The sequence below is a fragment of the Alexandromys fortis genome, unplaced genomic scaffold (assembly GCF_014885135.2).
Source record: "Alexandromys fortis isolate MF-2015 unplaced genomic scaffold, M_Fortis_MF-2015_v1.1 scaffold_211, whole genome shotgun sequence".
NCBI classification, from domain to species: Eukaryota; Metazoa; Chordata; class Mammalia; order Rodentia; family Cricetidae; genus Alexandromys; species Alexandromys fortis.
Window position 1 is genome coordinate 475,933 of NW_026068103.1, and position 72,089 is coordinate 548,021.

The window sequence follows — 72,089 nt, forward strand, 5'->3', positions numbered from 1 at the left end:
CAGTATCTAACATAAATGCTATTAAAGCACATAGACAGGCTAAGATGGCCACTTGCAGCTCTCCGTCAGGACACAGGCTTGGACGGCCACTCACAGCTCTCTATGGGGACACAGACTGAGATGGCTACTCATAGTTCTGTATGGGGACACAGACTTCTTCAGATGGTTTGTTCTTTCTCTAAGACAATTCTCTTTCAGCTCCACATAAAGTTAGTCTTAAATTATGGGCACTGGTTGTCTGCACTACAATTGAAGAGATGTATATGAAGACAACACTTTTTGTGTGTGCATGTGTGTGTACATGTGTGTGTACATGTGTGTGCATGCATATGTTATAAGAAAGATGCAACCATGTGATCTAATCATCTCACCTAAATGTAGAATTTTGACAAAACAGATCAAGAAAGATGGTGGAGCAGAGCTGAGAAGGGTAAGTGTGGAAGAAGAGGTAGTTAAATATGATCTAAGCATGTTGTATGCATGTATGTATGACAGTATCATGTTGAATCCTATTGGTATGTACAACAAAGGTGTTAAATTTTGGAAGAAATAAAGAGAAAGACACACAGAGGAAGAAGTCCTGTCATGGTCAAACCCAAAGCTTTGTTGTGGTTCTCTTTCTGTTGAGAATGGGTCTTAACTAAAACCACAGAAAAAGAGAGAAATACATCATGGCTATTCAGGGGAAGCAGTAGAACGTAAACAGAGGTGCTGTGTTCCAGAAGCCCCTGAAGGCCAAAGAAATTGGAAAGCTTTTGACCAGAGAAGAAGAAGAAAGAAGAAGGGGACAAGGAGGAGAAAGAGAAGGAAGAGAAAGGAATAAGAAATTGGAAAGAACTTTAATTTTTATGATTTATTTATTTTTACTGTTTATGTGTATTGATGTTTTGCTGCATGTGTCTCTGTGTGAGGGTGGTAGATCTCCTAGAACCGATGTTACAAATAGCTGTGTTCAACTTGGGTCCTCTGGAAGAGCAGCCAGTACTCTTAACTACTGAGCCGTCTCTCCAGCCCTGAAGAAACTTCCTTAACAAAGAAAAATCGGGTGGCGGTGACGCACACTTTTAATCCCAGAACTAGGGAGACAGAGGCAGGCAGATCTCTGTGAGTTCAAAGCCAGCCTGGTCTACAGAGTAGTTCCAGGACAGGCTCCATAGTTGCACAGAGAAACCCTGCCTTGAGAAACTAAAAAGAAAAAAATAAATAAAAATTAAAGGAAGGGAAACCTTATTTCAGTTCCATAGAGATGATTCTTAAAAAGCAAGGTTATTTACTTATAATCTTTCAAAGATCTTTGAAAGTCCACCCTAGACTATATCTTGAGCCCCGGAATGAAAGGACACATTTCTTATTATTGTAAATATACTCTATAGTGTTATGCTTTGGATCTGAAAGGCCTTTCTTATCTCATACATCAAAGGCTTGTTGATGTTCAAGGTGGAAATGTTCTGAGGTGGGGCTTTCAGAAATGAGATCATGAGGGCCCTGGCCTTGCCAACAATTTAACTCTCACTACTCAACAATTTGATGGAGTGCTGGGAGGTGGTGGACAGTTGGAAGTGGAAGGGAGTAATTCTTGGGGCTGTGCTCTTAGCTACTTCATATTAACCATAGCGCCTCCTCTCTCAGCCCTCTGGCTCTGATGATGTGAGCCCCTTGCTCTGCTGGAGTCTCCCTGCCCTGCCCTTCATAAGTCATAAGAACAAATGACTGTGGGCTGAAAGCTCTGCAGCTATAAACCAAAACAAGCCTTTATTTTCTTAGAGTGATATTCTCAAGTATTCTCTTATAGCAGCTGAAAGTGGACAAATGTGGATATTCATAATGGGAAAGGGCAATTCGTCTGCTCTGGGCTTTTACAGTTGAAGAGAATTTTATTGTTAGTCTGGTTTAGCACACATAGATAATGGAATGCAAGGTAGTATTCCCAGGAGAAAACACTCAGCTTTGATATATGGCTGTTCTTGTCTGAAGCAAACTCACTGGAGTAGTTAGTGTCTCATCCCCCCTCACCCACTGGTACTCCTTTGTACATAATTTACCTTACTATACATTTTTAGGCGTTTAATATAAAAAGCATTGATTTTATCTATTTAATGTCTCTATCATTGTATTCTATCACTTGGATGGGGGCACTATAGAGTTTTTTTTAAAAAATAGTTTTAACGAGACTGGTAAACTGTCAACATCCTAGACAGTTTCTTCAAGGTGGCTGGGTGTTTATAAGCTAGCTGAGAATGCATTATTTCTCTCCTCATTCTAAAAGCAAGGCTCAGTCCTGGAATATGCAACGGTCAGGACAATTCTAGAACTCTCAAATTAAAATGGAAGCCAGTGGAACTGATAGAATAGGGTCTTGAAGACTCAGACATTTTCTTTCATTTTTGAATTGTGGGAGAGGTCCTGTATTAGACTGGGAAATGCATGGGGTCCATTTTAGAATCATTAAGCAGTAGCAAATGAGAAACTGATACAAGCAGTCTGCCCTGACTCTGTTTGTGCCAAAGAACATCTATAGCAGATGAAGTCTGAACTCAGGACCAAACAGTTAAATATGAGGAACAGGTGTAAGAGGAGGTCTAAAGATGACAAAAGAGTCTACCTTAGGACTCCATTCTGCCAGTATATCTCTCTCTCTCTCTCTCTCTCTCTCTCTCTCTCTCTCTCTCTCTCCAACTGGTCCCATTTTATCCTTTAGTTCCTTATATTAGCCAGTTTTCTCATTATGTGATCAAATGCCCCAGAGAACAGCTTGCGAGGAAGAACTGCTTACTTTCACACACAGGAACAGAGGTGTTTGCCATCATGGAACGATAACATGTGGAACAGGCCAATTTGCATGGTGATAGCCAGGAAACAGACGAGCAGAAGAGACATTCTTGGCTTTCTTTTTTTTTTTTTTCTCCTACCATGCCTCCAGACTATGAGATGAGGTCACCAAGATTTGGAGTTTTCCCCTGAGTTAATCCTGTCTAGAAACGCCTGCCACAGAGATGTGCTTCAATCTCTTACATTCTTCTCAATGCAATCACACTGAAATACAGATTAACCATTCTAAGTCTGGTGATTTCCTACACAATCTCCATGAAGCAAGGCTTGAATATATCAATTAGGAGACATATAGGAAGCATATGAATATAAATGCTTATTTCCAAGACTTCTTTGAGGATATAAGCTGTACGTATATCTTGAGTAGCTATAAAGGTACATGACACTTCATAAGAAAATAATACTTATTAAGCAAATGAATCAGTGGCTACAGAGTAGCTATTTGATTTAATGGAGGCATCAAAATATATTAACTATAAATTCCATGGAAGACATATATATATATGATTTACACACACATAAACACACACACACACACACAAATATAAAATGTTGGCTTCAACATTGTCTGGAGCCACCAGAAGTGAGTTATGACTGGGTTCACCACGGATGGTACTCCTGATGGAACTAATAATGAGACTAGGACCAAGTGTGAGAGCTTTCCCTCAATCACTAGATACAGGACTTTGCCAAAGGGCGGGCTAGTTAAAATATCAACTGACTCCCAGGGTCCATGGATCGAGAGTTGTGCGAATGGTTGAGACTTTGGTGAACAATGTAAGTCATGGGAAGACACGATACTCTTCCATCTCAGAAAAGATTTCTTCCTGCTTTGCCCTGAGTAACCCGGAAGAGAAACAGACAGACAGACAGACAGACAGACAGACAGACAGACCGTGTATACTCCTCCTTTCTTCTGTTTTTCTGCTTTCCTCAATTTATTTGGCTCACTTCACCTCTCCTTGTCTACATGACAGAAATAGCCTTCTGACATCTCTTTTATTAACTTCGTGGACCCCGGAGTTCTCAAAGGAAAAGAAATAAGGAACAGCCTGAAAAGGATGATAAAGTCTCTCTGGGCAGTTTTTGCAGACTCCTCTATCAAGGTTCATGAGTCTTGAACAAAATCAGAAGGCAAAGGAATCCTGATGGTGTCCCTGTGCTCTCCTTGTTCCCCATAAGCCAGTTGCCAGTTCCTACCTCTCTTCCAGGTCAAGTTCTCTAGCCCCACCCTTCCTTTCTGTGGCCCTGGAGGGAGGACATGAGTCAGCATTTTGGCTTGAAAGTGTGATCTGCCTCTGAGTCCTCAGAAGGTAATCATTTCAGAAGATCTAGGACATACAACTGCAGAGAAAGTCACCCACTCCACCTCCTTCTGTCTGAGATCAGACCCTGGCTCCCACTTTCTGAATGTAGCTTTAGCTGGATCTTAGCTGGAACATTAGAAAACAGCAGTGTGCAGTGTCAGTGTGAGTGTGTATGCATGTGTGTGGGACAAGTGAGTGTATGTGTGGGCGTGTGTGTGGTATGAGTGAGCGTGTTTGGTGTGAGTGTGTGCGTGCATGTGTGTGGTGTGTTGTGAATATATGTGGTAGGAGTGTGTGTGAATATGTGAGTGTCTTGGGGAGAGGTTCTTAGAGGAACGGCAATAACTACCACCCAAGTGCGTGGACAGATAGGTTTTTCAGAGAACTCCAGCAATGTGATCATCTGGTGCTTAGCAGTGTTGTCTAGAGGAGAGAAGAAGAGATCAGAGACAGGAGAATGGCAGGAATGACCTCCTTTGTTCTTCCAGAAGAGGAAGCACACTGCCATTGTCTCTTGGTAGCCTTTGAAAACTTAAAGGCATGCCTTTCAATTGATTCCTTGGGGAAAGGCATCAAGTTCACTCATTGTGTTGTTTAGTCGATATTCTTTCTGTCCTGTATTTAGGCTTTTCCTGCTGGAAAAGAAACCAGTAGGGTGTTGGTTGCTAGCTCACCGGGACAGTTTTTGTCTTGACTTTTAGGGGAAGGGCAAACAGGGTCAACATGGTGCCGTTATAGCCCTCCCTGAGGAGCAGGCAGTTTTGAAGACTGAAGCTGTTTAGCTCCCGGTGAAGACTGGGAGAAAGCCACACCCTCAGTAGCTCTGCAGCTGACAATCTGGGAAGACCTGATCTGGAAGCTGTGCTTTTCCAGACTTCAAGGGAGCAATGATGGCCGAGCTCTCACCCTTTCCTCTGGGAGTGTCTCCTGGGCTGGTTTCTGTCCTGCTTGACATGGTGTCTCCTTCCCCTGATCAAAGCAGACTCAGATTAGAAAGGGAGAACTGGATGCTGAAAAATCCAGAGACTGGATTCTTATTTCCAACGGCCTTGTGGCTAAAACAGACAGGAAGTATTCCCATCATAAAAATATCAAATAAGAGTCTTTATCAAATACTATAAAACTTGTGTTAGGAATAATAAATTCAATTTTTTTATCCCTTCCCCCCCCCACACACACCTTGTAAGACTTTGATGCAAGTATTTTAATTCCCCTCACCTTGGGAACTTTGTAGAAACTTTTTTGTTTCTCCAAAGGTCTGCTCCTCCAGTCTAGGAAATTGATGGCCTACAGCAGTGACACTTTCCCCCTTTCTTCATTTCCTGTGAACCGTTTCTTTTGAGACCAGCGATTGAAAAGACTGTGAGGTCATCAAACCACAGCCAATGGGGGAAAACACAGTCGCCACCAGCGTTAGTAGACAATCCAAATTCACTTCCTGCCTGTGTGTTCGCTTCCCAAGCACTCCCTCTTGACCTCCTCTTTCTTTGCAAGCCCTAACTTATTTCTCATATTCTCATTTAATAAAAACGATCTTGATTGTAACTGACTCCTAAGTAAAGAGAAGGCCGATCTTCCTCTGGCTTTGTTATTGTCCCTCTGGAACCAGGGAGAAAAATCAATGGAAGCTTTTTCCTTGTGAGGAATTAGGGATGCATGAACCTTTGTAATCACCGAGGAAACTAAGAGACCGTCTACAGAGTGAGGCCCCAAGGCAAGGCCATGCAGCTGCTTAACAGCAGGATAGGAGACTTGCTATTACTTCCTGTCATGCTTTCATTCCTAATTGAGTGAAGCTACCTAGGTTGTGATTAATAAGTGAAAATAGAGCGATTTGATCCAATGCTTAAGAACATTTAATAAGAGAGAGAATGGCAGTTCCTCGTGTGTGTGTGTGTGTGTGTGTGTGTGTGTGTCCTGAGCATGAAGAGAATGGAAGTAACCAAAATGCTAAAATCATGATTTAGGTGGTTGGAGACTTTTACACCGCGGAGAACAGCGCCTCTTATCTTTAAATTGTAGATGAGCTACCACTCAGTATCGTCAAGCTGACCTGTGAATGAGCTCAGTTCAGTGAGCTTAGAGACATTGCTCTTAGGCCTCCAAAACGCTGTGAGTAGACAATCAAAGATGAGTAAAACTCGGTCTCTACCCTTGTGAATTCCACAGCCTTTTGAGCTGAACTCAAGCAGCTCTGCCGGGAGGACTGAACTGGGTCACGACTTATGCCGTCAACCTGGGTTTTCTCAGCATTTTTAGAACTAGAGGAGCTATCTTAAAGCCACCCAAAAGTCCTCGTAGGTCGATTATAGAGTGGGCTTTTAGGAGTGCCTATACAGAAGCTAGAACCAAATAATGGGCAAGATAATAGGGGACTTGTGGTTCACCCATTCATCTTTCTCCTGAAGTTTTTGGTAGACTTTTGAGGAGTTGTACACAGCTCATATGGTGGCTGGAGACTGAAGGCATTTCAGGGGCATTCCGGGCAACAAGCATCTACACCAATTTATTGTCAAAATCTTGGAGACATGTTTAGTCCTGACTGCAGATTTCTACATGCCAGTATCTTATTTCATTTATGTTTGTTTATATCTATACCTTATTTTACACATACAACATATGTGTATATGTACACAATTGTATGTCTATTTGAATGAAGCATTGAATGGATGCATGTTATCCCTCCAAAGTAATATGCTTGCAAGAACATTAAAGTCAACTAAACATTTTCCTACAGAATCTGTCTTTTTGTTGTTGAAAGCAGTCATGCTCATGAGATCACTGTGGCTAGAGTCAGTCAGATGTGGTTGATGCTCTCCCGCCCCCTCTCCTTCTCCATTGCTTCCTCTGTTTCTTCTTCCCCACTCCTTGGTTCCCTCTGCCTTCATCCCTTCTTCTTTCATCCTTCCTAGCTCTAGTTTGTTTTTATTTTGGAAGACATGTGGAAGTTGAGTTGGAGGAATCCAGCACATCCATTTCTCTTTACGAGATGGAGTCAGGAAATTCCCCCCTCAATGTCAATGCAAAGTAAGTTGAAGACATTAGAAGAGGAAATTTTCATAATTGTAAATTTTTAAATGGGAAGTTCTCAATATTACTAATGTTCACTTAAGACTGAGAATGATCATGCTGTTGTTCCCTGTGCTGAGCTATCTATAAACTTAACACACACACACACACACACACACACACACACACACACACACACACACGCCATCCAAAGGGGAAAAGCCAAACAAATAAAACCTGTTGGTTTCAAGTTCTGGTGATGACATGGATCAGCTACCGCTCAAGAGTCATAAGTGGAAGTCTAACTAGGTGCAACACCCTGGAGGACTGTTTGCTACTTTCTGTTGAACCTGAACATATGAACAAACCATGACCCAGCAGTTCCTCTCCTACACTCAAACCTACGGGAATGAAGGCATGTGTGTCGCTAAAGCATACGAGAATGCTCCAAACAGCACTGTTTGCAGTGCCCCAACTGCACAGCCACTCAGATGGCTGTCGTTGGAAGACTGGATAAAAATGACAGTATGGTTACATGATGAAGAAATTATGGCAAGCTACATTATAAATGAATCTAAATCACATAAACAGAATACTGAGCCCGGATGCCAAAAAAAAATTTAAAAATTTTATTTCTGCAAATCTTCTACCAAACAAAATTAGCAGGCAGTGTTAGCAACCACAGTAATGTTCCCTATGTAGGGCAGCAGTGTGCCTAAACGGCCGTTAAAGGGACTTTGCTTTTAAAATTTTTTATATTTTTGAGAATTTCATACACAGAATTTCATTTATCCTTTATTTAAGTCATTTCTATTATTCCACCCCCCCACTTCCTTCTCCCTCTCAAATTCATGACTTCTTTTTCTTTATTGTTACACGTTGGTAACTTATCAGGGAACTTCTCTCTGGAGGGGGAGGGGGAGAAGATGACAATTGATCTTCCCTCTTCCAGCAGCCATTGAAACTCTTTATGCAGGGTAAGACCTCGGGAGATTTCCCCTGCCTGTGTTGATATATCAACTGGAGTTATCACTATGCAGGTCTTGTTTTGGTAGCCCTTCCGTTAAGATTTTACAGTGCAGTTTCCCCTCCATGTCTAGAAGACATTTGCAGGTGTGTACACCCACACACGGCGAATGTGTATTTTTAAGTAAGCGTACAGTACTGTTTCCCTATGACTTTTACAAACATCCTTACCATTGTTTCTCCTTCGCCGCTTTCTGTATTATCCTCCCGCCACCTCCCAGTTAAAATCGCTGCCCATTTTTTCCTATTCCCCCTTCATAGCACCTGTTTCCTTCTACCCTCTCCACAGAAGATCCTCCTTCCCCCCCCCCCCCCCCCAAGAGCACCTTCTAGCTTTCCCCAAAGTCCCTTTTAAGAGACTGTATGCTCTATTACCTGAATTGAGTCCAGGGACATTGAATTCTTTGGGAAACTTTTTCTGCATTGCAAACTAGTATTTGTGTACTTTTCTATGTACAGATTATAAATCATACACAGTTTTTCTTTTTAACTCCTGAAAACGTAATTATGGATTCAATTTTGTTTCTATTTCCCAAAACATTTTACTTTTGACTATTCTCAGGTTTAGGGAAAAATAATTCTTTTCCAACCTAAACTTAAAGAAGTTTACCTTCTATATTCAAAAGTTAGTTTATTTTAGAATCAAAAGATTTTATAAGTACTAGACTTGAAATGATCTTGAATATTTATACCATTGTCCATGTTTTAGGTTCAGTATCACATTTCCTTAACACTGGGAATGAACGATGTAAACACAGACCATGTGTTTTCCCAACTACCCAGTCTCAAATAATCACACAGAAAGTGTATTAATTACAACACTGCTTGGCCAATGACTCAGGCATATTTCTAGCTTTCTGTTACATCTTGAATTAATGATTTCTATTAATCTGTATATCACCACAAGGCTGTGGCTTACCAGTAAAGGTTCTGGGCATCTGTCTCCTTCAGCAGCTACAAAACATCTCCTTGATTCCGCCTACTTTCTCTCTATATAAATATCTGTTTGGATTTTTCACCTAGCTTTGCTCTGCTAAGCCATTGGCTGAAACAGCTTTATTCGTTAACCAACGCTAATAAAACACTTTCACAGCATACAGAGGGGAATCCCACATCAGAATGGGGCATTTAATTTCTGGACATAGCGAGGGGGGGCGGATGAAAGTGAACAGAGTGTGACACATGCCAACCTTGGTCAAGTGTTCTTGCTGTTTCTCAGTACAGGCTTAGAAGTTTGCTGTTTCGGATTTCATGGTTTTCTGCAGGACTGTGCAGAAACCATCATGAGACTGACTATTCAAGAATGGTGGAATTAGTCATTTTCTTAAAAACTCCTAATATGGCCAGATAGTTGATAAACATTCACATTGAATGAGAAGTCCTATTTACACAATAGGTGGATTGCAAAGTAGATCAGAAGGCTCAAAAACCAAAACAGAGCATTTCTGTGATGGGCAGGCAAACCCAGGTTGTCACTACCCAGTTTTTGTTTGTTTGTTTTTGTGTGTGTGGTTTTTTGAGACAGGGTATCTTTGTAGCTTTGGAGCCTGTCCTGAAACTAACTATTGTAGACCAGGCTGGCCTCGAAGTCACAGAGATCCACCTGTCTCTGCCTCCCGAGTGCTGGGATTATAGATGTGCACCACCACTGCCTGGCACTACCCAGTTTTAATATTCTCAGAGGCACAATTTACCCATTTGAAGGAAGTGACATTTGATTTGATCTCAAAGTTGGAATTCTAAGGAATGTAAACTTTGGAGCATGGGGAGAGGTTTGTGAACTTTTTAAAAGAGTGTGTGTATGTATATACCTATGTTTATATAGTATAGTTGTATGTGGATGTGTCTATTTATGTACATACTTGCTTGTATATAAATAAAATAGAGCAAGAATATCAACCTCTGCTTCAAGGGTAATAACAGTCTACCTGATCTTCCATTTGCCATGTCAGCAAAGAGATGTAGGAATTCAATAACCCATTCAACAATATGACAAAATGTTTATTAAAAATTCCCTGTGCCTAAAAGCCATGTGTAGTAGTGCACATCTGTAGTCAGTGTGCACATTTGTAAGCACAAGAGGTGATTAAGATGCTCACTGAAGGTTCAAGGCTAGCCTGGGATACATAGTGACTTCTAGGCTAGCTAAGCCTACTTATCAAGACTCTGTCTCAAAAACCAGCCAACAACAAGTAAGTCCTCACAAATAGTACATGAAGATTTATATCCTCTAGAGTCCTTTTTACTTCTTTCTCCCTGGTAAAATTTTAAATCTATGGTTCATATCTTGTCTCTGTATCTTTTCTACTAACCTCTCTTTAATTTCTTGCTACCTAATCCCCATCCCACTTCTTTAACTCTTTATTCTGATTGGCTGCTGGAAATGCCCATTCGCCCTTTGCACTCTAATGTGCCTTTTTCCAATCTCTCCTCACTGTCCCTTCTCACTGTTTTCTTCCTGTTTCTGAAGACTTCTTGTTCCTTCCGCCCCTGGCATTGTTCTCTCTTTATTTTCCTGCGAATCACCCCAGAGTTTCCCATCTGATTGATTCCTTTTTCAGCCCCCTCTTACCTGAAGTTTAAACCTAGACTCCCCTCCCCCCTTTCTTACCGGGAACCCCAGTGCACAGATTTTTTCCCATGCTCACGGCTGCAAACACGCAGAACTGGTGACTCACAGATTTACGGCTCACGTCCTGCCCCTTGCTCAAGGTTTATTCCCATGTTTCTGACTGACCACTGGTCATTTTCGCTTGAAACTCTTCCCAGTGTCTCAGATTCAACACTCTCTCGCTGAGCTTGCCCTCTCCCCCACAAAAGCCAGTTCCCTTTCCCGGTTCCTTCTTTCGGCCCTACAGTCCTTGTCTCAAAGTCATTCCCGCCTCAAACGTTGAAATCATCCCCCAAGTGTCTCTCATGCTTATCTTTGCTCACCTGGCGCTTCTCGCCGTCGTGTTGGATACGTCACTTCTGCTGATTTCTTTCTTCAAAGCTCCTCTTACCTCCTTGTGTCTTCATCATAAAGGAGTTTGGTCATTTATTGTACCTTCCAGCCAGCTCCTCTGGCTGCCCCTTCCCATCTGCCAGCCTGATCACATACTGAAATGATGTTCCCCACCATTTCCCTACATCCGGCCTTCGACCCTCCCATATTGTTTATTGCTCACTCTAGATTGCCGATTTTAAAGTAAATTGTTCTTTGTGTCCTAGTAGGTGCCAGATACCAGACTAAATTTTGCCTGATATATAAATGCAATTATTCTAGGAATCAAAGGAGAAAAAAAAACACCCGTTCCCCGCCATGTTGGAAATCTAGATCAAGGTCCAAGTAATAGGATAAATGGGGGATTAATGACAAAATTATCCGTGTGTGAGCTGGGTATGGAACACCAAGACCGGAAAGCTAGGTCTTGGGTTTGTGTAATTCTGCGCTCTGTTCGTCTTAAGGTTCAATGGTGGTGAGCTTTCCTGGGAAGAGGGGGCCAGGAGAAAGAGATAAAGCAAGCTCTTTGTCAGTCAGGTTTCCTTCCCAGCTCACCAGTGTCTGTAGATGGGCTAGCTGGGATTCTGCTGTAAATTCTACAGTGTTGGAATAATTGATGAACCCCAGGGACTTTTTAGTGAATTCCTATTGGTTCATTTTTTTGTTTGTTTTGAGGAACTTTTAAAAAAATATTGTTGACCCTGTGACTTATGTGACCCAGAAAAATCACTAAGTCTAAGCTCAAGTGATCTCAGGGTAAATTTTTATGCGCAATGACAGTATCAGAGAAGGCTCTGGGCCTTGTTTCAGAGTGTACTTGGCCAGGCTCATACACGCACTTTCTTCAGAAAAAGGAACCAAGAAAGAATATTTCAATTCAGTTATACCAGATGTTGGGGACGAAGATGTTGGAAGAAGATAAAATAACTAAGCAAATTAACTTAAGAAGGAAAAGAGAGGCTGAACAAAGTTTTTAAGAATCTATTTTTATTTAAGAAGGGAGTTGGTGTGTGACTTTTTACTTTGTTCTGAAAATCACTTTTATTTTCCTAACCACACCAAACTGATAAAATCCAGATGAGTATTTGGCTCCATTAACTTTCTGGATAGCTTTGTCAAATGGTGTCCATCCAGAAAAAGGCTATCCATCTTGAGTCCTCACCATGGCCCACTGTCAGCTATAGGTACAAGTAGGACTTGCTAGGGCTTTCAAGCTCTGTTTTTACTGCTATTCTGTTGAAGACCATTACCTTTGACCCACCCATCTTGCTCATAGAAAAATATTCTTTTTTTTTTCCCCGTGAATGTCTAATGATAAGGGGGTGTTTGTACTAACAGACTGAGCAATACATGGCAGCACCGCCGTTCCGTTCACAAATCTGTGTTCACTGAGAGATTCTACCTCAACAAAAGGAAGTGGAGAACAGGCAAGGAAGGTGCCCTTTCTACTTTAGAGGTGAACAAGTAGGCCAAGAGTACAGAAAAGCGTTTGTAAGACAAGAACGAGGCACTGTCTAATGGACGCAGCAGCCTGAAAATCACCAGTTTCATAGCAAAACCAGTATCAGCGTCAGTTGTTGGGGACAAAAGCCAGACAAGAGGGGATAGCAGGGAGAATCAGGATGTGAGGAAAAGGAAACGGAAATAGCAAATCCAGATGTCTCTCTGCAGTGGAGAAGTTAAGGAATGGACTGGAAAAGAATGATAATTACAGGTGTGAAGGAATGGTGCTTTAGGTGGCTGATGATAGAGTCAGTTTATAGGTTTACATGCATGATTCAGAAGGCACGGAGACTCCAGTGACATCAAAGAGAAGATAATATAAGGTGATATCAAAAAGGAGACAATCAAAGTAGTCCCCTGAAATGAGAAAAGAAGTAGATTCTAGAGCCCACCAGAAGGTTTGCCTTTTGATGTAAGGGGAGCTTCTTTCACCATAATCAAGGATAGTATGAAAGCGGTTCTGGATCCGGGTATAACGAGATGCATAGCATTGGGAAGGGAAAGACAATAGCTATACCCCTTTGGTTGTAAGCAATAGATAATATCTATGGATAATTTAAGAAAAAGAATAATGTGTTGGATGAATTATGGGGAGCTTAAAAACAAATAAAAATCCACTATTAACCCATGTTGATCCTCCCAGCACACAAGGGGACTTGACTCCATTCCAGTTTTTTGGACAGAGAAACAGGTAAGTAAATGCAGTGTACCCAATGATCCAGCCCACCTCCTGGATCAGGGTAGCACAATGGGGTCAAGAATTTCAAGGTTCTTCTAGTTTAAGAAGGTGAGAAGTCTCCATGAAGTGGGAGCCCCAGAACTCCTCCCACTCACTCGCTGATCATTGTCCCAAGCTTCCCAGCAGCTGTATTCTAGCCTCTTCCTCAGGAAGTGGAACATCTGTCTCCAGGCACCTGGTCCGAAAGTGCCACATGGTGACAAGCCTCTTCATCATCTGGCTTTGTAGCTATGTCAGGCTAGAGTCTGAGCAGTAAATGGGATTGATGTCCCTCTCCCCCTCCAGTTCCTGTGTGGTCTTTCAAACGGTGTACAGAACAGAACAGCTAGGTTTCAAAACAGTACCTGTACTCAAAGGAAACACTCGGCATTGGCAGAGACAGATAGCACGGTGGACTCCTGTATCAAGGAGACACGTCTTTTTAAAACACTCTTCCTCTTCCTTGCACAACAGCTATCCTGATACTGTTGTGTTAAGGAGCCCTTGATTCCATCTAGAAACTGTTTTTTTTTTAAATTACTTATTTTTTTTAAAACATATATTGGCAGTGTATGTTACATATTCAGGATGGCAATTCCAATTCTTGTTTTTCTGACCTGTTTGTCAGTTTCCTCAAAGTGAACTTTGAAAACTACATCAAGATGTCGCGATAAAGTAACTAATGTAAAACTACAAGAGTTCTTAACAGCTTAGCTCTGCCCTTTAGCCTCATGACCTAAATTGCTTTATCAGTTCTCTGAAAATTTCTACTTTCTTGAAGACATGCTACCCAACTCCAAGAGACTTTTGATCTTGTTAGAATAAAATCTTTTTGCTTACTAATGTAAAAAAAAAAAAATCACTCCTAGGAGTCAGAATACATGTCTTATCTGAGGAGCAACTCAAGAGCCTAGAAAAGGCTACATGATCCCTCCCCTTCTTCTGGGTCTGGAGAGTCATTGGGTGGAATAGCACTTCCCAGATAAAATCCAAAAGCTCATGCCGGATCTTTTAGGTTCCAGTGCCTACCTGGTGCTTTCCTTCCTTCCCACTTCCTTATCTCACTCATTTTCTGGGACTGGCTGTTGCCATCTGGTGACTTTTATCCCCTTCACCACCTCCCTTGAGTCAGGACAATATTGCATTCACACTTGCATTGCTACATCGTCTTCCCAGAGGCCAGGGCAGGTTTTGCATAGGGTAGGTGCTCAGGACTTTTTTTTTTGTTGTTGTTGTGTTACCACTAGAAGGTTTCTTAGAAAAGTATTTCCCAAAATTAATCCTCAGGAGGTTGGGTGACCCATCCAGCAAGCAGCCGATTTCTGCACAAAAGCTTTCAGTTTGATTGCTGAGTCTACCACTTGCTAGACCTATGACTTGGGTTTAAACACTCACTATCCCTCAAGATTAGTTTCTTCATCTTCAACATGAGCAATCTTTTTCCAGCGTGATTGCTGAGAGATCAACTGATTCCCATGTGTTTTAAAGCAGAGTGTAGTCATGGCCCTGGAGTCAGAGAGAGAGAGCAGGATGGCCTAATGATGTCGTTAACACGGGACTGTAGGGTGTGCCGTTAACACCGGCCTGTTCATCACTAAAGTCTTTTCATCACTGGATTCTGAGCACCCAGGACAGAGGATTACAGGTGGGCTCTCAATAGCTTTTTGCCTTTTCACCAAATGCCAATAAAATCAGTTTCCATCTAACTTCAGTGCTTTCTTGCCAGGGGTGGTGGCGGAATGCTTTGTGTGAATGTGGGTGTTGATGAAGAACGGGGGAGCGAATAGATGGAGCATGGTCCTCTTGTTAGGGGTCTCTGGAGAATGGGTCTGGAAGCTTCTGGGGTTCTGAGTACTGGCCTGGCAAGAGCAGTTTGCACCATCTATAGAGCAGATAGTCCTGTTGACAGCTCCTTCGCAGCTCCGCTACCGTGGCTGTGGTCCTGGGACACTAATGCCCAGATACTACCTAGAAAGTTTCCAGTGCCTGGACTGAGGCTCTGGGAGCCCTACTGAGAAGACTGGGTGGTTGGACGAGAGACAGAGAAGTGAGCCATGCCATCATTGACCAGAGATGGGGAGAGGGCTTTGGAGTGGCTGCAGATTTGGAATGCACAGAATTTTCTGGTACGCTCGTTCAGTTTTACCAACCGAATGACCAAACCAATTTTATTTGTGTTTGCAAAGGTTTTTCACTGAAAACATCTTTTTGACACTTAGAAGAGTAATTTCACCAAATCTTATTTATATTGCCATTCACTAACGAGTCACCTAATAAAAATGGATTCTTAATTCTTCACAAAATGTATACTATTTGAATTTTATTTCAGCCCTATTTCCTTCTTTAATGTACTCTTCAAATAAATGGCTGATCAGGAAAATTCTTTTCTTTTGTTCCGTTGAAACTGACCAATTTACCAAGGAGCGACTTACCAAGGAGCGGGGTGTCTTCCTCATCCACCTGCTTGAGCAAGTCACTGTCCTGAGGCCTGTGGACTTTGTTCACTTTCAAACCCTGGCCCGGGCCTTGATTGGGAAAGTCTTTCCAGCCCGGGTTTATAGGTCTGTAGGAAGCCTAGAGGGACTGTGTGTTTGTGAGATTGTTGTGATTGTCTTTCGTCAGCCAGCCTCCTGCTCAGCTGGAAGCTCTACTGTCCACGTACCACGAGCTTTCATCTTGCTGGGGCGGTGTCTTGGTGTTTTGGTTGCTTTGTGACTGCATAGTACTTCATCCTCCTGCTGAGCCTTTCTCAATAGTAAAATATGACCTCTGTGGGAGGATGTGGGACAACTGGAGCCTGGGTTGACAGAGTAACCTAGAACACTGGGAGTGAACACAAACAAGGCCAGTGCAGCTTGAAGAAGAGTTGACAAAAGCAACAGGAATCTAAGTGCCTTGGCTTCCAACCAGAATGAGGAGTCCAATACAGTGCTCTGTATACAGGTTGGTTGCTTTGTTAAGTGCTTTTGCTTTGCTTTAATCCCATCGAAATAAACGAGAGAATCAAAACCAGACTGGGAGTAAGCCTTTCGCCCAGGACGTTTCCTTAGAGGCCATCAAGATGGAAACATCTTTTGGAGCTTGTAGAATGCAATAATTTGTAGAGCAGTGAATTAATGCTCACAACATGACTTAACCTCTTCTGGTACTCTAAAAACTAAGAGACAAATTTAAACCCCACAAGGACCAGAGCATCTTTGCCCCATAGATGTGGTACAGTTTATGTACCAACTACCCTGATACAGGGACGGGCTGTTTCCATGACTTTCACATCTCTAGTTGTAATCACTCCTCTATAAGGGATGGCAGTATTTGCAGCAAAGCCTGAATAACACAGCAAATGCCTGTCACTCACAGCTTGGGGCTTGCAATTTTATCATTCTTGCCTTTATTATCTGTTTGGAAGCAGATATGTACGTACATTTCTACACCAATAAATATAACTTTAATCTTCAAGTCTCTGCTTTGTAATGTATGCAATTATCAAAGAGACACAACTATTTCAAATCTAGGAGTTCATTCATAATGTTGGAAATACTTTTCCATCATTTGTAGAGAACCTGCTTTTTTTTCTTCTGTTATGTTTCTCTAGCATGGTCCTTCCCCTGTGATCTTTCCCTGGGGCTTTGCAATTAAATGAGTAATGATCTTGGAAGGTTAAGTAGATAATATAATTGTGAAAACCTATTAAATCCAATTATTTTTTTTCCGTGACTATGAAACACAATCTCTAAAAACTGAAGTTGTGCAACTCCCTGGAAGGCTCACGGCTCAGCTCAGTGTTGCATCTAATGAAAACAAAACCAAAAATAAAGCACAAGTGATCCATGAGGCTGTCTCTTTGAGCCTCATTGCCTGTAATTGTAAACATCTGAACTTAGGGTTTTCAGGAAAAGCTCTCCCCTGCAATCCACGCAGAGAGTTAAGAATAGCCCAGCCTAATGACTGTTTTTGTCTGACGATGCTCCAGACTGCTTGTCATGATCGTCTCAACACAGGTAAGTGAGGCATGCCTTCTCGGACACATAAGCTTCTCTCAGAGCGGAAGAGCCAGGAGCGATTGGCGTTCAGATCGTCTGCTGTTCTTCTCCGTCAGTTAGGACAGTCAGCTGTAAGTTTCCACATGGCATTTCTGGTCTGTTTTGGGAATGATCCTGAGGAGGTGACATGATGACCCACGTTAGCACCAGTTATCACCTGGGCATGGGCGTTGTTCTGGTGGCAATTGCACCCGATACTAAGGAAAGGGTGACTTATGCCACTATCACCCGTCTTACTTCAAAGTGGGAGGTACTCCAGTTGCCTGGTTACCAGACTTAATGACCTTTATAGAGTGGAACACCCTCTGATGAGTTGCCTTTAGATTGTTAACCTTGGTTTCTCTTTGTCTTCTCAATAGGAATAATAATAATAATAATAATAATAATAATAATAATAATAATAAAAAGTCAGTTTCCTCTTCTACAGACTTTTGGAGTTAGGTTAAGGTCTGTTTACAGATCTGGTTCACTCCATTCACAAAAACAACGGTTCACATTTAAAAGGAAAAGGGGGCAGGCATGTTCCATTGATTTGTAGTACACATTAAGTTTTACTAAGCGTCTTTCCATGGCTCCTTCCTCCCTTAGGCAAGCCTGTGAGCTAGGCGCTGAAGGCATACCGTCCTTCCCTGTCCCTGTGAGCTGAGGACTGGCAAGCTTCACGGGATGCATAAGAAATAAGCTTAGAAACCTTAGCTTTTGTTTCAAATGTATTCGTCTTCCCTGCTCTGTCCTTCTCCCTCTCTTTTCCCTCCTTCCTTTCCTCCCTTTTTCCTTCCCTTCCTCTTTTTTTTTCATCTTTACCAACACCTTTGTTGGCTCTAAAATTATTTGATGATGCTTTTAGGGCAAAAATGACTTGCTGGCTGGCAAGATGGTTCAGAGGTGGAAGACCTTGCCACCAAGCCTGACAACCTGAGTTTGAGCCCACAAGTGGAAGGAAAGACCTAAATCCTGTAAGTTGTCCTCTGACTTACACATGCCCTGTAGTACTAGTGCCCCCAATAAACAAACATAAGAACAAATTAAATCGCTTGTTAATACTCCTGCTACATAAACATTACAGAAGTCACCCACGGAGAACATCTCCAAGTCTTATGGTGTTTCTACTGATCTTACTTACAGGGAAAGGGATTGTGAACAGTTTCCCGAGGATCCAGCTGATGTTGCTTTATTAACCATTCAAATATTCAAGGACCTGAATTCTTCTCCAGAGCAGACTCTATGCCTCTTAACATTCTCTGCCTCAGGGACACAGAGTTCAGGTTCAGTTACTCTCATAGAGAGCATTCCTCCCTCTGCTTAAGTGTCCTCTGCTCATGAGGAAACTGAGCCGAACAAAAATAAAAGTGTGATTTCCTCCGGGTTACAAGTGTGTCCTTCTAAGGAGAAACCTTAGCTTCACAAGTCATTTTCATCTAAGCAACAAAAGCATCCTTTCCTCCAGTGAAGAATACACTGACAGTCTCAAGCTCTGTGTTAGAGTCTGCCTAATGGAAAAGATACAAAATGACTTTGATTTAGAATTTTTTTTTTTTGAGATAATTTTGCCTGAAAACGGCATATCCGCTCTACAAACGATCGTTGCTAAAGTATCTCATTGTGTGCCTATTGTGTGTTGGGTGAATCCTAGTGGACTCCCTCAGAGGAAATGCTAAGCAAAGTGCAGAACTGGGCTTTGTCTATCGAGAAGTTGCATGCTCCATTGCAATGATGAAAGGCCCGGGGCAGCCAAGGGCATTTACAGTAAATGGGGCGTGGGCTCCAAATCCGAGGGGTTTTATGGCTCTGTGCTGGTTTTTTTGATTGTCAGGCTGCATTTGCCTAACTTGTTGATCATAAACAGCACGGCAGAGACTATTTCCTGACTAAGAATCCCTTTGATATTCTAGCAATGACTCATGGAGTCACACATGCCCACAGAGTGGCCAGTGTCACCTTCTGAGGTTTTCACGTAGGGCACGTACAACACGTAAAGCAAGAGTAATGAGATTTCCGTGTTAGCCTGAACTCCTTCCAGGCACTCTCTCCTGTCCCCTAATCAGGACCTTGGTAATTTGGGAGTCTACAGACCCCTTTGCTCCACACGACTTTCCCTGGTGCTCGACTTGTCAATACACCACTGTTAAGAGTGCACAGCATGCCGCCTTCTCGGTTTGATCCATGCTCTCTTTCTCCTTGGTAGGTCCTTGGTGGGCATTTCTGTTTGGTAGAGAGCATGTGTATGTCCACGCTTACAGATGGATGACTGGCTAGGTGGATAGCTGGCTCTTTAGTGAGGGAAGATAAAATGTATAATTTCTACCCTCTACCCTTTCTCTCCCTCTCTCATTTTCTCCCTCCTTCCCCCACCTCTCCTTTCTTTCCCCCCCCTTTCTCCCTCCATCCCCCGCTTCTGGTCCCCAAACATATATTGTTACAAAACACAGATACTCCCCTCAGTTTGAGGAGAAGGAACTGAAGGAGGAATCCATCGATGTGGAGTTATCTCACCAGCAGCTTAAATGAAAAAGGGGAATAGACATTTTGTCTCAAATTACAGAAGATTACTAGTTGGAGATAGCCTAGACTCTTTTACCAGAACCAGGGAGAAAAGAGTGTATGTCTGAAGCAGTAGTGAGAGTTGAGTATATTCAGGCTTCAGCATGAGTGTTTTAGAAACTACGAGGAAGTTTGTTAGGTCTAAACCAAGGGTGATTTGAAGATAACACAGGGAAATGCTTCTTAATGTTAAGCAAGTATTTTACTGTAGTTGATAGCCATATTTTTAATATCAATCCTACTTTTAGTTCTGGGGTAAATGAAAAAAATAAAATTTTTATTTTATGAATGTGAATTGCTTTAGATTTGTTCCACTGCCTTCCCCAGGACATTCCTCTGTCACACACTACACTACGAGCACCCAGGGACTGTCTCCATTTCACCAGCAACTGATTGCATATGTCCTTGTTACTCAAAATATCTCTGGGTTTTTGGTACTTTTCTTCTGAGTATGTGATACTGCTTGTTGGTACTTTTCTTCTGAGTATGTTGTAATGGGACATGCTCTGGCTCCCTGTGTGAGAGGTCAAAGGCCATGAGTGCATTAGACACGGGGTGCCCTGTAAGGACCCTGTTTACTGCGGTGAAACAACACTTGCTAACTGACACCAGGGTGTGCCTGAATGAGCTAATTCAGTTTCTAGTTGGAGTCAGTCTCAAGATGCATTACTGTGTAGAAAACAGTTCTGTAACATCCACAGAACAAAGAGAAAACTTAAGAGTGATACTATTTAAGGTCAAAACCTACATTTTTGAAACAGTAGAGGCTACCATCTCTACCAAAACAATAGTAACAATAAAAATACCCAGATTAACAGATCACTCTATTCCCTTCTGACATGTTAGGGGCCTCAATGGCTGGGGGAGAACAGGGGGCTGAGTATAGCACCCTAGACATGAGGTCTCCAAATGACTCACCTTAGAAAGAGTCTGGAAAGGGTCCATGCCCTAATTACTCTACAGTTGCATTGGGGAGCCCAATCAATAGCCCTTTTGTTTTTCCGGGAGTAGCAGTGAGGTATCTATAAAGCCCTCCCAGTAAAATATGATCCCAGTCCTGCAGGGCATGGCTGTGAGGCTAGTTTCTATGGAGGACTGAACAGCACAGGCGCTTTCGCTGAGAGCCATTCTTGCCGTGTTGCAAGATCATTTCCTATTACGTAAGAAGAGTGACTTCTTCCTTAGCTGTGGCCAAGCTGCCAGCCAGATCTCACAGACTGCCCTCTGAACTTTAGACCCTGCTTTCTCCCTGGCAGAGGACAGCCTGGCTCTTTCAGAGGAAAGCCTGTTATGGCCTCAACTGGAGAGCTCCCATTTGCAATTTTCAGGCTCACCGGTTTCAAAGTGGTTTCTATAAGGATATTAGACCAGATTCATCTGAGTCATGTTCTGAGTTTGTTGTAAAGTTACAAACAGTGGAGGCAAGCTTTCCAGAGATGTTTTGAGTAACAAGGACATATGCTACCAGTTCCCAGTGAAATGGAGACAGTCCCTGGGTGCTCGTAGCGTAGTGTGTGACAGAAGACTCTCTTGAGCATTGACAATGTCTCTTGACCCTCACAATTGCTAAGAACAGCTGACATGCAGTCTGACCTCATAAGCAGGAGGGAGGAGGAGGAGCCCATATTTCCTCCAAGCCATTAGTCCTGGACAGGAGGGAGTCCAAGTGGTACTGATGTTGTTGGCTTAGAAGACCCTCTGTACACGGTTTATTTTTTACCTGAAAAAATGGAAAGGCAGAACAAGATGGTCTTAAAACTCTTCTAGGGTAAACATAATACTCTGGTTCAAAGAGAGTCTTCTGAAGTAACTGGAAATCATAATAAACTCATCTCAGACTCAGAAGGCCAATGCCGCTCTCATCTGGGCACTGTGCTGTGTGCTGACTTCCTGCCCTCTGGTGTACAGTCTTCTCCCTTCACCCAGGGACTCAACTATCAGAATGCCTGGGGGAGGAGCTACAGAGCATCCTGTAGGCATGAGCTGTGTGTGCTGTGTCTTCTGTTCATAGGACGTTTTAGCAATCTCAGCGAGATTTGCCAGAGAAGCAGACAAAGGGAGCCACAGGGACCCACTTCTCAGGCACCTTTCTTCCTCTGTGCCTTTGATCTCCTTACAGTGTAGTCTGAAATACTTGCCATAGACAAGAACCAAACAATGGAACGCCAGCAGCAGATTGGTCCTAAAGCATACTGGTTAGCTCTTGGCTATCAGGCAGAGAGGTGTTGCCTTTCCTCAGACATGGCCTGTTGGTGTATGTTACTTCATCATGATAGAATTGAAAACAAAGACTTTTTTTTAACTTGGAAAATAACTTTGATTTGCTTCATATTTACGAAGTTAAAATTCCAAATAAAAATCCCAGTGTCAAGTTTTCTTTTTTCTGAAAATTTCTGGCCGTGTTTAGATGTGTGTTCCTCTAAGTTAACAGGCAGGCTGAGCTCAGAGGCTACTGTCCCAGGTGGTAGTTGAGGTACTTCCACAGTGACAGACCCTGCCTGGCCTCTTTTGCAGGGTATCTTGTTAGTCTGGCTCCTTTGATCATTTCTGCATGATTCTTCAAGGGAGTTGATAAGCCAAGTCTGGTGTCCTTGGACTAGGCAAAAGAAACTGGGATCTAGAAGCAGCAACGTTACCGTGAGAAGCTCCTTAGGAGTGAAGTGGAGTCTGAAGCAGGGCCCTGCAGTGAAGGACTTCTTTCTTAGGCTCAGGGTAGTGCAGAGAGGTTCTAAGCTAGGGCAGTGAGCACGTAGGCACCTTGTCCTGAGCTCAGCAGGATGAAAGGGTGGTGCCCCCGGGTGGAGGACCTGCTTTCCTTCTCATTCTCTTGGATCAGCCCTAAGGTGATCTTGCCATGATCTCCTATTACCAGTAGAAATCTTGGTCAGTAAGGTAACTTTTAGGCTTCTATTTCCAGCTCTAGTCATGTGTTGAAACGATCCTTAGACCCCTTAACTATTGGAACCACAAATGAAGGCTAACAGCGTGTGGCATGTCAGATTTGCATGGTCCTTACATTTCACAACAAGGATCTTGGCTTGGCTAATATTTTCATGCCCTAATAACAGCAATCAGCGCTTGGGTTGGTCATATGGTAATAAATAGGCACCCATCTGGGACATGGCCTTGTAAAGCAGGGCAGGAAGTGCCACATCATATGGAAAGTTGTACTTTTAGTTTCATAACTCGACTTTTGCCTAACAAAGACACTTACTGAAACAGCCCTCCTAGCATAAGGCATGCGTTAAGATAGTTCATGAAAATTGTATCTTTGTACAAAATATTTTCCTCTAAATCTTCTTGAGTTATCACTGTGACTCTGAAGTAGACAGAGATGCTGCTATAACTAATTTGTAACAAAAGGAAATGGGACTTAGGGAAATGAAGTAATTTTGTCGGTGTCTCATAATTAGGGAAACAGAATCAAAATCAGTTCCTGACATTAGTGCACTCGGCGTCTCTGCCTCTGTGTCCACATACCCAAAGACTGGGTACTAGTACCAGGGTGTGTGTATTTGTGTGGATGTCCACACACCCAAACACTGGGTACCAGTACAGAGAGGCAAGTTATTCTTTTTCAACCTAAGAACTTTTAAAGTGCTTACTTAGGAAAATGGCAAGTGTTTTATAGAATACATACAACTCTTAAGAAAAGTTAAAACATCCTGTGAACCTCACGTTAAGATTTTTCTTACACTTAGGGGCCCAGAGTCACAATCCAAATGAGCTTAGTCTCTTTTATGGACCCATGGCCTCTCCAGGGTGTTTTGATGACTGGTTATAAGAAGCATCCATAATGTAAGAATCCATACAGGAACTGCTTTCCCTGGCTGTGACATACGTCCTGGCTATTCTCTTTATCCAAAATGTGCTTTAGAAAACCCGTAATTTCATGTTGTTATTATTCAGCCGCCAATAGAAAATACTTATATATTCCCCAAACCTTTGTATGCCACCTAAGCTACTCCACGTCTCTTATATGGCTGTTGCTATTATTACATTATCAAAGGAAAACGTGCAAAGCAGGTTCCTGGCTTGGTGTAGCCCAAGGGGCAGAGTGACATGCCCAGGCTTTGCCCCTTTCTGGAGCCCTGGTTTCCCTGTTTTCCCCTAAGTCTACTATGCGGGTCATGTGCTGTCTTTCTTTACCTTCCGGCACTTTCATTGTGTATGCTTGGTGGGCCTGGGTGCATTTAGGAACATACCCGTAACTGTCCTGTGAATTGGTGATACAGTTTTAAATTGTTTGAACTTTGTCAACAAGTGGAGACTTCTTTAGGACTTTCTGTGTTTTTGGAAACCATGGTATACTTCTTAGGAAAATATTATTCTTGTTTATAAAGAATATAAAAATTCCTTTGAGATCACTAAAGTATCTAATTAAAATACTTATTTTTATAAAGTCATAATTTTTTTAAAGCTATTAGATGCTGTGGGATCCAGTGACTTTTGAAAATTCAGTTTTATGAAGTAAAAATGAGTCTTTCAAAAGCCATGAACATCTCACTATGTGGAGTTATGGCACATTCAGTAAAAGTGTTTCTTTTAACCCAGGCCGGGATGAGCTTTACCCATGGTGGCCTGTGACCTCGCCTTCCTTGCTGAGTGATGGAAGCAAGCTGCAGAACACGATTGCCCCTCCCTTCTTCATTGCCTTGAATCCTGGACTTCAGATATCCATCCCTTTCTTTTGTTGAAAGTATTTTATTTATTATTTTACATGTAGGGATGGTGGTGGTGGTGGTGGTGTGTGTGTGTGTGTGTGTGTATGTGTGAGTGTGTGTGTACATGTGTATGTGCATGCACCCTGTCCCTTCCTGGTATCCAAGGAGGCCAGAAGAGAGCATTGGACCTCCTGAAACTAGAGTTACACATGGTTGTAAGGTACCATGTAGATACAGGTACTTAAACCTCTTGAAGAGCAGCCAGTACTTTTAATGTTGAACTATCCCTCCAGCACCGATATGTTAATTTCTCCAAATTAAATCTACAAAATATTCCCAGAATATTCAGTCTCCTTTCATCTATATTCTTTTTTCCTTGTCTTAGAAATCTTATTAATGACATTTTAGCATTAATCATCCTATTGCTTTTTGACTGTACCTTGAAGATCCTTAATTTTGTGCCTTTGATCATGTTTAAATTAGTCTACTTCTATTCAAGTAAGCTCAGACTTTTCAATGAACTTAAATATTAATAGAGTTAATAACTTACATTGTAGGAGCAATATTACAAAGTAAGAATATTCTATGAGAAATGGGAAATTAGTAATAATGACTAAGAGGTAGTATCATATATATATATATTATTCATATATTTATAAGCCACTAAAGCAGTAGTACTTGACACATACCATTTGTCTGACTAGTATTTTTCTATATGATTGCTAAAGGGAAGGGAATCAGCAAAGGCATCATGGGAGAAACATCCATTAGTTATGACCAAAAAGTGAACCATGAATGAATGAAGTGAGGCTAAGAGCTTTCTGGACAAAGTAGCTCAGTCTAGATTAGCATGTCTCAAATTTAGGACTCTCCATCGTCTTCAGTTGTATTGACAGCTCTAAAAAATTCTGCATATGTAGATTTTATTTATCTGTATGTATCCATATATTAATATATAAATTACATATCAGTGTAATTTAGAAATGAAAGCGAAAGGCGCTGAAGAGGGGGCTGAGCAGTAAAGAGTTCTTGCTGTTCTTGCATAGGATCGTGGTGTGGTTTACAGCACCCACAGCAGGCAGTTCACAACCACCTGTAACTCTAGTTATGGAGGCTCTGATGACCTCTTCAGGCCTCCGTGAATACCTGTGTGTGGGGGGTATACATACATACTCTCAGGCACACACACATACACATACACAAATAAAAAAAATAAGTCTTAAGAGAACGTAAAACTAAGAAATGAATTTTTATTGATTTTTAAAAATATAACCATAAACTTATGACATGTTGACATTATTAACATTTTTATTGGAAAAAATATTACAAAAGCAATATATTTAGTGCAAAAATTTGTTTTTACCAGTTTCTTTAATGTCTAGTTTAATAGAAGGAGGCAGAGTTTCTAATCTGCTTCTACATTCCGTGTGTTACAGTAGCACAGACCATTTACCTCTAGAAACTCTACTGTGTATTTGGGAAAATGAGAATGAGAAATATAAATAATACATCAGTATCTCAGTGGACACAGAGTCTCCTTGTTTAGACACCCAGGAGAGGCTCAGGATCCCCTGAGGCCTGTGAACCACACAGCAAGGACCTCCACATTCTGCTATATAAGGCCATTCATCTCTTTAAAACAATTTACTTTCTGAATGATGTGTATGTGTCTGTGTGAATCTGTGCATGTGATTGCAGGTGCCCATGGAGGCCGGAGGTGCTGGATCCCTGGAGCTGGAGTTACAGCTGACTGTGAGCAACCTGATATTGGTGCTGGGAGACATACTTGGCTCCTCTGGAAGAGCAAGAAGAGCTGTTAACTGCTGAGCCATCTCTCCAACCATTTATTCATCTCTTTTTATGAATATTCTTATTCGCTTTTCCCTTTCTCTTATTAATTAATAAATTCTATGAGAACAGAGGTAGTGATATTTGCTCAATGAAATAATTGGCTGATATTGATGACATTGGTTTCCATTAAAACTTATATATATACACACAGAGACACATACACATATGCATACATCAGTTTATCATATCTATCCATTTATCATCAGCATTTTAAGAAGTAGATATGTTAAGTATATAAATACTATAAATGAATAGAATCAGCTGTTAAATATTGGCTCAAAGGTAGTAACAGAAGTAATGAAATTACTCTTTCTACCATAGATATTGCTCAAACAAAGGAAATGAATATGTATAGACAGGATGGCAATTTGCCAGCCTTACTTCTGCAAATCTTAAATTCCTGGTACATCTAGGATCATTATATTATGTCCCTTCACTGTCTGCTGCCAGATGGCAGCTGCATTTATATTTATATGTCAATCAAGTATATGTAGAAACCCCGCCATGAGGTCTGCCATAGGAAGTGCACTTTTTTTTTTCATTTTTTTGGAGGAGGAGAGTTAGAGACAGGGTTTCCCTGTGTAATATCCCTGACTGTCCTGGAACTAGCTCTTGTAGACCAGGCTGGGCTTGAACTCACAGACAACCGCCTTCCTCTACCTCCCGAGTGCTGGGATTAAAGATGTGCACCACCACCGCCCGGCTGGAAGTGCACATTCTTCAGTCATTTCTCAAGGAAATTCCATCAGGAGCAGCTTAGCGGGCTGTACAGAGATCACTGTTAATACAACACACTCAGGTCCTGAGTATGGCCTGGCCACGGGTCCCTTCCTCGAAAGACATCATTCTTTGGCATGCCAGTAGAGGACCAGGTCTCCCAGCATCTTTCTCCAGTGCATGCCTGATCAGACTTGCTATGCTTCAGCTCAAACATCCAGGATGGAGTGTAGCTACAAGGAGCCTTACCGTATTCTGACAACTACAACTCTAAAAACATATACAGTAGATCTTTTGGATATTATGTTTTGTTTCCCCTTTGTCAATGGAAAGAGCAGATTAGTACAAGTTGGGTTCAGATGTACCGAATAAATATACCCCAAACTTCTACATATCTGAAGCTTGATGGTGGAATAAGACCATCTAATGAAGTCAATGCGGTCTTTCAGGGAGGATGTTGGGGCCAGCGAAGGTAAATAATTTATCCAGGACTGTTAAGTTGAGTGTGCTGACAGTCCTTTGTGTCCATGCTGTGCCCCATCCCAGGGAGGGTCTGAGTTGAGGCTTCCGGGCCGCTGAAAACGCTTCATCACTAGGAGCCGCAGCATTTCCTGGCTTGAGAGCGTGTGCTCAGTGGGGCTTGTTTTCTGTGAGATGGGTTACTACAATTTTGAGTGAGACTTTGGGCAAGATGCTCAAAAGATCAAACAAACCAGGCAACTAATTCTTAAACAGTCCTGTCCATTCCAACCAGCTGGGTTTAGCTCACAACATCTTGAGACTCCGGCCCCAGTAGGGGCTCCTTATAGCACAGAACAAGCTGGTGGATGTGTGTGACCGTTGGGCGCATATGTTCTACTCTATTAGTTGTTGCTTTTTGGCTTCTTGCTTATTTCTTCCTCTAAGGACTAAACTAAGCTGCATAGTTATGCCCTCTACAAGAAACAGCTCCCCTCATGGGCATTGCTTTGCTCAACGATTAAGTGTTGTTGCAGGGAGACTGTATCATCAAGGAAAATGACTGTGTAGCTATCTTTGCCTTTGTGAAGGGCAAGTAATTCTACAACATGTGGCTTCCTGCTTGTCTGTACACTCCCCACCACACCATATGTCTGGCCTTCCATGAGCAAAAGTTTCACTCTTGAAATTAGTGGTGACCTTTCTTGTTTTTCATATACCCGAAAGAGGAGATACTTTGTTATCAAGTAGTTTTAGGACTGGTTTCTGCAAGGTAGGAGACAGCCTCACAATGAAGCCTGAGCAGCAGTAGCTCCAGGACCAGGTGGATGAATGCTTGTCCAATGCTGACTCCAGAGCAAGCGCTCACTTCCTGTCTTCAATATCACTGTAGTGGCGAGGTCTACCCAAAACATGTCCAAGTGCCATGTGCAGAGACAACTATTTCTCTCTATTTCAAGGGTGGGCAATCACAGGGGAAAAGTAGAAGAGCGAACAGTAGTGACCAGAATGTCTGCCCCTTCCTGGAAGCTTGGAACTTGAGACTCATCACGGTGACATATTGCTTCTTTCCTCTCAAGAACAGCCTCGTGTTTCAGTGAGTGGGAGCTCAGAAAACAAATCTTCATCTAGAGAGACTTGGTGTGAGAAAAGGAGACATGTGGAGCAGAAGGAACATTAGGCTTAGCAGGAGGAAAGACTGTAGGAAGAGCTGCAGGCTGAGGGGAGCCAGCCCTGGCCTTGCCCAACCTAGGCTATCTCCTCTTGTGCCCATCAGCCCACCCTCCCTCACCACTCCCGACCTCCTTGTACTTCCCTACAAATGTGAAGAAAGTTCCAAAACTCTTGGCATCCAGAACAAGTACTCCTTCAAGTGGCCTGAGGCTGTTCTTGTGTTTGAATCTTCTAGAGAAGATACGCATAATTCAGGTCCTCCTCTCTCAATCCCCACCCACTTTAGAAAATTCAGCCTCATAGACCCAATGGGAAAGTCATTTGATCAAATATTAATGTTATACATTATATTTTAGGAAGTAGTTACCTTTATAAAACAGAGAAACACAAATTAAAAAATCTCCAAACAAAACATGTATGATGTATCACATATATAAAGACTTGTTTGTAAATATTTTTCTGTCAATTAATGCTTCTTAAAAGTAAGTCTTTGAGGATTACAATCTTGTGCAATGTGTTTTGATTATAATTGGCCTCTCCTTCCCAGATCCACCTCCTCTTCTCTACCCACCCAAATTCATGGCCCTTTAAAAAAAATAGAAGACCAATTTGTGTTGCCTAAATATTGTTGGGTGTGTGGTCTTCCACTAGAGCTTAGTCAATTTATTAGGGGATACACTCTTAGATAAAATTCTCTCTATATATATATTCCATAGCTGGGACTTGAACTGTAAAAGCCCGGGACAGACTCTACCAAGAGAGAAAAGAAGCAGCCCATCATATCAAAATCATGTTACAAATTAACTCACCAGAAGGTTCCTCCAGGATAATGCCTGTAGTTAGGATGATTTTAGCAACAGGCCATAGAAATGGCTGTGAGCCAATACCCGGGTCTGTGCTCAGCAGACCTGGGCTCCAGTTCCAATGCTCACTTCCTAACCTGAAGAATGGTGATAATCGTTGTCTTGTCTTGCAGGTTTCCTGTGAACTCTGATGCTGTGTGTGCAAAGGACACATCATCATTCCTGTCACATTTTAAGTATTGTTCAGGAGTTGTTATCCTTTTGTTTATAGATGTGATGGCTACTTGCTTACTTGTTTGTTTGTAAGGTCATAACTATAAAATCTGTTCAAACACAATTTTCATATGTTTCCACTAATTGGTGATTACCAGAATCAAAAAGTAAATGACATTATCATTTGTGGATGTGATTTTTATAATCTCTGCTGAGTGTTTCTCTATAATGAAATACTTCCCCCCCCTGGAGAAATAGCACATTATAATTCCAAGGAAACAATTTATATTTAAAAAATTCAATTTCCTTTGGCCTAAATTTGAGTTTATTTTAATCACAAATAACAAGGAAATTAACAATCAGTCCTGGAACCTTATCTATTACCATCTATTTCTCATAAGATTACTAAAAACTTATATACTGTAAACCATGGTTACTCTCATAAAAACAGGAAGTGAACTGAGACCTGTGTTTCTAATGAACAAATGTCAGGTGTCATGTTGCTAGGAAATCACTATGTAACTTGAACTTTCTCTGTATGCAAATCTTCTGAATATGCTTTAGGACACCCGTAACCAAGCTGAAAATTTAGATAATATTCCAATTACAGCATTCAATAGTACGATTTTCAAGTAAGAATGTCCCGAACAAACCATTGTTTCTGTACTGAAGTTATTATTAATCATGTTTTCCCCAAGACAAGGTTTCTTTGAGTAGCCTTGGCTGTCCTGGAACTAACTCTCCTCTGAAGACCAGGCCAGCTTTGAACTCACAGAGATCCATCTGCCTCTGCCTCCCAAGTGCTGGGATTAAAGGCGTGCGCCACTACTGCCCAGCAATAATGAAGCTATTTTTTGAAGACTAAAAGTTCTCTCTGTTTGGAGGAGTGGGCAGCTATGTGTGCTACCGAGGTTCTATTTTCCTTTTAAACTAGGTTTTCCACAGAGATGAGTTTCTGGTCTGCATCTTCTGGACAGGTTTCCTAATAGAATCTGCATGTTCAAAATGCTATTCTGCATTTCTTGCACTTGGACCAGCTGCACACAGTGGAGTACTACACAGCAGAAAAAAATGACATCTTGAATTTTGCAGGCAAATGAATGGAGCTAGAAAACATCATTTTGAGTGAGGTAACCCAGACCCAGAAAGACAATTATCACATCTACTCACTCATAAGTGGTTTTTAAACATAAAGCAAAGAAACTAGCCCACAAATCACAATCTCAGAGAACCTAGACAACAGTGAGGGCCCTAAGAGAGACATACATAGATCTAACCTACATGGGAAGTAGAAAAAGACAAGATCTCCAGAGTAAATTGGGAGCATGGGGACCTTGGGAGAGGATTGAGGGGAAGGAAGAGGCAGGGAAGGGAGCAGAGAAAAATGTAGAGCTCAATAAAAATCAATAAAGTTTTTTAAAAAATTATTCAGCAGTGTCTTCCATAGGTGCTGGACCAAGATAATGAGGAATGCCACGTTCCAATGCATGGTTTTATTGTGGGATCTTTTGAATAAAAAAAAATGACCATTATAGATCTGTAGCCTCCTTTCTCTCTGGGTTAAGGTGTGTTTTCACTTCCTCTTCCTTTCCTACTGGGATTGTGTAAGCAACACCCCATAAATTGCTCCCAGGATTTTCAACAAGAGTCACGATTCTTTCAGGCTTGCCAGGAACCCCATGGTGATCGGTGCTGCCTTGCTTGAAGTGCTGGTTGTAGCTTGCCCAGGTAGGGGGAAGTCCACCTTCCAGAAGAGCGAGCCATGACCAAACATCCACATCTTTCTGGACCTCAGCATCAGAACCGGACTGCGGCCAACATGAGTAACCAGCTGCTTGGGAACCCATTCTTGTTTTCTCAGAGAGAATCAAGGTAGTTAAGGGACATTAGTTTGAGACAAAAGAGTGGATATTATAGACAAATCACTTAGCTGTTCTAGCTGATGGATGTTGGGGTTGTAGCTGGTAAGAACACGGTGGGACTGTGAGGAGGCGCGAATCCCCACAGCTTTCTGTGTACTCCCTGAAGCTAATGCCCCAGTTAGGGGGACAGTAAGAAAGGGGATAGGAAGACAACCAGTATCTACATGGGGTGGACCAGAGAGGTGTGGGGGGATAAATGTGACACTGAAAGGTGGGACAGTGGCTGGGCTTCTGGTCCTTTACCTGATCCTTTTTCCTAAGGGAATGAGTGGTTAAGACTGAATTCTGTGAAGACGCTCCCTGATGTCATTCCCCGAAGAGTTCATAATAAGAGGCTCTTCAGGCCTGGTGCTCTAAAGCTGTCCTTCCAAAGGAGCTGGCCAGATATAGGGAGTCTCAGAGGCAGCAGGTCTGGGTTCTGTCTCATCCTCTACCTTCCCCTTGCTCCAGGACCGGCACTGAGTCACTTGTGATCCGTGGCCCCTCTATTACACAATGAAAGCGTTGAAGCAGAGCATCCATTCTCCCGTTGCTCTTTCTTTCCCAATTTAGAGAAAGGGTTTTTCCAATTACTCCACTGCCCAGTGGAGAATGGCAGCCTAGGCCGCCACCAGAAGCTCACTGAAGCTAATGTTTGTTTGTTTGAGTGAGGACAAGGAACATTCTTCGGACAGCGATGAGACAGGGTGACATCTGACTTGGGTGCTGTCCTGGTGTTTCTGCGGGCTAAAGGAGAGCAGGGAATGCCCGCTTGTACCCAGGCACTTGTTCTCGAGGGAGAACCCTGTGACACCCCTGTGAGTCTCCAGTTGCAAGGGAGTGAGGTCTTGGATGCTCTTTCTCAAGGCAAAGCACAATAGACAAAGAAAATAAAACATTCCATAATAAAATCAAATGTAAGCATCATCTATCTACAAATACAGCCTTCAGAAGGTGCTAGAAGGTAAACACTAACCTAAAGAGGTCACCTGAATCCAGCTGCTTCTCAGTCATTTGAGTTTTCCTCTTTTGGAAATTTTGTTTAATATCTGTACCCCATTTTTTAATTGGACTCTTTGTTTTCTTGATATCTAGCTGTTTTCTTTATGCGTTTTGGATGTTAGGATGTGAGGTAGGTAAAAATCTTTTCCCATTTTGTAGACGGCCACTTTGTCCAAATGGTGGTGTCCTTTGTCGTATAAAAGCTTTTCAGTTCCATAAGGTCCCCTGTTTTAATTATTTAATGTAGTGCCTGTGCTAACTAATGGTGTTCTGTTCAGCAAGGTTTTTCCTTTGCCAATGAGTTCAAGGCTGTTTCAAGACCACTTCCTCTCCTATCAGGTTCAATGTATCTGGTTTTGGTTGAGGTCCGTGAGCCATGTAGAGTTTAGCTTTATGTAAGGCGATAAGTATGTTTGTATTCTTCTACATGGAGACATGCAGTTTGACCTGCATCATTTGTTGAAGATGTTCTCTTTTTTCCCCGCTGTCTATTTCTGCCCTCTTTATCTAAAATCAGGTGTTCTTAGGTATGTGGAGTTATGTCTGGGCCTTTCTGTCTTTGTGCCAATAATAGGATGTTTTTATTGCTGGAGCTCTTTAGTGCAATTTGAGGCTGGGCATGGTGGTACCTCCAGCAGTTATTTTTTTTATTAAGAATTATTTTAGCTCTCCTGTTTGCATGTGTGTGTGTTTTCATATTAAGCTGAAGATGGTCCTTACAAGATCTGTGAAGAATTGTGTTGAAATGCTGATGGAATTACACTGAATCCTTAGATTGCTATTGGCAGGATGGCTATTTTTACTATATTAATACTACTGGTCCATGAGCATGGGAGATTTCTATATTTTCTGGTATGTTCTTCAATTTCTTTCTTCAATGTCTTAAAGTTTTTATGATACAAGTTTTTCACTTGATTGGTTAGAATTACCCCCAAGATATTTGATATTATTTGAGGTTATTGTAGAAAGTGCTGCTTCCTGATTTCTTTCTCTGTCAATTTATCATTTGTTAATAAGAAGCCTATTAATTTTTGTGAGTTAATTTGGTCTCAGTATCCAGCTACTTTCCTGAAAATGTTTATAAGCTGTAGGAGTTTCCCAGTGGAATTTTTCAGATTACTTATGTATACTATTATACCGTCTTCAGATAAAGATACTTTGACTTCTTTTCCAGGCCCTTGGTCTCCTTCAGTTCCCTTATTGCTCTAACTAGAGCATCAAGTACTATATTGAATAGGAGAGAGTTGACAATTTTGTCTTATTCTTGTTTTTAGTGAAATTGCTTTAAATATTTCTCCATTTTAACTTGATATAGACTGTGGACTTGCTATAAACTACCTTTATTATGTTTAGCTATGTAGCTAGCATCCCTAATCTCTCCAGGACATTTATTCATAAAAGGGTGTTAGATTTTGTCAGTGACCATTTCTGCATCTTAAAAACCATGTGAACTTTTTCCTTTCACCTTGTTTATATGGTGGATTATATTTATTGATTTTCATGTATTGAACCATCCCTGCATCTTGAAATGAAGCCTACTTGATCATTTTTGAATGATCTTTTTGGTGTGATCTTGAATTACGTTTACAAGTATTTTATTGAGTATTTTTGCATCTGTGTTCATAAGGGAAATTGATCTGTATTTCTCGTTCTTTGTTGAGTCTTTATGTGGTTTGGGTATAAGGGTAACTGTGGCCTCATAAAATGAATTGGGCAATGTTCCTTATGTTTCTGGTTTTGTGGAATAATTTGAGGAGTATTGGCATTACTTCTTCTTTGAAAGTCTAATATAATTCTGTACTAAAACCATCTAGCCTTAAGCTTTTTTTGTGGTTGTTTGGAGACTTTTAATGACGGGTTCTATTTCAGAAGGGTTATAGATCTAATCAAATTGTTTATTTCATCTTGCTTGATATAACTTTGATAATTGACATCCATCAAGAAATGTATCTATTTATTTTAGGTTTGGCAATTTGGTAGAGTACAGGTTTTTAAAGTACATCCTTCGGGTTTTCTAGATTTCCTCCATGCCTGTTTTCATGTCTCCTCTTTCATCTCTAATTTGGTTATTCTCTCTTTGCCTTTTAGTTGATTTGCCAATCTTATTGATTTTCTCAAAGAGTGAACACATTGTTGGACTGATTCTGTCTCCTTCTTTTTGTTCCTATTTTATTGATGTCAGCCCTGAGTTTGACTATTTCTGGCCATCTATTCCTCTGGATGTTATCTCTCCTCTTTCTGTTCTAGAGTTTCCACATGTGAAGTTAAGCTGCTAGTATGGGAGCTCTCCAGGTTTTTTCTTCTCTTCTCTTCTCTTCTCTTCTCTTCTCTTCTCTTCTCTTCTCTTCTCTTCTCTTCTCTTCTCTTCTCTTCTCTTCTCTTTTCTTTCCTTTTCCTTTCTTTCTTTCTTTCTTTCTTTCTTTCTTTCTTTCTTTCTTTCTTTCTTTTAAATGCAGCCTTAGTGCTGTGAATTTTCCTCTAAGGACACTCTTCATTATATCCCTTAAGTTTGCATGTGCTGTGTATTCATTTTTATTCAGTTCTAGAAAGTATTCAATTTCTTTATTTCAGTATTGACCCATTTTCACTCAATAGAGAGTTGTTCAGTTTCCATGAGTTTGTAGGCTTTCTGCTGTGGTTGATATCCAGCTTTCATCTATGGTTGTCTGATAGGATTCTGGGAGTCACTTAATTTTGTCGTATCTGTTGAGACTTGCTTTGTATCTGAGTATGTGGTCAGTTTTGGAGAACGTTCCATGAGGTGCTGAGAAGAAGGTATATTCTTCTGTGTTTGGCTGAAATGTTCTGTAACTCTCTGTTAGGTTCCCATTTGGTTTATACAGTATGGTCGCTCCGTCATGTCTCTGTATGGTTTAGTCTGGATGAGCTGTCTACTGGTGAGAGGAAACAGGTACTGAAGCCTCCTGCTGTCAGCATGTGTGGGTCAATGTGTGATTCAAGGTGCAGTCTAATAGGATTCAGAGAGTTAATCTGTATCTTTTATGAACTTGGGTGCCCGTGTTTGGGGCATAAGTGTTGAGAACTGCAATGTCCTCTGGATTATTCTTTTTCCTTTAAAGCATATGTAATATTTTTCCCTATCTCTTCTGATTAGATTGGGTTTGATGTCTGTCATATATTAAAATGGCTACACCTGCTTGCTTCTTAGGTCTATTTGCTTGGAACATCTTTTGTTCTTTTTTATCCTTTTACTTGAAGTAGTGCCTGTCTATCTTTGACGCTAAAGTGTATTTCTTGAATGCAGCAGAAGGATGTATACCCCTTTTTCACATCTATTCTGTTAGTCTTGTGTTTTTGTAGGAGAATTGGGATATTCTCTGATATTGAGAGATATTAATGAACAGTGATTGTTGATCCCTGTTTTGTTGTTGTTGCTATGGTGGGGGATGCATATGTATGTGCATGCTTCCTCTCTTTTGATTTGCTGCTCTGAGATTATTTAATCCCCGTATTTTCTTGGCTGTGGTTAACGTCCTGGGGTTTTCCTTCTAGCACCTTCTGTAGATTATTTATAGGTAGGTATTGCTTAAGTTTGGTTTGATGCTTATCTTTTCCGTGTATGGCGATTGGAAGTTTAGCGAGATACAGTAGTCTGGGCTGGGCTGGTATGTGTGGTCTCTTATAGTCTGCAGCATAGTCTGTCCAGGCCCTTCTGGCTGTCAGAGTCGCTATTAAGAAGTTAGGTGTAATTCTAATAGGTCTGCCATTATATGTTACTTGGTCTTTTTCGTCTTTTTCTCTTACAGCTTTTAATCCTCCTTTTTTGTTCCATACGTGTATGTGTGTATATCCATACATGTGTTTTGATTATTGTTTGCTGAGGGGAATTCTACTTTTGGTCTAGGCTATTTCGTATTCTCTATGCTTCTTATACCTTGATAGACGTCTCCTTTACGCTCAGGACTTTTTTTTTTTTTTTTTAAAAAAACAATGAATGTCTTCTTTGACATAATGTCCAGTTCTTCTGTAGTGTCTTCAGTGCCTGAGATTCTCTCTTCCATCTCTTGTATTCTGTCAGTGAGGCTTGCGTCTGAGTTTCCGGTTCGAGTTCCTAAATTTTTCGTTTTTAAATTTCCCCCAGTTTGGGTTTTCCTTATTGATCCTGTTTCTACTTTCAGGTCTTGAGCTGTTTTATTCACTTCCTTTCACTGTTTGCGTTTTCATAGATTTCTTTAAGGGATTTCTCCGTTTCCTCTTTAAGAACTCTATTACATTTATAAAGGCTAGTTTCAGGTCTCTGTCTTGTGCTCAGCGATGTTTCAGTTCTCAGGGTGCATTGTAGTAAAGCTGCCTGGCTCTAGTGGGGGCACATTGTCCTGGATGTTATTGATGGTATCTTCACACTGGCGCGTAGGCATGCCAATTGGAACGATTTAATTCTTAATGCTAATATCTGGTTTTGTTGGGTGGGGGCTTTGTTCCTTGGTTTCTGATGTCTTCTCCAATTTTTAGCAGAGTGTCGTGTCTGTGTGCTGCCTAGTGGGGGATTCTTATGGAATCCCGCTGGGTGCGGCGACTGGAAGTTTCTAGAGAACTGTGTTTCTAGATTATCGTGACTCTTAGAAATGAGGATGAGCTATGAGGTGATCTGAGGGTGTCCACAGGAGGGAGGAAAACTGAATGTTCCAGCAAGATCTGCTTCTCCTGAAGATGGAGGCAGAGAGTGAGGAGGGGCCACACACAGCAGATGGTCCGCTACAGAGCTGGGCGTGAGACTGGGGGACTGGATTTGGAGACGAGCGTGAAGATCCGCAGTTAGCCTACGTGCTTCCCTGGCTGGAGCGGCCTTCGGTTTCCACAGAAGCCAGATTTAGTTTTGATTTGATGATTAAAATCCAAAAACGAATGAAAATCGTCAGAAGCAGAAGGAAGCCATCTCTCTTGCTGTACAAGACTGGATCCTGCCCTGGGAAGGGCGGGTGTGGGGAGGCATTATCCTCCACTGTGATTACAGTTTTACAAAGTATCTGTTAGTTAGAAAGGATTGAGGAAGGCTGAGACAATCACAACCTTAAAATTCAAGCCGCTGGCCCGATGATGCTTTCACACATGTTTAAAAAAAAATGTATTTTTCACTGGTAGCGAGAAGGCATCATATTTTTCCCCATCAAAGAGCAAATAATTCCTGGTTTGCCCGGTTAAGCTTCGCAACATCATTTAGTCAGCCCAAAAGTCCCTTGACCAGGGGAAAGTCACCTAACCACACCTCACAACAGGAAAAATAAAGACTTATTGTGTAAGCCACTTTCCTTCAGCAGTGTGTCTGCTGATCAGCTATTTCATTTATTCATCATGAGCTGGAGCCGTCACGGCACCTTGTTTACAGGAAGTTCTTTCAGAAACAAGCTTTATGAGCTTAAGTGAACTTAACACCAAATCGCACCACTCAGAACCCCACCTATACCTATGTCTTCCGTCCTTACCTGACCAGGTAAGGAGAGAGGCGTGACTAGCCCTCTAGGGAACCATATCTCAGTCTGGAGGATTTCGAGCACTTTCAAACTAATCCGGAGCAATGTCACAAGCAGACCTGGGCGTTTTAGGCAAATGCTGTGGCCTCTGCTTATAATGTTTACTTCCAGTGCTGTATGGAGCCTGTATTGCCTGTTCGTCTCTCAGGCTTGTCGACTGGAACCCCTTGAAGCCTCGGACCATGTCTATTCAATGTTTATATCCTCCATGTCTAGCACTGATTAGAGTTTACCAAATTATTATATTCTTAATTTTCTGTATTCTAGTGCCAAAAAATTTAACAGATATTTTAAAATCACATGTACTTTGACGGCAAAAATCAGTCTGGGCACACCTTGATGACACGGCAGAGATGAGTAACGTGTCAGCTGGCAGTGGTCGTGGGAGGAGAGAGAGCATTTGTAGAGTCATGGGATGGTAGAAGCCTCCCCGGCAGGAGGGTTTACCCAAATTCCCTGTTATCCTTATTCATGTAATTCCCCTTCTGACTTTATACAAAACCAGACAGTTGTCTGGCACCATCCTTGTCTATTACACAACCGAGATACACTTTCCTGCAAGCTTTTAATTTCCCCGAGCAAACAGGTTTTGGCTTTCCATACCTTGAAGGAAAACAAACTGCCAGTTTCATGGGAGGGAGGGCTGGAGGTTTGTATATGGTAGTCGTCGTCAAGGCCCAGTCCAGGCAGCCCGAGCATCTGATGAATAAACAGGAGCCTGGAGGTGGTTGTCCTACCACGGGTCAGACAGGGTGCCAGGCTTTCAGAGAACTGGCTCTGCCCATGTCTGCTTTACGACTTCCAGCCCGGTCCACGGTACCTCATTGTTCTTTGGGGAACTCTTTGCTATAGAACTGAAGAAGTAGGATCCTCAGAAGAAACAATTCGCTGTGAATCAATTTATTCCATCACTGTGGCCCACAGGGAGAATGCTGGGTGGGACACCGCAGCTCCACGGTGGAGCCTAAGCGTCTTGTCCAACAAAGGATGAATTTAAGGATGGCCACAGGAGAACAATACTCCCTTTGTTGTGGAAAATCTCCTCTAATTTTTCTCCTGGTTGTGGTTGCCGCTAAGGCTGTTTGTTCATGCAAGTGTTTCTAGCATGCCTTTGCACTTTGCCAGGGAAACTGGCCTTCCATCCTGCCATTTCGCAACAGGACTTCTTACTGTATCTCATGAACCTAATGATAGGCATTGTGACAACCACCTGTGCTTAAGATCATTGCTCCATGGGTTTCACTCTAATGCCAGCCTTCCTAGTGTCATGCCTACAGATCTGAATGGGCACACCCCTTCCTAACGACATGGAAATATGTCATTAAAAAAAAAGAAAATGAAAACAACTTACTCCTCCGTGGACACCTTGTGACTGACACTCTATGAGACACAATGGTAAGAAACCTGTTGATCATCTTTCCAACCCAGGCGTTGGGTAGATGTCTGCTGTCTGAATCACCAGGAAGTCCGAGGAAAGTATTTTGTACCATTGCTAGGCTTCGGTGTGGAATGTTCCGGCAGTTTACACGGACACCATACCAACAGATTCAGTTTCATGGGCTGGAAGGCAGCTGATTTGCCCTCCAAGTTACTGGTACATCTGTCTGTCAGACACAATCCATGTGAGCCCATCTGATACTTGACTTGTAAAATACACTATAATGTCAAATAATGAAAATGAAGGTAGAGACTGCGCCAAGCAACACAGCGCTAAGATGGCTACGCAACTCTCTTGTGGTGGCTTTTCTTGTCTTTGATTAACTGCATCCACCTAGATGAGCCCAGTTACTTAATCTTTTTTTGTTTGTTTGTTTGTTTGTTCGTTTAGTTTACTTGGTTCATCTATAGAATGAAAACTAGTTACAACACACTGCCTGCCTTAAGACAACTTTTTGACTCTTGATACTTTAAGGTTCCTTAAAAATCTCATTCTGGATTGCATTTCCATATTAAAGGTATAGATTTCTCCTGTAGGACTTTGGGCATTTCATTGACTCTGAGATTTCAGTGGCGTTGCCTATAACCAGCCTCCATCTTTGTTACTGTGTATTCTTGCTTCTGTTCCACACCAGTTCAGGTGGATTTGAAAAGTACCATGTCACAAAGGAATTGTCCCTGGGGATGCTCTCACGCCATGACAAGGTTGCTAGGTTAAAATCTTTATCCACTTGTAAAAGCCAGACATAAGCGTCCAAGCTGACCTCAGCATGGCCCAAAGCATTAGTAGAGAAGAGACGTCTTTGTGCCACCCTTCACCAAACAACAGAGATGGATCAACCATGTCACCTCCCCTTCTCATGCTCATCCAGAGTTAACAATCGTCCAAACGTAACTTGCTTTCAGCCCTGCTGGGTAAGCTGCTTAAAGAGATTTTGGAGATGGAACTTGGAAACAGTAACAACTAAAAGAAACGACTCTTGGGGATCTATTTTAATGATCATCTGCAGATGGTTACTATAGTGAACGTGTCATTAATAAACTGAGTTGCCCAACAGTCCTTTTAGCTAGCTGGGCTGCGCTTCCTGCTCGCGCATGTTTTTATCACAGCCAGGCATGGTTTTAGAAAACATATGGGTCCCGACAAAGAGACTTTGAGTACAGAGAATCTTATGTCAGGGAACACAACTTTCTCCCCAGTTTAATATTCTCCTTCCTCTCCCCCCCCCCAAACTGTGGAAGGACAGACTTAAAGCCAACTCCACATGCTGTTTCCTACCCAGGAATATCACCCCACAAACACAAACAGTTCTTTAGCTTTGTATACTAATGCCGACCAAAGATTTTTATCACCTCCTTTAGCTTTGTGTTTTTCTAAGATATTTTTATTATAATCTAACACACACTTTTTATATTGTATTTAACAAATATTTATAATACATAGTATACCCCAGAGACTGTTCTAAGTACCTTAAAGATATTAACCCACCAAATCCTTATAATACTGTGGTAGAAACTATTATCCTCATTTTCCAGTTGAGGATACCGAGCAGACATAAGCTTAAATAAACACCCCAAACTCACTGGTAGGAAATGATAGACCTTATTTTGAACTCAACCATGAGCCATATTCTGTTCTGTTTTGGGTTTTGTCCTATTGCAGCCTAACTCATCAGATTCCTAGATACAGTTTATATGTAAATGTTGCAAAGGACCTTAAGTTCCTTTAGCAACATGAAAGACACTTAACATTGCTTTGTCTTTGCTGTCACTACAGTCTGATAGAACAGGATACATTGTATGTCACTAGTTTGGCTTTTGGTATTGTTGTTAGTAATACATTTGTGTATACATATAATAAAGAGCTCATGGTGAACTTTCTATAACTTGGATTTTCAGCAATACGTGGTATCGGTTTTTGAGTCAGGGTCATTTCCATTCTTTTTTTTTTTTTTCCAAGTTTTGTTGCCTGTCCTGGAACTAGCTCTTGTAGACCAGGCTGGCCTCAGACTCACAGAGATCTGCCTGTCTCTGTCTCCTGAGTGCTGGAATTGAAGGTGTGCACCATCACCATCTGGCTGGGCCATTTCCATTCTTAAGAGTTCGATTACAACTTTGTGAAAGGAAGGGATAGTTAGTCGTAGGGGACATAGATGTTTCTTCCTTATGGAGAAGTGAAGGCTCAGGAGAAAAGGGCCCTAGGCTGGCGTGGAGGTGTGAATAGTTCTTTTGGAGCTGAAGATGGGGTTGATATAGACCTTGAATATGGAACTTGAGCAGGGTCTTTATGGTGGAGGAAGAGCAATCATTTGAAATGGAATGAGGAAGCACATAGAGTTTCAATGGTGCCTCTGGGCTTGTACTTAAGAAGAAAAGTGGTATCGTAGATAGTGGAGTCCTCAGTCCTGAACCTGGAGAAGCTCACAAGAGAACCGTTGTTGGTCTCCTTGAGTGTCGAGATGCTGAGAGTGGTGTGGTCCTCTCAATTCTGCAGGGGACCTGGGTTTCTTCCTGGAATGGATTTTGTTGATATCCTTATTGGAAGGTTTTCAACATAAATGACTCTTCAGAGTGAGTGTTATTTCCATAGCACTACAAAGACATTGTTTGATTTTTGTGACTGTTTTTGGTTTTATGTATATAGAGTTCTTTGAGACAGATTGCAAAAGATTGAAGTAAATAGGAGAACCTTAAATGTGAGACAACACCCTGTCCCCTATGTTTACATTTTGGAAATACAGTTTCTATTAGCAGGGAAATATTGATGTGATGTTATTACTATCAACATGAAATGACTTTAAGTTATTTTAATTAGTTATTAAATATATACCATATTAAAATGTTTCAAATTGTAATTTCTAGTATTGCTAGATGTTACTCATATAAATAAACAATAAATTGCCATTATTAATAGTTTATAAGAGGGGGGAGGGGTCTTAAGACCAAGTTTAATAACTGATATGCTAAGGATACTGTCTTTTGAGTAATTCTGTGCAGTTCAATGTTATGACTGGATTTAAGATGAGAAAGAGAAGGGAAATGGATTATTGGGTTTTACTTATAATTTTCTATGTAGTTTCTTGGCTGCCAAAAAGCAAAGGATCTTACAGGTATCCATACCAAGACACAAAAGCCTGGGATACAAGCACTTGTTAAGCTGCTGCTACCAACATGGCAATTACCGAGCTCACTCTGGGGAACAAACACAAAGGTGTGATTACTAGGAGGTGTGCCTCTTCAGGTGCCAACAAAATTGTACCCACCTCAATTACATTTAGAAAGAAAACGGTGATTTTATATCTATTAGAGACTGTGATAGCCTGAGCTAAAAGGATAAGAAATAATCATCTATTGCATGATGGTATACATTCTATTGTTTTTCATGACAAATTTGGTAATTGAACAAAAGATTTTTCTTTATTAAAATAATGACGGTTTAATCAACCAATTAATTTATCATGAACTGGCTACTTTTCTCCTAAGAAAAGTGATAATTAAGACAGTAGTAGAAATTGTGTCTTATACTTTTCCGTCTTTTTTTTCATTTGGGTATCAATTAGAATTTGAAGGCACATCTAAGGTAAGTGCTGCGGTAAAAGAAACTGACAAAAATCAAGACCTGACGGATGACATCAGTACAGTATATTGGTGCTGATACTGACGATTCAGGCATATCTACAGAGTCCTACCACAGAGACTATAACATTCATCAGGCAAGGGTCAGGTGAGTAGCCTTTGTATTCTGTAGGAGGAGACTAGAAAATAAAAGCTATAAAAATGTAAACTGCAATCTACATAATAGGATGATAATAATATGGAAACCATGATGCTCCATAAAATTGAGTGTAAATAAAAACCAAAACCATTTTAGGGATCAGGAGATTGCTGAGTGGGCAAAGGTGCTTGTTGTCAAGTCGGACAACCCGGGTTTCATCATAGAAAAATTAAACTGGAACTGATTCTAAAACGTCCTCCCTGCTAGCTAGCTTAATAATAAGAGATGGTGCTGTGTTGGATTCTGGAGGATAGAAGCCATTAATGGTCTTACCTAGAGATGCACTCTGTACTGCCATACTGCCCTAGAAGACAAGATGCTTAGTAGTGGCATTAAGGTTATGGGAGTAACCAACCATGTTCGGATTAAAGCTTGTTCCCTGGGAAATAATTCATGCCCAATAGTGTAAAACTTATCAAATTCCCATGGCTAGGCATATCAGCCACTCTGGAAAGGAATCTACTACTATTATCTTGCTAGCGTAGCAAGTCATGGACCTGTCATCAAACTACCTTCTAAATATTTATGTTTATACACATGGATGAGTGCTGCGCTCAATCTTGCTCAAGAGGCTTCTCTCTACAGTGGTCAGCATTTAATTCACAGACTCCTAGTTGGTCAAACTACTGAGAATCAGTGACTATTGAGAGTTAATCCCTAAGTGGAACATTAGTATCAATCTTTACTCTAAGGCTCAGTAGAGGGAGGAGGGGGGGAACTGAAGAATGGGGAGGAGGTATGTGAAATTCTGTCTTCTGAATGTGGCATGCCACTGAACTCATGAACTTAGTGCAACTAGGTTACCTGCACATGAAAGGCACAAGATCAAGCCGAGGGGATGAGTCAGCACTTCAAAAGACAGCAGTTTAGACTCAGTGGGTTCAAAAGAAGTGGGAGCGTGGCGAGGAGACATGAAGCGGGGAGAGCATGTATTCTGAGTACCTGGGGAAGTGGGAGGTGAGTATTGAGTGGAGATCATCAAAATACATTATTCCCATGTCAACGAATAAATAAAAGATAGCCTGTTTTTTTTTAAAGAGTAATTACGTGGAAGAATTAGAAGAAAGATTTAAATATGGTTAATCAGTATAGTGCCTGATATATGCTAAACCTTCAGTAACTGTTTTCTATTATTATTAGCATTCTATAATTTTTGATAGTCTTTCTACTATTTAACATAAGACCTTGTGGATTTGATGTGTTTAAAGCATATTTGCACTTGCTGTCATGAATTTTTCTGTGTAAATGTGTGTAGGTTAACATATTATAAAATATTTTGGAATAGTACTTCATCTAGTCAAGGAATTGAAATTAAAATTTGAAAAGGAGCATAGAAATGTTTGTTGCATATTTCTACTTATTAAATTTTTGTTGGGAATGGCACCAGGAAACACTGAAAAGTAGTAAAAAGATATTACTAGTACACTGAGTAGAAGAAGAAACAGCAGTTTTCAGAGTAGGAGGAACACCTTGAGTCTCAATGTCTTGAGACATTTGTGTCTAGACTTGGGATTTCTTAGCCACAAAACTTTGAGTGCACTCTTAGTAGTTACAGATTTCTCAGCAAATGGGGTCTCACAGTGGTTGAAGTGAAGACACAGAAGCTAGTAGTTGTGAAAGTACTTTATAAAGCATAGAATACAATACCCAGACTGTGTGGTGAGTATTCTGGGGTGCTATGGTAGAGTTTCAAGGCATACAATATATTTCAACCTTTCTTAGGAAGCATTAGAGTATCTATTGGACAGTACATAGGGTTTTATTTTAACAAAATTGTTTGGCTTCAACTTCAAAATAAACAACACTTTAGTACAGGGCCCTGTAAAAACAGCTACTAAGTCGCTAAGTATATTGTGGGTAGAGGTGCTCCCTGATAAAGACTCATTCCATGGAAGCCACATAAATACTCATGTGGCTTTTACTTTTTAAAGATTCGTTAATTCCATAGTCTTCCGTATGATGCTTTAAATGACATGAACCTACCTTGGGAAACTTGTAACAGTCAGAAACATAAATGACCTGTTGAACTTCCACTCTTATTTTCTCTCCCGCCTTCCACAAACATAGAGACTGGGCTCATTTGCTCAGAACCTTCATTGAATCTGATTTGTCCACCCCGCTTCCTATCCTTGTCTTCACCACATCTCTAGAGACGCCATTTTAACATTGTGATAGCTGAGCAAACAGACAGAAAAGACAGAGATTCTCAACCAGGAACGTACAGCTATGTGAGTGGTGTTCAGCGTCCATCTCTCGTGCACCTGCACCTCCACCTCCACGCTCTGGAAGCTGAGAGCTGCAAAAGAACGATGAACCATCGGCATGACGTTCTGTCCTTTCACTGGACACATTTGAAATGGTATTGTAATTCTAACAGGAGCTTAGAAGTACCAATCTTTGTGCCCTAGAACCAACAAAGTATTGGGAAACATTCTTTCTAAATGCAAAATGTTACTGATTTCTTTTTTTTTTTTATGAATAAGATGACCAAATAAAACTTCAACCTCCCCCTTTTAGAGAAAAATAATTAATTCATGGTATGGTAAATGGCCTTCATTACCATGAGACATATGGTTTCATAAATACAATTGGTGAACAATTGAAGGGATGTTTGGATGTTTGTTCAAATGTTCAGTTCTAATGATGGCCCAATAACAAAGAGGCAGAATTTGCCAGAGCTCAACTCTTTCTGAAAGTTGTGGTATTAGTCAAGGTAGTTGACTGTGCCTACGTGCCCACAGTGGCTCCTGCTTCCTGCTTTGTCACCTGTCACTCTCCCTCTCCTGGTATCCTGCCCTCCAGGCAGAATTAACCACCTGCAGCTCTTTCCACAAACATTTGCTCATTTATCTCTGTTTTTTTGCTGGTTTGGTGTTACTATTGTTCAGTCAACAAAATACTTCAGCAGGATAAACAGTTGCTACCTGTGAGTACTCAGCACTCACAGTGTGACTGAGAGACAATGGGCTATGTTTTGGTGAATCTGAATTGATTTAGATGTGTACAGGTAGCTCATAGCTAAAGTGTTGGACAGTAAGTACAACTTGGTGCTTTTCCCTCCTTGTCTTCGCTTCCCACTTCTGAAATGGCACTGTCGAGTTGCCCACTCATTCCTCAAGATTTCAGATGGCAAGCCTTCCCTAACCTTGTTGCATTTTCTCCATTTTCCACCACAAGGAGAACTCTCTTAAGACTTATCAAGGAACCTAGCAGCCCTTTCTTTGTTCACTGTTACAGCCATGATTGAATTTCTGTATATCTAAAAGCAAATGTTCCACGGAGCAATAAGCTCGTAGCACAGGTTAGGGGAATAAAGGACATCATAGTGAATTATTGCCTTAAAAAATGTACCCGGGGCTCAGCTATGGTGGCACAGGCCTTTAATCTCAACACTTGGGAGGCAGAAGCAGGTGGATTTCTGTGGGTTTGAGGCCCATCTGGTCTATAAAGTGAGTTTCAGGGCAGCCAGGTCTGTTAGAGAAACTCTGTCTTGAAAAACATCCAAAAACAAACAAAGAAAGAAAGAAAGAAAGAAAGGAAGGAAGGAAGGAAGGAAGGAAGGAAGGAAGAAAGAAAGAAAGAAAGAAAGAAAGAAAGAAAGAAAGAAAGAGAAAATGTACCTGGGTCTCTCAAGTTCTTCCCTTCATCCTGGGCTCCAAGAAGGAGAAGGCAATGAACTGCATGCCTTCCCTGGCAAACCTTAAACTGAAAGTTTATTTACAACGAACGACAAATCATTCATCTCCTAAAGCCAGGTGTGCCTTTTGTTTTTAAGTTCATGAAGATTTTACTTCTGTTTCCCTGAGGATATTTGGAAATACTGAATCATTGTCCCTTTTATATAAAAATCCTTTTGTTTTACCATTTAATACCAATGTATATTTTCAAATCCTTTGTAAAGGGAGTGACATTTTATCAATGAAACATGAAAACTAGGATATGTTCTCAAAACTACGAATAATGACAATACAGAATAATTAAAAGCTCTTGCCTGCTTTATCATGTTGGCATCTTCCTCATCTCATGCAGTGCAAGGAGGGGAGGAAATTTTCATGCCTTGTAAGTTTACCATATGGCTCATTAATACGTGAGGCACAAATTCAAACAATATGCCATCATACTTAGCATTTAGAAAGATGCTTTTATACTAAAATAATAGATTTGGACTACTGACACTCAATTAAAATCATGTATATTTAGTTTATGATTAACAAGTCTTAAGTTGCCTTTTTTCCTGGAAAAAAATATTATATCCAGACATTTGAAAGTCTCTTCAAGTGGTTTTATTTAGTATCAAAGAGTTTTCACTTAAAAATGCTAACATTCAAATTAGTCACAGCACAAGCGCTTGGAAAAGATACAGCAGGAATCCTGTTCAGGGAACGAGCAGTTTCCAGTTCATCAAGTTGAGCAAGATGCACTTGAACACAGTTGAGAGCTGATTATGGACTTCCAGGTGGAGTTCCTAGGACATAAAACTGACATTGTCATTGGCACCATGAGTCATTCAGGGTGCACCAGAGCAAAACTGGCTCAGTGGCATGTCCCCGTGACTCAGCCCAGTGGTAGGCTTTAGTCAACAAAGGCAGTGATTTTTCAGCTGGAAATGATAGTGATGGAAAATCCAGCTATTAATCGCATCAAGAGGACAATTAATTAATTTAATTAATTTTTAAAATTATTTTCATTCCAACTCTCAAAGTCTGACCTACTTCTTTAAATTAAAACTTTTAGTTGCACGCCACTAATTGTGTATTGGATAAAAGACCAGTTCATTCATAATTACTATTGACTAGAGGTTTCTTTCAGGCCTTAAATTCATACAATGATTACTATTAAACATTTGTTTTCATGGGGCTCATATTTTGATGGGGAAACTAGACAATACATAGTTTTTAAAGTTACTTTATAGCATGTTTAATATAGATCTGTGCTAATGACAACAGTAATTATGGAGTAGAAGATGGGCTTAAAGTGTTTGGAGAAGCGAGAACATCAGTGAAATCAGAGTAGGATGGTGGACAAGGAGGGTAAGCCAACAGCAGAGACACAGGAAGTCGTTGAAATGGAAATGATACAGCAAGGAAGCCAGTGGCAGGAGGGTGATTTCAAACAGGTGGCCAGCATCAGATCCTTCTCTCGAAGTGAAGTGGGGCTGTCTCTAAAGAGTTTTGTATGGAAGGTAACCTGACTGCTGTTTAGCAGTTGGCTCCGGCTACTGTGAGGGAAGAGAAGCCAGAAGTTTGATGCAATAACCTAGGCTCTCGGTCCTGAAGGTTGATGATTTGGATAAGGATCGTGTGGGAAGAGGTGAAAAGCAGCTGTGCTGTGTGTTTACTGTAGCGATAGAACCTTCAGGATTTGCTGAAGGGTCATGCTAGGCTTGGAAGGTTGAAGTCAAGGACCACTTGACTCCTGCATTGGCCCGAGCAACTAAAAAGGTAGTATTGAGAGTAATGCTATTTACTAAGATAAAGAAGTCTAGAGAAAGAGGACAAGCATACATTTAGTTAGGTACAGTTTGAATTTAGACCCTTTTATCGAGTAGTTGGAGACGTATAGTTGTTTGATAGATATACATCTGTATTGTAGGGAGGGTCAGTGTGGGAACCTTGGGTTATAGAGAAGATATAAAGCCATGAGAATAGAAGAGATCACTGAAGACAAAGCATGGATGCATCATAAGGAGGCTGAGGGCTAACATAGAGGAGGAACATTAGAAGGACTGACCAATGGGATGAGGGGAAACCAAGAAAGAAGTTGTCCTTAGCCAGAAGAAGACAATGAAGGAAGGGACCGAGCATGCTCAAGACTGCTGAGATGGCAAGGCAGAGGCAAGAAGACCGGGATCTAGGGTGGGAGCCGCTGTTGACTGTGGTGTGTTTTGTTAGAGGGAGCAGATGAGAAGCTAATAGGGAGGAGCTGAAGGGGTGTGTGGAGGAGGAGGGATGGAAACAATGAGCACAGAAGATTGTTTTTGAGAAGTTTTCCTGTAAAGGAGAGCAAAGAAGTGAAGCAACAGGCTGCGGAGGTAGGTATGTGACAGTCGGCAAGAGGCTTCTAGAATGACGTGGTTACTGCTTTCACTTTGCTCCTATTTTTCACCTGAGCAGTAATAAGCCATTATTTGCGCTGCCTTTGTAGTGCAACATCAGATACGCTTGAAAAACGCTTACTATGCACACGAAAGGCTTAGCTTTCTTAATTCTTACAATACTGTATGGATGGAGTACTTTTTCTTCCATTCCTGAGCCAAAGGAAACTGAGCTTCCAAGAGGTTTTTTGTTTATATCTAGAATCACAATGGAGATTTATGTTCAGATTTTTTGTCACAAAATATAAACTTTTGACCACTATGTGTTCATTTCTGCTCTTTGTAACTGCTTTCGGATGTAACTTGAACTTCACGTATTACTTTTATACTATTTCTTCACATTTTTCTGAGCATTTGGTAGTTTCCTGACCCTAAAGCTATCTCAAGCTATCTGGTGGCTTGCTCACACGGGAAAGCATGGCTGTCTTAAGGAAGAAGTGGGACAAACCAACAGCAGATGACAACGCTCTTGGAAAGTTCTCAATAACCCAACAAGTGTTAATATTCCGAAGTACTATTCCAAAACTAAAAGAATATATTGGGTCAATGCTTTGTGCTTTTAAAATAACAAACAGAGACAAGACTACAATAACTGATCTCTGTTCACCAAGGAGATAAGGTATTGATTGAAAGTCAATAAATATATACCAGAACATAAGCAACAAACAACTTGTAAAACAATAAATATCTTAGAGTTTGAAATGTTCTGCCTATAGAAAAAGGAGACATTTTTCAGTCTACTTAGTAGGTAACATTTATCCATCTTTAGAGACAAATTAGAGGTATAATAACATAATGAAATGGGTTAAAGTTGAATTCAGGTGTGCCTGTAGGCCTAACAAAAACAGATATAATCTCACTTGATCTCAATGGCTGCTGTAAATTCTACAAATCAAAGGCTAGTTGGTTCTTAAAGCTGTGCTTGGAAAAAAGACTCATCTGTCTACGTTTTATTGATAAAGGGTATAAGAGTAAAAAAAATGAGGGAGTAGATGTAGCCTTGATTTTGTTTGCTGCGCTCTCACTCAGAAGATTATGAAAGGCTAAGGAAACCCTTTAGTCTAAGTATCTCCAAACTGCTGAAGACAAACAATTTGAGCCTTTGGATTGAACAGTAGCAGACCAGGGTGTAATTACTGAAAATACATTTAAAGAGAAAATGTGTTTCTACTGTTGTCTTACACATTGCAGGATGGGCTCACTGAGCTGTTTCTCATATACCTACAAGGAATAACTGAATTCGATGCCCTGACTTTGTCGCAGAGATTATTTTAGAACCCGTTTTAACTAGGTCTTGTCTTTTCTTCCTTCCTTCTTTCTGTCATTCCTACCTTCCTTCTTTCTTTCCTTTCTTTCTTTTCTCATTCTTTCTTTCCCTCTAGTTGAGACTCTGCAGCTGCTAACCTATTGATTCTAAAGCAAGCGAATCTCCAGTGGTCTCTTGTCTTCGTTGGAAAGGATAATACAAGGCACCTGAAAGCTCTTGCTCTTCCTGTTATCCCACCAGAAAACACACATCCCCTCACCTTGACCTGGTGCAGCCACTGCTTCCATGTCCTTTGTCTTTGTAGTTGAGGCTGCCCTGAATCAAGGGTTCTTATTTGGTGGAAGCAGTAAAGGAAGAACCTTGGTGATGGTGTGCATAACCCCCCCCCCCAAATCCTGTGGATCTCCATGACTAAAGGAATGGTCTAGCTATGGCAACTGGGACAGTACTTTGCTGGGGACATTAGAGTCACACACGCCAGATTAATTATTGTCTTGTGTATTGCTGTTTAAAGTAACTGCAGAAGTAAAAATGTGAAGAAATGTGAAGTGTGACCTTTGTCACAGGGAGACAGCTGTGAGTTTATGTGACCGATCGTGCAAGTAGGCACTAAGAGGGTGGGCCCTCCTGAACACATTTCTGCTCTAAGGTCCAGTCATCAGTCTGACCATGTGTTTGCAATTGTTTTTCTGGGGGAAATAATTTTTGAAATGGTTTTACGTGACTAGAAATCCTGCATTCTGGTAAGAATCGTGTCAGAAGTGAATGAGCTTTGCAAATGACGGAAGGATGCTTGAACATGGCTTTTCACGTGGTCATGAAAAATCTCGGATGTGGCTGCCGAGGTCCTTTGTAGATGGACTTAAAATCAAGCATTGTGTCCAAGTGACCAGAAAGGCAGCAACCATGATGACAATGCTTCGTAGAGAACCATTCTACGTCAGCTGAACCCGAAATTAAGAGCGACATTGTGCTTCCACTACCCAGATTAGCTTTGCTAAATTTCCACTCCCTTTTCCAAGCAGTGAGTTCAAACGGGACTTCCCGAGAAGCTCATATGTCCTGTCTTTCTGAACCAAGATGACTTTCAGCTTCAGGAATTTGGAACTGAAATCCAGAGAACGTCTCTGTCTACGATGGGTTATGTCAGGGCAACCGGGTAGCGATATCTGAGTTAAGTTGTGTGCATGTGGAGAAGTGGACACAAAAGGAGAGTTGGGGTTGAGGGTAGGAGATGGGGGAGAAAGAGAAAAATCATAAAGGACTAGAAATGAGAAATAGAAAGTCTGGGCCAGTTGAAGAAGAGGGATTCTTATCAATAATAAAGTACAGTGGGTCACGTGACCTGCCAAATGTCATCTACAATTGTTTCTCTAAAACCAACTACAGGCAATTTTGTGAGTCCAGAGCTGTCTTTGAGGAGGGCCATGTATGGGTGCGTCACACGCAGTCTTTCAAAGACTTAAGACATGCCTGCAAGTTTTCCCCTTGTCTCATTGGAAGTGAGGCTGTGTTTCATCTACTGATACCAGGGCATGCTTGGAACGGCTGTAACTGTCACAGCATCATGGGAGCAAGGATTTCTGAAGCATCGTTGTTAAATGTTCTCCTCCTCATACTCCTCTTCGTCCTCCTTCTCCATCTTTCTTTCCCTCTTCATCATGAGATAGAATCTCACTCTGTAGCCCAAGGCTGTCCTTGAAGTCATAGCAACCCTTTGGTCTTAGCATCCCAAATGCTGAGGTTACTGATCTGGGCCACCATACCCAGTTAAGGCCCAGAATCTTCTGCTTGGTTTTTCCGGAATGCTCCCGCTAAGAAAGACAGATTCCATGAAAAGAGTCTTAACTGTTTGGGAAACATCAGGCTGGAGAAACTGTGTGTATGTACTGGAATCAGAGCTCCAAAAGAATTCCCAGTCTAAATCCATTACAGCTTCAGCCAAAGGAACGAGCCATCTGGATGTCCAGTCTTCAGATAATAAGACAACATCTTCCTGCAACCACATAGGAAACAACCAACCAAGGGCTTTTAACTTGTCCTTTTACATTTCTGACCTAGAAAACCATGAATAAGAGAAAAGGATTGCTGCTGATCATGCCACCAACAGTACCTGGCACAGTAACTTAACCAGAGGTAGTATCTTACTATCAGCAAAGATGGTCTAGTGGGCAAGTTCCTCCCATTCTTTGTGCCGGAGATCACTCAGTTAGGGTGCTATGAGCCTGGCTAAGAGGGACAAGACTAAATTTTTGGAGTTAAGTGTACAAGGCAGCTGAGACCTCCCGCTTCCGTGACGTCAGTTAACTCTGAATGCCCATCTGTCCTTTCACAAGCTTATATATAGTAGGAATTGAAATCTTTGGCTGGTGGGAAGGGGTGGTCAGGGCGAGAGATGCTATGGGAGCACACATGGACCAGTGAAAAGTCATTACCACTGCTGGGAAAATTCAGGCAAAGGCCTCCCGACAGCGCTGGGAACCATCAGGATAGTGAGGTCTGGGTCAGGAAGAAAAAGAACATGGGCGGTGCTGCCTTGACTGTGTGCCAGCCACCGTGGTCTTCAGAGGAAGTGGGAATACAAATCCCCCGAAGCTGCAACACATGACTTCTTGAAGACAATTGTTTCCCCAGTGCCCAGCTGTATCAGATCGCAGCTGGGTACGCTATTTCATGACCTGCTTTCTGATTCATGGAATCAATTACCCAGCCTTTTAATGTACCATCTGAGAGCCCAATGCTAAATTGACTGCTATCTAGATTTAGTACAAATGAAACAATTTATGTTCAAAAGGAATCCTGCCGGGTGTGGTGGCAGAGGCCTGTAATCCTCGCACTTGGGGGGTGAAGATGGAAAATCATGAGTTCAAGTCTACCCTGGACTTTGACTCCAGTTCGGGTACATGAGGCTCTCTCTCAAAACGGGAAAAAAAAAAGACAAAGCAAAAATAATCCCAAAGGGATGTTATCTGTTAACTTTTCTAGATCTAGGTCCCCACAAACAAAAGGCACCAGGAACCAGGCTATACAACAATGCAGGGCCTTTTCCCTATGTCTGTGATATACAAATGGCCTTCCCCATGGCTATCTGGTGGCTGATAAAACTGGCTTCAGATCTCTAAGTAGTACAGCCAATAAGAAAGCTAAAAGCTACATGTATGCCGCGTCTATGCTTTTAAAAATATTGATAATGAATTTAAAAACTGTGTGTGTGTTGGTTTTCCCACCCTGTTGGTCCTAGGGATTGAACTGAGGTAGGTCATCAGACTTGGTGGCAAGCACTCTATCCGCTGAGCCATCTTGCTGGCCCCGAATTTAAACTTTTAATAAAATACCTCTGTTTTGTTTTGTTGAGTCCAAAATTGAACCAGTGGAGTGACATTTCAGCCACCTTTCTGGATTAAAAGTTTCAGGTTTCTTTAAGCTTTATTCTACTGCAAGAGGTTCCCAGAAAGCAATGTCTGAAGAATACAGCACTGTGCTTTTTACAGAAATATCACTAAGCACTGCTTTAATTTGATGTCTTTGATTCCTATCTAGGATCCATATTCATTTTGCTATACAATATTTCTTATGTAGAAATATACGTGGGGAATTTCAACTGGAAGTTTGTAGAAGTCATCTGTCTTTCCAGACAGGCTTGTGTGTTTCCTCTCGTCAGCTAATTAGAAGTGGAACTTATTTCCTCATTTGCCTTGAGTTCTAAGGCTTGGGTTAGATGCAGTCTTCAAATAAAAAGTCCCACACGTTTCTGGCGCTGTGGACTTTTACTTTTCCTAACCTCAATGTTCTCTGAGTTTCCTTAGCTATAAATTTCTCTGCTTCTGGTGTATCATATGTCAAATCTTTTGGGGACATGTGTGATTTAAACATAAGTGTATATAAAACAGTTAGCAAATAATGGATAGTTCGTATGGCATAGATTTGTGACCCCAATACTCTTTTCTTGTAATTTGTTACATTTTTGTTTCGGGCAACAGGATCTCCCTTTGCTTCCCCATCAAGGGGAGCTGAAGTCTGCTTCGTGAGAAAGCACCCATTTGCCATCAATTCAGTTTTCCAACTGGGACTTTCCTGGTGGGGCTTTCTTCAGGCTTACTCATTCCTTTCTTTCCTGACTACACCGCCCCCTTTGTCTAATAATTTAGAGTTCTCTTTCCAGAAATATCAACCAGGCGGGTACGGTTTTTCAGGGCTTCCTATTCTAGTGACGTAAAACACCCACAAAAATTTTCTGCTAATCCGGAGTTAAACAAACAACAATATGTCAGCAGTGCTTCTGAGGCCACATCATGCGAGTGAAATCCACACATGCCCGTAACATGACTGTCGTTGTGTGCATGTTCTCAAGCGGTGACAAGTGAGCCTGTGCCTTCCGCTTAATGCACTCAAGCCCATAAATGTCGTTATTTAGAAATATCAGAGATACTTGTTTTGGTTTTGGAGGCTAGAATTTATTTCTCAAAACAGCCCCAGTTTTCTCAGAATTTATCATTACCAAAAGAAGTAAGATTCTTTCGGTTTTCTTTCCTCTTCGTTTTTTTATGTTTTTTTTAGGTTCTCATGTTGTGTTTACACAAAGTATTTCCTTTGAAATACCATGTCCTGATGTAAATAAGGAAAGTGAGGCACATTTATATCTCATTGCTATCTGCTTAGCTGTGAAAGAGACCGGAAGGGGCACAGTTTGTCATGACTGGCCTTTAGGCATAGGCAAGAGCTCTGGGCTTGCAATGGACCAGTCCTCATGAGCCTCTGGAGGTTGTGAAAGATTGTACTGTTCTGATTCTGTGTCCTGAAAACTATCTGAACGGTGCAAGAGAGTAAGCTGCAGAACCCAGCTTCTCCATTTGGTTCCATGAATACAGTTGGGCACACTCCACTTTAGATGCACCCATCCTTCCTAGAGCTGGTGGACTTGCAGGACACATTCTAGCCACTTGATCTCGAATTCAGAGAAAGGAAGAACTATCAAGGCTGGGTAAAGGACAGTTAGGGTCCCTGAACCCACCCAAGATGATAGACTGCTTATGGTGTTGGATGAGCTACCAAAGCTAAGGCCAGGAGTGGAAAAATCAGGTGAGGCACCAGTGAGTATATTTAGTTTTTGATCGAATCTCTCATGCTGAGGTTTCTTTCCTGTTCTGTTTTAGACCTGAAGAGTTTCCCAAAGAGTACGTGTCCAAAGCTTGGCTAGTCGTGCTGTGCAAAGGCAGTAGAAACGCCAGGATGCTAGATCTAAGGAGGAAGAAGGATAGACGTTAAGGGTGTGCCTTTTGTTGTTTAAAACTTGCCTTTTTTGCATTAACTATTTTATGCTTCTTACTATTTAACAATATTATACATGTATAACCTATTTGGATTATACCTCCATTACCCTCTCTTATCACCCCCTTCTCCTTCTGAACCTCCTCTTTCCCCATGTTCAGAGACTTGTCTTTGCAGGGTGTGATCTTCTCCTTCTCCCCTACCATGAAAGGAGCAGGCTTGTCCGGCCAAAGTCCCCATCGCCATCCTATTCCATCTCACATGTACAAAGCACAAAGCAACGGGACCAACTTGCCTTGTAATAAATGAAGTCTCTGAAACTACACACTGAAAAACAATCTTTCTTCCTTTAAATTGATTTCCCTCAAGCATTTTGTCACATTGTCACAAGTCTGACTAATTCTTTTTTTTGTTGTTGTTGTTGTTTTTTTTTTTTTTTTCCTTTTCTGTAAACTGGGCATCTGCTGATCTGGACTCTTGGTTGAATGTGAGCAAATCAAAAGACAAAGCAAACATTCAAATGAGTATAATCAACCAAAGTGATTTGTTAACCGAACAGTACTAGGTGAGGACTAACTTTTTTTTTTTGTTTTTGTTTTTTTGTTTCTGACACAGTGTCTTACCTTGTATCTCTGGCTGTTCTGGAACTCACTCTGTAGACCAGGCTGGCCTCAAACTCACAGAGATCTGCATTTGTCTGCCTCCTGAGCATGGAGGTTAAAGGTGTACACCACAACCTGGCTGACTTATTTCTGATATTGCTGTAGCCAGAGGCTTTGCTATGATTTGTTATTGCCTATCTCTTTGGAAATGGTCTTCTTTGAGTGATGGGCCAGAGGACACCAGCCTTCATGCGTTAAAGTCTTCTAAGCCGTCTGCCTTCTAAGGCAGAAAACACCTTTCTTCAGGAATGGAGGCTAGTTAATGAGGCAAGACATGCTCAGCATGCATCATCCAATTATCCCTTAGTACAATGGAGGTCTGCATCCTAGACAACATGGCCACTTCTAAGTAGAGAATTGGAACCACTCCCAAGGGATAGAGAGGTCCTTTGTCAGAAAGAAGACTTTGTTCCTAGAAGATGCAAGGCCATTACAGCTCATTGTCTGAAGACCTGTTCCCACTCTGCCTTCGTTTGAAGGCTGTTACTTTGTGTAAGGCAGTTAGTTCTCTATGACCCAGACACCTTAGCTTTTCAATAAAAACAAGATTATGCAACAGACATTTCACCGTGGCCATGGTGTGAAGAAACAACAAAAACGTAGGGTTTGCTATTCTCATCTCTGCTGCCGAGACCTGGCTACTGCCAGGCCATCTGTTTGCTTACGTGTAGAACAGAATTTAATTTGCAAGGTTCTAAAAGGGAAGGTGATTACTCAATGTTCAAGCTGCAGAGTGGCTGCCAACGCTCCCAGGTGTTCGGGACATCCGCCTGTTTCCCACATGCTTAGCCAGAGTGAGACAAAGGAGCCTGTGCTCGGCTCAGCTTCTGAATCACGTCAGCTCCCTCTCCCTGACACAGCCCTCAGTGTTGAGTGTCTATTCATGGACGCCTGGCAATGGAGGCTTTCAAAAGCCAAGGCATTTGAAACATTCATCCTTTTATCCCTAAAAATGGAGAGGAGGACTGATAAGGCTGGCAAGACACCGGCCACACCTGCTGTTGATCCCGCGTCACGTGGGGATGACTCTCCTGGAGTTCATGGCATTTCCTTTGACACATCAAAGTGAAACTCCCAGAAGACAAAAACAACGTGTCTGTTGTTAGATGAAGGACGCCTCCATTTCAAGGCAAAAACTCTGAAACAAGGTGGGGGACTTTTTTTGAAGTCCTAATACCTAGTTGTCTAAATTTGGGGGCGAAGAGGAGCTGAGTGGATACTGGTGAAAGTTCAAGCTGTCATTCTGGTAAAGCCATCCCTTTCAGAAAGGACAATATTGTAGAATGGCCAAAGAAGTTAAAAGACCACAAAGACATTTCCCCCAGAGGAATAAGTTCCCCACAGATCCAATTGGTCCTGAGGGGCTGTCTCTGAACTTGCGGCTCTCTACTGATGAACTCCTTTCGCCCTTTCTTCCTTAAAGCCTAGTTCTGGCAGCTATGTCTCCCAGCAGAATATTCTTCCCCAACTACTTTCAATGTTTTCTTTTTTTCCTTCCATTCAAAAAACATCTCTCTGAAGCCTTATGCTACGACATATCCTTGGGACCATTCACTAGCCCCACCTTGCCTTAGCTTTCTTAGATGTTACCTAGTTGACAGGATTATGTGAGGATTGAGGACACTGATATTTATACGTGAATACAAAATATATTTATATTTATATGTGAAGTGCTTTGAATGGTTTCTGCTGCATGGAACCTCTGACTACGCATTGGCTACTACTCTTCCTCGTGAGATGCAGTATAGAACTCCTGCTACCTTCTGATAAAGATGTAGCTCCTATGTGTGGCATGCATGTATCCCCAGAATCTGTTTGCTGTGCTTACCGCTGACACCCACTTCCTCTTGCCTCTGTCCTCTGTGTTTTGTCCACAAGTGGCATTAGACATTTTATCTACTGTCATGATTCTTCCACATGTTTCCCTAGAATCTCTCTGTGTGAACCCTCACTCACCTTGTCCCCGTTTTGCAAGACCACACTCCAGTGAAACTTCTCCCAAAAACTCCATGTCTTTTGGATGCTTTCACATATTATTGGAGAAGTATGGTTGGGGTTATAGCTCAGCAGGAGAGCCTTGTCCTACCATGCATAAGGCCCTGGGTTCAGTTCCTGCTAACACACACACACACACACACACACACACACACACACACACACTCCAGAAAACAAAGTTATCATGGTAGTTTTAAAATGCAAATTCCTGTTGCTTTTTATTGGATGTATAGAATGTACCCGGGACTTTAATCGCTTGATTTAACCTTAACGGCAGAAGCAAAACTTCTGAGAATGCTGAGCCCACAGAAATGAAGCTACCTATTAATCTAAGGAATTCTGGAGTCCATGGTCGTCTGCCTGCGTGCCTTTCTCAGGGTGATAACCAGCTTCCCTCCCTGTCTATTTAGAACCACTGCACTGTCTCTGTGCCATGAGCAGCAGCGCAGAAAGCTCTGCCTCCTCACATGGAGGAATTTTCCCCCAATAAAAGCACCTGAATATTAGCTCCATATGACCTTCACATTCCCCCACATGTGAGCACCCATTTGTCTTTGCTTCCTTTCATATCCACTCACCATCTGGGTGTCTCTCCTGTGTCACAGACGCTTCTGCTTTCTCCTTTGACTTTTGAGAATCTTTTGCCTCTCAAGTAGGGGCTAGTGATTGACCACCGGCTCACTCGTTTGCGTGTTGAAGGACTGAGTGCCCCCTCACTGGACTGGTTCCCTGGCCGATGTCTCTGTTTTCGGGTCTTAAGGAGAAGAGGATGGACAGCGGACTTCTGGAGGGTAGTGATGACAGCTTTATTGTGGCGTAGCCACCTGGCGCATACTGAATGATAATTAACGGCCCCAAACAAATGATTGGCAGAAGTTATAATAAACAGCCAACAATACACAGTACATGAAAATTGAAATCCAGAAGAGTCAAAAGGTGACTGAACTTGCGTCCCAGTTCTAATGAGAAGCTCATTAGCGCCGGCGCATGGGTGGGGTTGATTCAGGCACTGTGGGTGATCGTTGTTTGAAGAACGGATTAACGCTCCTCTTGGTGCCACCATCTACCACCATGCTAATCAAGGTAGCAGCACTAACTAGCCTGATGGCACACGCTGGCCATTCTAGCACACAGGAGGCTGTGACAGGAGGATTATGCCGTCAAGGCCAACCTGAACCTTGGGATGAGGCTGTCTCATTAAAATAAAAAAAAAAGGGAATTCCTCTACATAGCTAAATTGAGTTAAGGGACCATTCCTTCTGATAAACCTTTCTCTCTACAGCTCATTTATTCATCCATCCTCTGAAGTTTGACTTTTGCAATTTGTAACAATTCCAAAACTAAAAGAAAATGCCTTCCTTTCTTTGGGGGAAGTAAGGTACCAGATACGAATCACTTTAACCCATAACCTGGTATATGCTAATGACTTTATTGATCTTTTTTTTTTTTTCAGATAAGTCCTGTACATATCTTTGGCTGATCTAAAACTCACAGTGTAGACCAGGCTAGCCCAGACTCACAACAGTATGCCTGCCTCTGGCTGCTGAGTGCTGGGGTTAAACATGTGTACCACCAGGTCTAACTCAAATGCTGACTATCTAATATACGTGCTATGTTTTTCCATTTTTCTTAAATACCAACTATGAATGATTCTTGAAATTCATTCTTGGGAAAATAGATTCATTGTAAAACCTAGTCAGTCTTGAAAATGATGAAATAGGATTTCTACAAATGTGGTTGGATGCGGTTTTAAAGAGCTACACATTACTACATATGCTTTCATGAAAGGAGCAGGATGCACTTCCTTCAAGCCTGAGCATCTACCTACCGAAGCCTTTATGTCTTTCAAGCTTCCTGATAAACACGGATGATTAGGACTGGTTTCTCTGGGCTTCTCAGGCACTCACTGCGGTCTAGACAAAGAAGCCCTTACTTTGGGTGATTTGAGTTCGTGCTCTTGTATCATCAAGGACAACTGCCGCATCCCAAGACTGGGTGATTTATAGGGTGCTCAACAACTTGTCTGGCCCTCCCAGACAAGTCTGCAAAAGCCAACAGCCTCGGGACCTTACTTTTCCTTCATAAAAGGAAGCCCCCGTTCTCCAGTTCCGAACCATTTTCTCTCATTCTACGAGAGGGTTAATGTTGGTTACCGTTCCATGCAGCTGCTTTCTTGAGTAAGCATTTGCAGGACTTTCCAGGCTCAGGGAAGGTTGGCAGGGATATCTGGCAGTTCCCTGAGCTTACTAGAAATACCAGAAGCCCACAGTTTGCCTAATGCTAATTGAAGTTTCTGCCTACTCTCCAAACCTTTACAGTACTTAGAGGAGCGAGTAACTTAGGAAATGTCTTTAGACAGATTGCCTAAGAGAGACACCAATTAAAAAGTCAGCAGTGAAAGGCAGCAACAGAGTCCACAGGTAAACCCCACGAGCTGCACCGCACATCTTCAAAGCGGAGCCATTTTAAGTTACAAAATGCTCCGTATTTCACTTGCAGCGCAAATTCTGGCTGCACGGTATCACTTCCCGGCATCACCTCCTGAGGCTTCTGTGTAAATCTCCCTTCTTTGCCCTTAGAAATGTTTGGTTGCCACTGAGCCCCACATCAGTGGGTGTGGTACTCTGGTATTCTCCACACCTCAGGGGTGTGGCAAGATGGGGTGCCTGTGCCAAGAGGCTTCACCCACCCAAGGTGTGGTGCTAGCTCCTATTCTTACCACATCTTGGAGTGTTTTAGTCTTTCACTACAAGTCATCCAGACAGAAAACAAACTGGTCATACGGTTTAAAGCTTGCTTTTTTATTTATTATAATTTTTTGAAATTATAATGTAATTACATCCCTTTGTTTTTCCCTTCTCTTTCTTCCCTCCAATTTCTTCCATGTATATTTCATACTCTATCTCAAAATCATAGCTTTTTCTTCTTTGTTTTTTTTTTTGTGTGTGTACATATATATTCCTAAATACATAAACACAGCATGTTCGGTCTATATAATGCATACGTAATATAATATGTATGCAATCCCAGGGCTGACAATTTGGTATTGGCTAACCAGTCAGGGTCCTCTTCCCTAGGGAAGATCATTTCTCCTGCTCTCAGCATTTCCCATTTTCCCATAGTTCCTTGTCTAGTGGGGCCCTACAAGCCTCTCTGTTTCCATGCCAGCATCTCCACTGTTATCACTGTTTGTGTTTAGACAGGCATCTTGATAAAATGTCATGGGTATAGCTTCTCAGACTCTTCAAGGAGACACAATCTCAGAAAAAAAAAACCCTCCTATTCCTCTGGCTCTTACAATTTTTCTGCTACCCACTTCTGCAATGCTCACTAAGACTTAGAAGCAGGAATGGTGTAGAGGATTTGTCAGCTGGGACTAGGTACCACTTGCTCTCTGTCCTCTGCATTTTGATCTGTTGTGGTCTTCAGTAATGGTCTTTTGTCTACTGCAGAGTAATGGTCTTTTGTCTACTTCAATGAGGGGTAAGAGCTACACTTATTCATGGGGATAAGGATAAATATTTAGAGTGTAGCTAGGGATTCTGCTGGTTTAGTGAAATGCTAATTGTAGGATCTCCCCTAAGAGTCACAATACTTCATTAATCCCAGGTCATTGCCTAGGTTTCTGGTATTAAGCACGGGTTTCCCCTTGTTGAGACGGCCATAAATCAAATTAGCAAGCTGTTAGCTATGACCAGGGTATGTGTACCACTATTGTACCCTTTGGTATCCTGTGGCGCTGGTCATTGTGGTGGTTCATAGGTATCATAGCTGGGTAGGACTGTTGGTTGCTTCCACACCTTGGAAACTTTCATGAGACGTTCTGGTCCCATGAAAGCTAGTCCTCCGGGAGGAGGTTTTCAGTTCTGATCCTGCTTAGGGGCCTTTGGGTCCTATGTCTGAAGTGCATGGTGTCTTCAACAATAGGGATTTGTCTTCCTTTTCTGGAGTATAGCAAAGGAAACAGCAATAGCTGTTTTGGGAGTCTCTTGGACAATCCTAAGCAGCAGCTCAAAAGGGAGCTTCTTATGCCTGGTTTTTGTTAGTCTGTGGAGGCTGCTAATCCAGGTGGGAAAATTGCATTCAAACTGTATATTATACACAGACTTTCATGTAACTTTAGGTACTTAGGTAATAGAATGTTTCCTTAAGACATTTTCAGACATTCTTACTGTTGTTTTACTGTCCTCTCTTCTGTACTTATCTCCCCCTTTCTCCAAGTTTCCCCTGTAAAATCATGTGTACCCTATTATTCCCATCTATTGCCCCTCATGTCCTCTGACATTTCCAGTTTTCGTAGCTACTCCAGGTTATATACTCGCATTGGAGCTAGAAGCTGCAGATGGAAGAGAATATGAGGAATTGATCTTTCTGGGCCTGGGTTACCTCACTTAAAATTATATTTTCTAGTTCCTTCCATTTACCCTCTAACTACATGATTTCATTTTTCTTTACAGCTGAATTGTCTTTGCCCACTCATCAGATGAAGGACATTTAGGTTTGTTTCCATTTCCTAGCTATTAGAAGCAGAGTGGCTTAGCAAGATTGAGATGTTGGTTTCTTTGGACACATGCCAAAGAATAGTATAGTTGGGTCATATGGTAGATTTATTTTTAGCCTTTGAAAGATTTTCCACAGTGATTTCCCTAGTGGCTGAGCTAGTCTGTAACCCCACCAGCACTGAAGAAGTGATCCTGTCCTTCACACCCTCTCCATCCTTCCTGTTTGTTGTTTTGTTGTTTTTGACATTCTGACTAGTTAGACCCCACTTTTGTTGACAGGGTTCGAAATACTCATGGAAAGGTCTTTCAATTTTCAAATATTTATACTAATTACTGTATTGCTTTTAAGATATAGATACTATGGAAGAGAACCAAGTAGAATAGAAGATCTGAACCTGTCCCTTTTACCTTAGAGATTCATGTATTTAGAAAAAGTTAGGGAGAAAATCTGGTCAACCTTCTAAAACTACCTGCCTGAAAAAATATTTCCATAATTAGTGGTTCTAATGTGTCAGTTTCAAGTGGGTACTGATTTTAGTGTGCAGCCATGGCTAGAGTGGTGATCGACAGGATCCCTCTCTGAGTTCTGGCATTTTGGTGCCCACATAGATGGTGTCATGATTGAGTCTAGAAAGTCAAGGTCTTAGCAAAAGACTTGGAATCAGAAAGGTCAGCATGTAGTGGCTCCTCTTAATCTCCACAGAGGTGTCAGAGAATAGTCATGTGTGCCTATTAGGGGATTCCACATCCTGGCATCTGTGGGAGTTCATTAGCACCCAGGGAAAAGAGAAATAAAAACACTTTCTTGACCTGCTTTTGATTGTGTACTTGAAGAGACAAAACCACCATGAGCATTCATTAAGGGTTATGTGTTACATCATAAATACAGAATATGAGTTTAACAGGAGAGCAGAGGATGACATTATCAGAGTAGAGAAGGCTCCCTGGAAGGTCAAGAGTTGGCACCAGCTTTGGAAACATGCCTTAGTGTTATTTTTGTTTGTTTGTTGTTGTTGTTTTGAGATAGGGTTTCTCTGTAGCTTTGGAGCCTGTCCTAGAACTAGCTCTTGTAGACCAGTCTGGCCTTAAACTCACAGAGATCCACCCGCCTCTGCCTTCCAAGTGCTGAAATTACAGGTATGTGCCACTACTGCCCAGCCTATGCCTTATTGTTAGTTCTGTGCAAGAAATTTGAGTTCAGGATGAATAAACCACTTCCAATAGCTATTTCTCAGTTCTCATTAGGGGCATTAATGATTTTTCTCAGTTCTACACGGCAATATACACCTGTAAACCCAGCACTTAGGAATCACAGGCAGGACGGGCACAGGATCCAGGCAAGGGACACAGCAAGATCTTGCCTTCAATGACACACACACACACACACACACACACACACACACACACACACGCTTACACACATACAGAGACAATCAAGCAAAAATAGCTTTAGAGTAGGAATAAGAAACTGCAGTACTAGGGCCAATGCAGGCCAATTGTTTATGTGTAGCCTATGAATGAAAAGTGGGTTTCGCAATTGACATTGTTTTTAAAAAATTGAAGGAATCATATGTCACAATAAATGAAAATTTTATGGAACTCCAATGTCAGTGTATGTTGTGAAGTTTTTGGGGGGTCAGGCCACACCCTAATTGGATTGTTTACACATTGCCTCCAACAGCTTGCGTGCTACAGTAGCAGACTGACTAGCCTCTCATTACTTCACCCTACTATTCCGCTGGCCAGCAAGTCCCATGACATGCTTACAAATTTGTTCCTTTAAATGCCACAAGCAAGTATCACCTTTCTGAGTGAGAAGACACTGTCAATGAAATGCATTTAAATTCTTACTACAGACCCACAATAACAGACAAGCATTTGCAATCAATTTTGGTTACGGAAAACATCAAGCTTAGTCCTCCATTAAGGAAAATGTCATCCTTTCTTCCCCCAAGAATTACTTTTTTTTCCATTTGTATATATGCACTACAAAAAGTACCCAAATAGTATTTTATTTTGAATTATTTTTTTAAAAAACTGGAAAGTTGATTTCTCCAAGTATTTTATAAATTCTTATAAAAGCATTTATGCAATATTGATTTTGCCTTCTGGCCACCAAAGCCTAAAATATTTATTACCTGTTCCACAAAAAACCTGTACTTTATAACAGGTTTTATAATTGATGTGAATTTTACAATTTATTAATTGGTGTGTATATGTATGTGTGTGCATGTCTCTGTGTTTGTGTGTGTATATGTGTGTGAGTGTATATAAGAGTATATGTGTGTGCAGGTATGTGTATATGCACATGTGTGCATGCATGTGTATATGTGTCTCTGTGCCAGTTTGGTATATTTCTATTAGTTGAGGTGGTTTTATTAGTAACTTCATGAGTTGCTCCAAATAATTACTATTATCTCTTTTTATGTAGCAGTTCTTATGGGTGATAGAAGTTGACAGTTGTTCTCCCACTTGAATAGCTCTCTCAGGTTTGGAAATGTTCATTGTATCATCATAACCATTGCTTAGGGATGAAATATTACATACTATAAAAACAGTAGAGATAATGGTACAATATCTCATCTCAGAGGTGGGTCTACTTGGGTCAATAACTCCTGCTTTCAAGGAATCCAGGTATGGAGGAGCTAATAAGAAAAATCTATGGTACCAACAAACTCCAGTGTTGGGTGTAAGTGAACCAGACAGTTCATTTATGAAAGGGTTAGGAATGAATTGTGTTCTCTCCAAGGATGCTGATGTCCATGCATGTAGTCTAGTTTTCGTTCACTCCATAGTCCAAGTTGACTTTGAACTCCTGATCCTCCTGCCTTAGCTTCCCAAAGACTGGGATTATACTTCTGTGCTACTATGCTTGGCTTTGACAATAGCGTTTGTATAGAGGTAATCAAGGAACAGTGAGGTTATTAGAGTATACTGTCATCTAGTATGGCTTATGTTCCTATAGAAGGGAAAACTTAAGGACAGTAATACAGAGAATATATTGTGACGATATAAAAAAAATATGGCATTTAAAAGCCAAGAGATACTGGAGGCAAAAACCTAGAAACAAATACATAGATTGAAGTTTCCGTCTTATTGGGTCCCACAGGCATTCAGTCCCAAATAAACACACAGAAGCTTATATTAATTACAACCTGTTTGGCATATTAGCTCAGGCTTATTACTAACTAGCCCTTACAACTTAAATTAACCCATAATTCTTGTGTATGTTTAGTCACGTGGCTTGGTCCCCTTTCTCTGTAAGACAGTCTCTCATCTTTCTTCCTCTGTGTATAGCTAGCGACTACATCTCTGTCTTTCCTCTTCCCAGAATTTTCCTAGTCTCATCACCCTGTCTACACTTCCTGCTGGCTACTGGCCAATCAGTGCTTTTTTTTTTTTTTAAAAAAAAAAAAACAGTACAAGTGACAAATCTTTACAGTGAACAAGAGTGTTATCCCACAGTAAATATATGAAGTTGATTCTTCCTTGTGGTCCTGGGAGGAACCCTTTATTGACACAATTATCTCATACTTCTCATCTTCAAAACTGTGAATCAGTAGCTCGGTGTATTTCTTTTGTCACACAGTTTGTGGAGCTTTGCGACAGCCACTCAAGAGACGTCATGTGCCCCAAACCTCTTTGTTACTGTGGACAAGCTCTGGGGACAGTTTGTGACCGTAAGCTGAAAGGAAGGGCCTGCAAAGTTCTTTCCCTGGGCTGGGCAACCTTGACTCAGTGAGCAAGAATGGTCAGGCAAGCAGGGGCAGTCTCAGACAGGACCTCTTTGTGACACTAGGCGACAAGATTATTCATAGGCTACTGAGACTTCAGTTCTCTGGGCTTGGCACGTGCTTCTGAAACTACTGGTGATTTACCTGGTACTGCTCAAGAAGCATCTGGCTAATTACCAGAAAAAGCGAGATTTAAAGATAAATAAGAAGGACATTGCTTTCAGTGCATTTCTCGTTTTGGAAATACATCATCCAGTGAAATTCATAGGTGAGAAATTAGCCACATACAGGTTTTGATGTTGTGTGTATATAACAAATGAAAATAAGAACAAACAAAACCTCCAGCTGTCTGGTTTCTGACCCAGCTCAGATTTATCCCAGCAAACTGAGGGCTAATTGGGGATTTTAGCTGACTTACCCACAGTCACAAAGATGATCTTAGTCAAAAGACAACTTTATTACATTTTTCTAAAAATTGCAATATTAGTTACAGAAATGTACTCCTTTGGGAGAGTTTTAAGCTCTCACAATTCACACAATTTCTTTTCTAGTTTAGTTCATTTTTCTGGAACTGTTGACAAGCAATAAATACAGCTCTTGATTATTTCTGTATCCTCAGACTTGAGTTTCCCTCAGCATTGCACAAGAAGATGCTTTCTGGTAGGTCTGTTACAGACATGAGGGAGTGAATTTTCTATTGTCAGGGAGACTGTCTACTGTCCAGCTGGTATTTTAAATCTAAAATACTAAAGGCTGTTTCAATTAGCCATGATATGCTTGTGAGGTAGTTATGACTAGCTTTTCATTTGAACCAATCTTATAGGTCACTTTGAGTTGACATTTTAGCCACAAATACATTTTCAGATGTTTCTGCCTTGTTCTACTTGTGTAAAGCTCCTAAAATAGCAGGATGCACCAACACTGTGTTTGAGACAAAAAGGTGACCAAAGATGGCAGAGCATCCATTGCTGGCTAACAGGACCCTTTGTCTCTGGGAGTGAAGTAGCGAAGGCTGCTGTTTCCTTTGTCTAAATTGGAACTGTGACCTACCTGAGACTAGAAAATGGCTTGATGAACTTGTCATTGATAGAGGTTCCCCTCTCAGTCCTTCATGCCGCTGTGATTTCCTAAAGTGAAACCAAGGTGAAAGGAGCAGAGACAGAGGTGACACATAACAGAATCAGACACAAATTTCAAGCTACATTCAAGCTATGAATCCATGACGCAGAGGGTAAGATGCCTTCCTTAAGTGGGCTGTGTAGCGAACAGCCTCAGTTATGGAGAAGAAACAACTCAGCGGGCCATGGCCATGCAGACGATGGAGTCCTCATGTTGGTCTTCACGTTGCCCAATAGAAGCTTCTCACAGCTTAGGCTTCTGCTTCTCATCTGTATGTGGAGCGTGTGGGGTGGGAAGAGAAAGAAAGATGGGTGATGAAATCAATATTGTGAGCAGGGGAAGCCATAAGTAACAGGGTAATGACCAGAGCAGTGGGTTCAAATGCATTTCCCACAAATTAATAATGAAAGTCCATGAACTGCATACCATCTGTTTGACACTGAGCTAGGCACATGATATGCATTATTTCGTTTAGTTGTGAGTCCATGAAAGTCCAAGAGGAAACTGAGGCTTAGAGAATGTTTTTAGTCTCCAGAGACACAGAAGCAATAGGATTTCCCTCTTTCTCTCCTTTCTCTTTTCTCCCCTCTCCTCTTCCTTCAACCCCTCCCTTTCTTCTTTTTTCCTATCTCTCTCTCTTCTCCTCTTTCTTCCTTCATTGCACTCTCTAAGTGATGGATGCACACCTGGGAGCTGGCAAACATGAGTGTACAGGCCTAGCCCATGGCCTGTCAGCCTTGAGACTTACATAATAGTTAATGTTGAGGCTGGGGTCCTCAGGTTGTGTGGAGGTAGAATGTCTCATTTCCCAGGGGACCTCAGTCTTTTGCTCTTAAGCTTTTCAACTGAATGATGAAGCTTGCCCACATGATAGAGGCTAGTGTGTTTCATGTAAGGCTACTAATTTAAATACTAGTTACATATTTTAAAAAATCCCTTTATAAAATGTCTAGTCTTCTGTTTTACCAAATATCTGGGTGCTGTAGTTTAGCTAAATTGACATATTAAATTTGCTACCATTGAGAAGTTAAGGCTTTTCATCACTGAACTAAAATGGAGTCAAGATTTGAACTCAGATGACCCCACACTAAAGCTCCATGATTCTAGGTCTATGCCTGTCACGTCTGCTGATTACCAAGGTTGCTGTGTGCTAATGGGCCAGCCTTCCTCCCCTTAGCAGTGAAATGCTAGCTCAGGTTCTGCTCTGCCCACCTCCTAAAAGAGCCATTAAGTCTCTGACAGTGGATGCGCATCAAATCTCCTGGTAGGACAGCAGTTAATGCCAGTAACATTAAAATTTTGAGGATTTTCTACCCTTACCTTTATGTAAAACAATGTCATTGTCCTGTCTGTGGGTCTGTATAATTTGCACACCTTTGATAGAGTTTGTACTTAGGAAATGATTGGGAAAAAAATTTAGTTTCTTATGGGTCTTTAGGATTTGAAACTTGCTTAAAGTTACAGGGCAAATTTAGTATGTCATTTCCTAAGCTGATTTCTTGGCCAATACATAGGATGGTACCAAGCAGAGTGTTTCCTGGATGTACTTAACTATGTGTGGCAATTCTGAGACTGAGGAAAAAGTGGGGACATTAGGCCAAGATGATTTCTGGCTCGTATGCAGAAGTGGAGGCATGTCCCACTGGCCAGTGGAGATGTGTGTCACTGGTCCCTGAAGGTGTGTGCCACTGGCTGGTGGAGGCGGAGGTGTGTGCTGATGACCCATAGAGGTGGGTTGTGTGTTGACGGCCTAGTGGAAAATGAAGGCATCATAGACACCTGCTTTCTGTTTCAGAAGCAAATCCTGCACACCTACAGGGCAGGGAAAAGATGATTCTGAGTGATTCAGTCTTGCTATTGATCAGTATTTCTGCTGTAATGCAAAGCCAAGACTGCGTCTTTTTCTGTTACGTGGAGAGAGGGAAGCAGATGTGGGGCAGGATGTTCTGCTCCTTGAATTTCTCAATCAAATGATTACGATGGTAAGCTGCCTTAGTGCCAGGGCTGCATTCTGCACCCTTCATCCTATACCACTCTATACCCTGCTCCCAAGAGCACTCTGCCCCAGATGTGGGGAGCTTCTTGATAAACTCAAGTATTTATCCCCTGAAGACTGTTTGCTCTAGAAAGCATATATGACTCATATTAGATTGTGATGCTTCCTGATTGAAAATACTTCAGTGTTTTGTTATTTCTTGTTCTAGGTATCAAGTCGAGAGTGTAAAACGTGTCCTGCAAGCTGCTTCCTTCTGCCAGTCAGTCACACTGGTTGTGCCACACAAATTGTTGACAGCTGTTGTCCCCTCTGGCTGGTCAGATCTGTGCCTTCTCCAAATCGCATTCCAGATATCACCATACTCCTATGACCTGGTTCTTAGCTGTCTCTAGGACTCATTTCTGGCTCACCACCCCTGGAGTCACAGCGTGACCTCCTCTGCTCCCTTGCATGTGTTACACTTCAGGAAACCTTGGCCCACACCCATTCTTGTGTTTCTGCTGGGAAGTCTCCCGGGTTCTCCCCCACTTAGAGCTTCATTTACTCTTCCTCTGCTAACCTCCGTTGTGACTTCATGTCTGCTCGTGGCTTCCTTGACTTCATACCTCCAGATAGATTTAGATATCCCTCTCGTACTCTCACAAAGTACACCAGAGCTTCCTTTTAAGTCTTGGTCACCGCTTAGATAAAATAATTATTTGTGTAATGGTTTATGGTCGACTGCGTGATGCTGGGAAACTCATAGCGCTGCTGTTTTCTTCACAGAAGAGTTTTAATAAATATTTAGTGGAGCAGAGACATAAGGGAAAGCTTGGGCCAAAGTAATGAGAATAGTCTGAATTTTTCTCTGCGACTCTTCAGACTCTAAATGACTCTGGTTGAATAACATCTATTATTGAAATATTTGTATACGAAATTCAACTGTCTTTGAAACGAGGCTCTCAGATGTCTTAGCATTGTTGCAGCTGGACAGATTTATTTGAGTATAAATAGGTGCCCTCTTCTCTCCTCCCAACCCACCCCCCTACCATCATGTTCTTTGTTACCTTCCCTTAGCCATAATGCTAGTCTTTGAGGTCATGGCCACACAATGGTTAAGTTTTGTCCATGTATACCAACTCCACAAGATCCAACTTTGAAACGGCAATGAAAGGTAAAGCTTACTGCATTTCCTTTGGGTTTTATAGCCTGATTTGCTTTAGATCCTAGGAGTTGATCATGTGCTAATTTGTCTGACTGTTTTGTTTGCCTAGATCAATTAAACTTTCCTGTATTTTTTTTGAAGTAAAAAATATTTTCCCACATGAAAGAGTCATTTGGGGTAATATAACAAAACAAAGTTGGCCATGCACATCCTGAATGCTGTTGCCAAAATTTGGTTTTAATTAGCTTTATGACCCATCAAGTAGCCATTTCCATGAATGGACCCTTTGCCATATATCCCTACCAGTTCATTCAACATTAATAGGAAAAACCTCTGTGTTAAAACTTACAACATACCTCGACAGTCTCCAGCAAAATACCCCAAACCAAACAGCACATAGTGTATTTGTTTTTCAGAATGGAAAGCACTTTTCCCTTGGTGACGTTCATGTTTACTGTTAAGTAATGCATTAGTTTTCTAAGGGTCTCCCTGGAAATTGAAATCATTGATTAAAGTCAAATATCCTAGGCAGATTTTCATGCAGCATATATAGGCATAATTAAGGATGGGGAAAGAGAGAGAGAGAGACAGAGAGAGAGAGAGAGACAGAGACAGAGACAGAGACACAGAGAGAAGTATACACATTCTTTTTTTAGGCTATGACAAAAAATTTATATTTTTTTAAAAAAGAAAGAAGATGCAAATGTCTCAGCTGCTACAATCCAGGCTGGGGTTGAAATCAAGGCTAGGCTCAAGGACCACATAGTGATGAGGGAACAATGGTGGCTCTCAGGAGACTCCCAAGTCTCCCTCCCTGGAAAGCACAGCAGCCCTCGCCCTGGAAAGCAGAGTTTTGTGGCTAACT

The 72,089-nt window shown here is 41.5% G+C and overlaps 1 long non-coding RNA gene and 1 pseudogene across 1 annotated transcript; one reads left to right on the forward strand and one right to left on the reverse strand.

Moving 5' to 3' along the window:
• Positions 1–17,185: 17,185 nt before the first annotated feature.
• Positions 17,186–26,533, forward strand: LOC126489603 (uncharacterized). Its single transcript, XR_007588964.1, has 4 exons — positions 17,186–17,373; positions 18,263–18,371; positions 24,511–24,655; positions 26,319–26,533. It is a non-coding gene; the product is annotated as an uncharacterized lncRNA (long non-coding RNA).
• Positions 26,534–30,761: 4,228 nt separating this feature from the next.
• Positions 30,762–31,616, reverse strand: LOC126489609 (putative glutathione-specific gamma-glutamylcyclotransferase 2; annotated as a pseudogene).
• Positions 31,617–72,089: the final 40,473 nt, after the last annotated feature.